Source organism: Mustela nivalis (assembly GCF_964662115.1).
Source record: "Mustela nivalis genome assembly, chromosome: 4".
Taxonomy (NCBI): Eukaryota; Metazoa; Chordata; class Mammalia; order Carnivora; family Mustelidae; genus Mustela; species Mustela nivalis.
The window spans coordinates 14,350,311-14,422,399 of NC_139023.1; positions in this window are offsets into that span (position 1 = coordinate 14,350,311).

Sequence of the window (72,089 nt, forward strand, 5' to 3'; positions counted from 1 at the left end):
AGAATTGGGAGAAATGATAAATTAGATTTAATCCAAAATATTTGGGATAGTTGGTGATGCATCCTTAGGTATCCAACTAAAATTTTAAAATACCAAATAATATTCTGAATTGTTTTGTTATAATTATATATACGTATTTTGTTTTATTTTGTTTATATGTTAGTAATGGTTTTTCAGGGATTTTAAAGGGAGCCTTTTGAACTTGCCTCCATTAGAACTAATTTTAAAATAAAAGACTAATGCTGGGAAATTTGTAATTAATGATCTAGGAAAATCTGGTCTCACTGCCAACTGTGCACTTCTGAGGAAAGCTTCTATCATTCTAACTACCATCCCCCTGTTTTCTTCTCTGACAAGGTTATAGTTAATGGGCTTCTCCCTGTGTATCTGAAATATGATGACAATTAAAGAGAAATCCTTCAGCATATGCAACATTATAAAAATGACTTCCAAATAACAAACTGACATATACTAGTTATGTCTAGAATATACTAAGTGTTTAAGTTATTTACTTTTTTTAAGAGTATGGTTTGGTGACTCAATTAAAAAATCTATTAAAATGTAAACAAATAAGTTATATTAGTCATATTATTTATAATGTTTTCATGAATCAATAATTCCCATTATTTTATTTGTAGTTCAAATTTTATAAGAAACTTAAAACTAACATGCGATAGGTAAGATAATAAGTGTGGAATTCAAACCTAACATATCTCGAGTATTTTATCTAGGAACATACAAAAACATCCCTTCTATAATTTCATGTGAGGCAATTTAAAAATAATTTTCAAATATCATTCATTTACATAATTTTGTTTAAATGATCCAACATAAATTTTGAATTCCTACCATGTGCCAGATACCTATTTTCAGACCCTGGTACATAGAAGTGAACAAAAGAAAAGAAAGAGTTCTACTGCTGGAGCTTACATTCTAGAGTGGGTGGAGATAGACTATAAATAACATAAATACATTATATACAAAAAGTGTTTATATAGTCCTCTGCATGTTGAATGGTGAGACATGTTAGATGTTTGACAATAGACCATATTCTTATCATTTTTATGTTTGTATTTGATGTTGTATTTTGATGTTTGTAATAAAGTTGTGAAAACAAGTAAAATGGAAAATGGGTATAGAGACCAACATTAATGTGGAGGGCTGATGGAGTGGTGGCATTTTACATAGGCTTGTCATGGAAAACCTCACTGAGAATATGGCATTAAAGCAAAAACTTAGTAGATACAAGGAATAAATGTATTTGAATATCTGGGAAAGGTCCGATTTAGAGGAAAGGGTAAGCACAAAGACTAGAAATGGAAGCATGTACAAGGAAAATCTGGGGAGTTAGAATAGATGAAAAATAATGAAGTATAGATGAAAAATAATGAATTATAGATGGAAAACAATGAAGGAGAAATAGTAGATGCATTTGAGTTAAGGCAAGGCCTCAGTCTTGTCCATCCATAGTCTTGTTGACTGGTAAAGACTGGCTTTTTGCTCTCAGAGTGAGATGAAAAGTGACTTAGAGAATTTTTAAGCAGAGTATTCTTTTGATTTGAATTGAATTTTTAAATGGTTAATTGATATTATAAAATAGATTGGGTGAGTGAAGACATTCTTGAAATGATGGAAGTTTGGACTAGGGTGATAGTGCAGAGGGTAGACGTAAATGGCAGGATTGTAGTATAAGGACTGGGCCAACGTGATCTATTTGTGAAATAGGTGAGGGAGTGAGAGTCAGGGAAGATGAGGATAACTCCATTTTTTTTTCTTATTTAGAATGTCATTCCTATTTTTCCATGACGTGATCATCTGTATAATCATTTCTTATATAACACTATGTTGTGTGGTTTTACCATAATTATCTTAACTACTCCTATATGGCTATTTGTCACATCTTAATAAACATTATGTTAATTTATCATCCAATGTGAGAAATTATTTTAGGGCAAAATGAATGAGACACAGTCCCTGTCCTCAAGTAGACTACAAAATCTAGTGTAAGAGACAATACACACACACACACACACACACACACACATAAATCCTTTGAGTTAGTGTAAGAAGTGATAAGATAAAGATCTAAACATGATGATACACAACAAAGTGCACTGATCTGCTTTGAACTCATGGAAGGCATAAGAGTAAACTTCAAGGCTGGGAAAGGTTTCTCAGATAATCTGAGACAAATTTATAGATAAAAATAAATCACATCTAAATAAATGGGGAGATATATCATCTTAATAGACTGAAAAACCATACTATAATAACAGCAATTTTCCTAGAATTCATGATAGATTAAATACAATTCTATTTAAGATAGCCACAGGATCATTATTTTTAGGACACTATTAAAAGGTGATTCTAAAGGAAAAATATTAATCAAGATATTCAATAAAATACATGGTGGAAAAATTTACTCTAAAATAGCAGAGCAATATTAAGCTTATGGTAATTAAGATGATGTTGAATTGGTTCAAGTGTAGAAAAATACTGATGTAAACAGAAAAAGAGAGAGAGATGTGTGGATTAATGTATAACCAAAAGGGCATGGTATGAACAATCAATGGGCATGGGGAAAGATCAGCATTTTTAAATGATAGTAGGGCAATGGGGTATCTACATAACCTACAAAACCTCTATATAACCTCATAAAATCATAACCTCTTCTTCTGCCATATTAAAAAATCAATTCCAAGTATAGAGAAGTCAAACTTATAAATATTTAAGACAATACAGTGTAATATTTTCAAGGAAAGAGTTATTAAATAAGAAACATAAAACATTGACCACAGAGTAAAAGACTAATAAATTAAAATTAAAAATTAAGAATTATATTCATCAAAAGATACCATAAAGAGAACACAAATACCAGCTGAAACATGGGAGACAAACCCCAAAGATACAGATGTAGTGAAAAGAAGGGCCATCTGTACCCCAACGTTTATAGCAGCAATGGCCACGGTCGCCAAACTGTGGAAAGAACCAAGATGCCCTTCAACGGACGAATGGATAAGGAAGATGTGGTCCATATACACTATGGAGTATTATGCCTCAATCAGAAAGGACAAATACCCAACTTTTGTAGCAACATGGACAGGACTGGAAGAGATTATGCTGAGTGAAATAAGTCAAGCAGAGAGAGTCAATTATCATATGGTTTCACTTATTTGTGGAGCATAACAAATAGCATGGAGGACGGGGGGGTTATAGAGGAGAAGGGAGTTGGGGGAAATTGGAAGGGGAGGTGAACCATGAGAGACTATGGACTCTGAAAAACAATCTGAGGGTTTTGAAGGGGTGGGGGGGTGGGAGGTCGGGGTACCAGGTGATGGGTATTAGAGAGGACACGGATTGCATGGAGCACTGGGTGTGGTGCAAAAATAATGAATACTGTTATGCTGAAAATTTAAAAAAAAAGAAAAAAGAAAAGCAAAAAAGAAAAAGACTAACGAAAAACTAGTGTCCAAAATATATAAAGAACGTTTTCCAATAACTTAAAAAAAAAAAATCTCCCAAAGACTTTAAAGGAACTTTCTAAAAGTAATCTGAAGTAGGGAATAGTAGAGATTATTCATAATCAACTTTTTAGTCAGAGAAAGGCAAGTTAAAAACCTTAAACAATATCATTGAAAGTTTCAGTTGATAGCAAGAACGTGGCACATCGTGAAATACTATACTCCTTGGAACATTTCTGACATGATCTATTAAATTATAAGATTTGCATACTCTCTGAGCCAACAACTCTATTACTATGTATAGATTCCAGATAAACTGCCAAGGACACCAAAAAACATACTTAGGACATCAAAAGCAACGTAATTTGTGACAGACAAAAAATGGAAACAACCCAAATGATTATTTATAATAGAATGGGTTAAATAAATATATGATATATTCATACAGTGGAAGATCACATGACAATAAAAATGAGTAAGCTAAACCTACCCACAACAATTTGGATGAATTTGACAAATAATTTTGAACAACATGAACCAGATGAAAGATAAGTGCATACTGTCTGCATCCATTCTTAAAATTTCAAAAACAAGTAAAACTAGTAAGAAAAAAAAAATGAAGGGTGCCTGGGTGGCTCAGTGGGTTAAGCCTCTGCCTTTGGCTCAGGTCATGATCCTGGGGTCCTGGGATATAGCCCCGCATCCGGCTCTCTGCTCAGCAGGGAGCCTGCTTCCCCATCTCTCTTTCTCTCTGCCTGCCTCTCTGCCTACTTGTGATCTCTCTGTCAAATAAATAAATAAAATCTTAAAAAAATATATATGTTTATAAAAAAATAAAAAATTAATAAAGACTAAAAAAAAAAGGAAGAACCTCATCAAAAATAAAAAAATAAAAAAAATAAAAATAAAAAAAAAAGTGATTGTTTCAGAAGGCATATGTAAATCCAGACTAACAAAACAAAATCAATGATTGATTCATCATAGAACTCAAGATAGTTTTAACTCTGGCAGTAAGTATCAATTTTATAACAGGGAAAGGAAACTGATAATATTCTATTTTTTCATACACCACAAAGAGATTGTTCACTTTTTAAAATTGTATTTACACTTGAAATATGTGTTCTATTCACTTTTCTATTATATATGTATAACATTTTAAAGAAACAATATATGAAAAGTTAAATTTTGGTGTAGAAGACAAATATTTTTGGATACTTTTCAAAAATAGCTACAAGAAGGGTGCCTGGGTAGTTCAGTCAGCTGAGCATCCAACTCTTGGTTTTGGCTCAGGATATGGTCTCAAGGTCATGGGAGCCCACATTAGGTGTTGCACTCAATGCGGAGTCTGCTTGAGATTCTCTCTCCCTCCTCCCTCCACTCACATGCTTGAGAGCTCTCTCTCTTTCTCTCAAATAAATAAATCTTTTAAAAAGTAGCTATAAGAAAAAAATAAGTGTATATAAATATGTTACTGGGAATACAGAATATCTCAAAGTCATTCTTTTTGATATAATTTTCATAGCAAATAATATAAGAAAGTATATAAAGTTAAATTATAAAACATAAAATCTAATATGTTAATATTGGAACGAAAAAGCATCAATTTCTACTTCTAGAAATTGTAATCTAAGAGGGCTGAGGAAATCTATCCAACAGAAAATAAATACATGACTGAACCAAGTTATCATAAATAAAAATATCAAGACAATGAAGATCGATTGAAGGTAGATGGTACCTTGAAAAGTACAATTGACTCTTCTTATTCATGATAGCTTGTTGAGAAACGTCATCAAAAAGACATGACTGGCAGTTGACAAGGGAGGTGGACTCCACATACTTGGTGGCTGTTACCCTGTCCTCTGTCCTTGGAATGTGGGTTCTGCTTGCTTTCCCATTCTCAAAGTCTGCTCCAAGGGCATAGCCTTGAGATAATGATATGATATTGAAAACACCTGCATAATATACATGTCTGAACCCAGTTAAGTCCTCTTTACAAACTTCTAAGATTTGGCAGGTGGAGCAAGGGTCCATTAATCTTGCTGCTGCTTGAGACAAGTCTCCAACGTAAGTTCCCTTTGTTTATTAAAGCTGCCATCAACCAAACTGGAGTGGCCTGCCTTTAACTTTGGTCTCTCCCTGACCTCTAAGTACAGGGACCAATATCAGATTCTACCAGGAAAGCTCCAGAGAGGGTAGCCAAGCAACATAGTTATGTTCTAGAAAGTTGCTATGAACACTGAATTGACGAATACTAAATTATTGCCCTTAAGGGACATACAAGGTTAGGTCCCTCCTCGCCTGTGGTCACAGCTTTCATTATCAGATCAATATATAATTTTATTTTATTTTTTTGTTTAAAAATGCCTTATTAAATATATATTATTGATTCATTAGCATTGACCTCATAGCCAATAACACTATAACTCATGGCTAAATTAAACTTGTATAACCAAAAGTATATTTTCTTGGGCGAGTTGTAGCGCAGCCTTATTATGCTTAATACTGGATAGTTTTTCAACACAATGCTTTGAAGACATTTTAAACAGTGAAATCACCAAAAAAAAAGCAAAAAAATCCAACAAATGTGGCACTAAACAAACTGTGAAAAGTACATTTGCTTATAGTAAGAACATTACCTGTTCAGCCTAGGTTGGGAATATGTGTCATTCAAAGTCATTGCCATTCTGCATATGTGCATAAAGGAGTGAAAACGCCCATGAGTATTGCTTTGGGGATTACAAATAAATTTCAGTGAGTGGACATATTTGCAAATATAGAATCAGTGACTAATGAGGATTGACTACTCATAAAAATAAGTGAGTATGAGTACCTACTCATAAAGAGACTATTACTGTATTGTGTAAGATCCATGAATTTGTGACCTTCAGTGACAGAATTTTCATTCCTCTACCACGAATGACTAAACTCACATTTTTACAGTAATGATGAACTTTGTTCAGGGCAAGTGACAGAGCACCAGAAATTTAATGCAGAGATTTTGGAATGGAGAGAGCCATATAAACCTGCCCCAATAACCTGGCTTACTGCCAAGATACGCATGCACATAAGAGACTCTAGGGCTTCCAGTTAAAATGTAAAGCCAGAAAAAAGTTGCAAATCTGTTGTATCTTGAATGCATTATAGGCAACAGAGAGTGAACATATTACGGCATTTAGGTGTTTGAACATAATTTTTATTAAATTTAACAATGCCTTAATGCAAAAAACATCCAACTCTAGGGAGTCAGGAGCCCAAGTATGATTAGTATAAAAAAATTCACATTATACCAAACTGCTGAAAGCCAACATACAGAGAAAATCTTGAGAGCAGCAAGGGAAAAAATGACACCTCACAGAGATGCAATGTATAGCTAATGGTTATCTTCTTATATCAAAAGTACTGATGTCAAAAGACATGGACTGACATATCGAATGTTCTGACAATAAAAATCAGCCAATAATTCTATAATCAGCAAATTAATATTCAAATTAAAAGAAAAGTAAAGGCATGTCTACATATATAAAAATTAAAAGAATCTATTACTAACAGACCTGTGTTGTAGTAAGTACAAAAAAGAAGTCCTTTAGGTAGAAGGAAAATGATGACAGTCTATAGGAAGCAATATAGAGCAATGTAAATGGTAAACATTGATAAATCTAAAAGATAAAATGTTCAATTAGATATATATGTTATATATGTTGAATATCTTAATCTTTAATTTCTGTGAAAGACATAGCTTGCCTAAAGTAACACATACATACTACTGTATTTATAATGCACATGGATATGATACACATATATGTAATATGCATGGCACCAATAGCACAAAGAAGGAGGAAGTAGAACTATGAGGAGTTAAGCTAACTAGGATATCGTTCATATTAACAAATTAAACTGTGGTAAGTAAAATATATGTCTTAAAATTTTTAGGACAACCACTAAAAATAGCACAAAAATATAGTTAAAATGCAGTAGAGGTATTAAATTAATTTAATAAAATATGTAACAAAACAAGTTTCAGTAGAGTAGGAATAAGGGAACAAGAGAGAGACGAGACAAACAGAAGACAGTAAAATGTAAACCTGTACCCAAATATGTGAATAATTATTTTAAATGTGAGCAGATGGAATACTGTGATTAAAAAATAGAATTATTTTGACTGAATATAGAACTGTAAGTGGCCCACAAGAGAAACATATTAGATAATAATATGAAACAGACTGACACTAAAACTAACGAACTAACTAAATAAGTAAAAAGACTGCGGAAAAAGTAAAAAGTAAACATGAGAGAACTAAAGTGGCTATACTGATGTCAGACATGATTAACTTCCAGAAAGAAATGTTAACTGCAGACAAAGAAGGACATTTTGTTATTGCAAAATAGTTAAGAGGCCAAGAAGATATAAAAGATACAGTGCAGTTGCATTTTATTTTTTTTTTAAGATTTTATTTATTTGACAGAGAGAGAGATCACAAGTAGGCAGAGAAGCAGGCAGAGAGAGAGGGGGAAGTAGGCTCCCTACTGAGCAGAGAGCCTCATGTGGGACTCAATCCCAGGACCCTGAGATCATGACCTGAGCCAAGGAGAGGCTTAACCCACTGAACCACCCAGCCACCCCATGCACTTGCATTTTAAAAACAAAGTTACACAATGCATGAAACAAAACAGACAAGAGTAGAAGAAAAAAAAAATCAATAGCCAAAAACAATTTTAATGAGCTATTTCACTATCCTCTTATTAATTAACAGAGAAACTAAAAAGAAAATCAGTAGGGATACAGAAAATTTGAAAAACATTATCGGGCGCCTGGGTGGCTCAGTGGGTTAAGCCGCTGCCTTTGGCTCAGGTCATGATCTCAGGGTCCTGGGATCAAGTCCCACATCGGGCTCTCTGCTCAGCAGAGAGCCTGCTTCCCTTCCTCTCTCTCTCTGCCTGCCTCTCTGCCTACTTGTGATCTCTCCCTCTCTCTCTCTCTCTCTCTCTGTCAAATAAATAAATAAATAAATCTTTAAAAAAAAAAAAAAAAAAGAAAAACATTATCAACCAACTTGGACAAATCAACAACTATAGAACTCGACATCCATACACATTCTTTGAAACGCTTTGGCAATTTACTGTAATAAACCATATACTGGACAATAAAATAATTCTCAATGATTTTAAGGGATTGAATCATACAGTACTTGTTTTCTAACCATACCAGAGTTAAATTAGATACAAAAATCAGAAAGAAATCGAGGGAATCATTTAAACCTCATGCTTCTGAATTAACCATGGACTAAAGAAGTAACATGAAAAGTTAGAAAATATGTGAACAGAATGGTGTTAAAATACACATCAAAATTTGTGAAATGAAGTTAAAGAAATGTTTAGAGGGCAATATATATGGTGAATGTAAACGGCAAAAATAATAAATCATTTTTCGAAGCTTTCTCCTTCAGAAATTAGAGGAAAAATATTAAACCCAAGATAAGTAGAAAAAAAGGAAACCCAAAAGATGAGTAGAAGTCAATAAAACTGAAAACAGTTAAATAATAAAGATAAGCAATAAAACTTAAGATTGATTATTTGAAAAGACTAATAAAGTGGGGGAAAATAGCTAAATCAATCCAGGCAAAAAAAGAGAGAAGGCAAAAATTACCAATATCAGAAATGAAAGAAAACATCCTTAGAGATAATAAACACAAAGAATAATAAAGGGATATTATGGAATAGATGAACACTTCAGAAAACAGAAAAAAAAAATTATCATTTTGTGAGTCCAGTGTCCAAAGCCAGACAAAAGGATCACCAGGAAGGAAATCTAAAAATGTATCACTTATTGAGTATGGCCACAAAAGCCCTAACAAAATATAACAAATAAAATGCAGTAAAATATAAAAAGGGTAACATATCTCAACTGAGTAGGGTTAATTAAAATAACTTAAGGTTGGTTTAACTTCCAAATATCAATTAACTAGATACTATATTAATAAATTTAAGACATATAATATGATCTTAATAAATGCAAAAAATACCTGGCCAAAACCAACACCCATTTGTGATTAAAAATTTTAGCAGACTAGAAAGCAAATAAAAATAACAAAAAAAAATAGCATCCTTAATTTGATAATGAGCATGTATGAAAAATCTATGGCTAATATCTTCTTTTTCTTTTCTTTTTTTTTTAAAGATTTTATTTATTTATTTGACAGAGAGAGAGGGTGAGATCACAAGTAGGCAGAGAGGCGGCAGGCAGAGAGAGGAGGAAGCAGGCTCACTGCTGAGCAGAGAGCCTGATGCGGGACTCGATCCCAGGACCCTGAGATCATGACCTGAGCTGAAGGCAGAGGCTTAACCCACTGAGCCACCCAGGCGCCCCTATGGCTAATATCTTAATGATAAAAACTAAATAATTCCTACTGAAGGGTGAGAACAAATCACAGATGTCTACTTTAATCTCTCCTCTTCAAGATTGTACTGTGAATCCTATCAGTTCAATCAGAAGAAAAAAAATAAAATTCATACAGTTTAGAAGGGAAACAGTAAAGAGCTATTTGTTCACTGAAGATACAGTAGGGTTAGAAAACACTAAGAAGTCTACAAAAAACTCCCAGAAGTACTGAGAGACCACATTTTCAGTACCCAAGAAAAGTATTATAGATCACAATATATCAGCAACCAAGGATAAGGTGACTGAGGTATAGGAAAAGTTCATTTCTCCAGTTTACAGAGGAAGGATGTTGTAGAGCCAGGATCTGATGGCAACTGATGTATAGGGAATACTGAATTTTTAAAAAATAATGACTTGCACAAACAGTTATTTACAATGTTTTAGAATATTTCAGATCCCTTCCTTTAGGTGTGTATGCCCATGTACAAACATGTTCTCTTTCAGATCCTTTTTTACATAAACCAAATAACAGTATACATAAACTTCTGTCAAGATTTTTTTAACTTTACATGTATCTTAGAAGTATATTCATTTCCCTCTATCTTCTTTTGAACGGCTGCATAATTTTCCAAAGGATTCATTTTTCTGTGATGAAGCTCTCCTTATATTGACAAAGGTTTGGATTGTTTCCAGTTGGTCATAATTACAAGCAGTACTACTATTAGTATACCTGCATGTGATTTTAAAAAAGAAATACACCAATTTGTATTTCTATAGAAGAGGTGTCTTACATTGAATGTTATTTTAAATTTGACATAGAATGCTGAAATGTTACCATTTGGTATTCTGGTCAATTTACTTGATACCTATATATAAAAATTCTCTTATTCCCATAGCCTAACTGATAACAGATATAATAAATTTGTAAATGCTTCCACTCTGTTGGAACAAAATATTATGTCACTGATCTTTTCATTTTCATTTTTTTGTCAGTTAGAAAGTTAAAGTTAAGTAAGAAATTTGCATTAAAATTAACTACTCTCAATTTTTTACTCTTTTAAATTGAGGGTTCTATTTTTAAATCTTAGAATATTTCATATATTGTGACCAAAAAATCCTCTGTTCTGTATTACAAGTATTTCATTCAGACTTCATTTTTTTAAAATTTTATGTGATTTTTTTTCTTTACAGGGATTTTAAATTTTATGCATTTGGGGACACTATTTTACTTCAGAAAATTGAAGTTTATTGTGGACATTCTGAATTCCAGGTTTATTTTTAAAACTCTCCTAGATTTATTCTCATACCTTTATATTTTGGTTATTTATGTTTCGTCCTTCAGTCATTCTGGGATGTATTTCCATATATGTGTTATATGCAGATTTAATTCTCTTATAAATGGATGGCCAATTTGAATATAATAAATTATAAAAGAGATTTTTATTATTTTAACAATTACATTTTTTTCTCCCTCAACTTTAACTTGCTATATTTAATTTCCTTGTCCTTTCCTTTGATCAACAGGGGTTGAATTATCAGAAATGCCACTGTTTACATATGCAGTACAAGTTTTGAGTAACTCATTGACTGGCAAAGTAGAATTTACTGTTCCCTACTCAAAATAACAAATGCATTCATCAGTATTTTTGTTTACACCTATTTAGACATACCACCTTTACGTCTCTATAATCATTCTTTGCCCATCTGATCATAATACGAATATGCCCAGAATTCATAGTTTTGCCAGACAGACTATATTGACAGAATTAGCACAGGTCAATAGATAAGAATTTGTTCCTCAAAATCTGTACCTTCCATAAGTCATATTCCACATCAAATATATAGATGTTGATTTAATGTCAGGTGCTATCTCTGAAAGTTTTTTTTGTTTTGTTTTTTACAGTTTGAATGTTATCTATCTCTCTTTCTCTCTCTCTGTCTCTGTCTCTGTCTCTGTCTCTCTCTCTCTCTCTCTCTCTCACACACACACACACACACACACACACACACACTCCAGTGCAGAGTTTAAACCTCCCTATTGATCCTCTCTTTTAGTTATATTATGGATAGAGGAACTTTGGGAATCTTGCTGAATAGCTGGTAATGTTAAGGTGATGCATCACTCTGCTATAAACACATTAAAATAAAGTACTACTGCTTAATACTAATTCAAACAGCACAGCACATTCAATATTCACTAAATAGCTTTTCCCAACCCCTCTTATACCCATGTCTAGAGGATTACTGGAGCTGTGTTTCAAATAGTTACTCAAATTTTGCACAGCCTTCCAACAACATGTTATGGTTACCAAAGACAAGAAGCAATAATGGATTAATTCAGCAAGGGCTGAATATGCCTTTAATAGCCATGCACTAGGCTTATCTGGGCCGACAAAGTGACCCCCTTTCATGTCTGTTCAATTAGAGATAATAGTTGAAGGCATTAATCACACATATTTTCAACAAAACTTTTCTCAGTTAAAGACACCCTGCAAATGATGTGGTCCAATGCACATCCGCCCATTAGGGTTGCTATGACTATGGTGAGCCTGATCTGAAAGACAGGATACAATCAGGCCTGAGACAATGAGTGGATTTTCATATTTAATGGCCTGGGTTTTCAGCTTGGCACAGCAAACTGAATAGCAGTGACCTAAAGATGACCTTCCATTTTTCTTCTTTGATTCATCCCCAGGAATGGATAAGACATTGGGACACTGGGAGTAAGCAGAAAGAAACACGTTCTCTTATATAAAAGAAAACATCAAGGAAGAGTCTACCCCAGAACACTTTTGTTTTGTTACTGATATGGGAGAATCCTCTTGTTATTAAATTATTCTCAATTTAAAGGTCTAAGAATACAATAAAAAATTTATAACAACCAGGAGAGATGGGACCTAGGAATTCACTCTACCACTAAACGTCCTTGGCCGTATGCCTTTGTCAGGTTTTCAGTTTGCCCATCTACAGAAGTTATTTGAACAGATGATTTATCTAGACATAAAATTAAATTTATTTTATTTTATAAAGTATATACAGAATAGAAATATGAATTAATGAGTTGAATGGGTCTCTTTTCTCTGAGGCAGATATGAGATGGGGCATGGAGAGTGCATCACTAAAGACTTGGTACAGCACATGTTGGGTGTGTTTATGTTGCTCTTTCTCTCCTTTTCTGAGTTTTTACAGTCCATGATATTCCTTTCAACTTTGAGAATGCTGGTATTCTTCTTTCCTACAAGTTTCCTAGAAAACTTTTCTCAAGGAACCATTAGATATCAATATTAATATTTATGAATTGAATTTTACACATTGTTATTCTAGTTGAATAGCGCTGATTACAGTACTACCATATATTGAACAAAAGAATTCGGCACTACCAGGTATGTGTGGGGAAAAATAAGGCATCTGGTAACACAATAATAGTCTTTGAATTTGAAGTAAAAAATATGTATATATACTATATATACACACTATATATATGTGTGTGTGTGTGTGTGTGTGTGTGTGTATAAAGTTCACATATATATATAAAACTGTTAATTCATAAAATGATATACTAGTGATACAGGGATTGCCTAAAAGTTAGAAATGACTAAGAGTAGTTAGGTCAGTAGATATTGTAATTAAGCAATCAGAGGAACTATATGAACTACATATGTAATACATATAGTTATATATAATAACTATAGCTATTATATTACATATATAATTCATATATATATATAGAATTACATATATAGTTCATATAGTTCCTCTGATTGCTTAATATATGTAATATATAGTTATATATAATTAATATATATATTACATATATAGTTCATATAATAATATAATATAGGAATTATATTGTATGAAAGAATTTGTCTTTATAGCCAGATAAATTCATTTTATTTCACATGTTTAATTTAAACTAAGCTTTCAGTTAGTAGTCCCTAGTCACATAGATGGAAATCATTTATTTTCTGTGTATTCTCACTTCTTCTTGGATATTAATTACAACATTTGTATTATTCATCCTCCTATTGGCATTGTTTGTGGGTATAGTTATATCATTACTTAAACACAGTTTGTAATTTTTCATTATCTCTACAGTACCAAGATATTTTGCCGATTTAAGAAGACTAAGACTTTTTGTTTCTTTTAACTGGTGAAAAATGGAATACAACTCTACATAAAAGTAAGTTTATGTGAACTGAAAATGTATGAATTGGTAAAGTCTTTGACAATGTGCAGTGTCTGAAAAAAAAGCTGAAAACATACTTACATATTCATTTTCAAGCAAGCTAAGCATCAGTATATGCTTCTGGGATATGGCAAGTTTGGGATGAGTTGAATTGCTAGAGAGAAAAAAAATTATTTTAGGAATAAGATTATGAATTATAGTGTATGGATGTCTAAGAGTGATTACATAGGCTATAGTCATATAATTTTATTTTTTAATATTTTGGGTACATAATTTTAAAGCTGTATAATTTATCTCTAAATTTTAAATGAAAGCTTTATTTTTAAGAAATCTGAATTTCTGTTATAGTCCTGCCTGGTTGATAGAGTATTCTTTACTAGAAATATATAAATTGATAAAGATAGATATGCATAGATAGGAAGGTAGAAAAATTATTTTATTGAAAATGTATTCCTCCCTGATTTATTAGAAGAATTAGTTTATGATATACCACAAACTGGCAGTAATTTTAAGATTTATTTAAAATACATATACACAAATTAAAATATATAAATATGCATACATATAGATTGGTTAGAACAAATTAATATTGTAATGACTGTTCAAAATATAATAGACATGATCATTTTCTAAAACTTTTTAAAAAATATTTTATTTATTTATTTGTCAAAGAGAGAGAGCACAAGGAAGTAGAGCATCAGTCAGAGCAGGCAGAAGGAGAAGCAGGCTCCCTGCTGAGCAAGGAGCCCAATGTGGGACTCAATCCCAAGACCCCAGGATCATGACCTGAGCTGAAGGCAGACACTTAACTGACATTTGGCTGAGCCACCCAAGAGTCCCACTAAAACTTTTTTATGGGAATAATTTTTATTTTTTTTATTTTTTAAAGATTTTTTTTTCATTTATTTATTTGACAGAGAGAGATCACAAGTAGATGGAGAGGCAGGCAGAGAGAGAGAGAGAGAGAGAGGAGGAAGCAGGCTCCCTGCTGAGCAGAGAGCCCGATGTGGGACTCGATCCCAGGACCCTGAGATCATGACCTGAGCCGAAGGCAGTGGCTTTAACCCACTGAGCCACCCAGGCACCCCTGGAAATAATTTTTAAACACACAGAAAATTTTAAGAACATTGTTATATAATACATATGTATAGTCTTATATTAGACTTCTCCAGAGAAGCAGAACCACAGAAAGACAGAGAGACACAGAGAGAGAGATAGATGTGGGGTGTAGGGGGAGAGAGCTACTTATTTTAAAGAATTGAATGACATACTTATAGGAGCTAGTAATTTTGAAATCATTAGGACAGTCCAACAGGTTGGATATTCATGTAAGAGTTAATGTTTCAATCTTTAGGCCAAAATCATTAAGACAGGTCAGCACATGCAAACTTAGGCAGGATTCCTATGTTGCAGTCTTGAGTCAAGACTTCTTCATCTTCTGGAAGGTGCACTCTTTGCTCTTAAGGTCTTTAAATGATTGGAAGAGTCCTACCCACATTATGGAGAGGAGATCTTGACTTAAAGTTGTCTCATTGTAAACATTAACCACATCTACAAAAGACCTACACAACAATGTCTAGACTAATTTTTTGATACTTTTTTAGTTAACATATAATGTATTATTTGTTTCAGGGGTACTGGTCTATGAATCATCAGTCTTACACAATTAATAGCACTCACCATAGTGCATACTGTCCCCAGTGTCCATCACCCAGCTACCCCATCCCTCCCTGCGCCCCCTCTCCCCCGCCAGCAACCCTCAGTTTGTTTCCCTGAGATTAAGAGTCTCTTATGTTTGTCTCCCTCCCAGGTCCCATCTCGTTTCATTTTTCCCTCCTCCCGCCCCCCCAAACTCCCTGACCTGCCTCTCAAATTCCATATATTGGAGAGTTCATACAATAATTGTCTCAACTAGTTTTTGACTAAACAACTAGGCACCATCACCTAAGCCAAGCAGAAACATAAAATTAACCACAAAAAATTTTTTATCCAATTCATTATTATTAACTTGTATCCTGTTTCTTGGGGTGCCTGGGTGACTCAGTTAACTATCTGCCTTCAGCTCAGGTCATGATCTCTGGGTTCTAAGATCGAGTCCTGCACTGTGGGGGTTCCTTGGTCAGCACAGAGCCTGCTTCTCCCTCTGCCTACTGTTCCCCTTGCTTGTATGCTTTCTCTCTCTGATAAATAATATCTTTTAAAAAAATGTGTAACCTATTTCTTTAATATCTTTCTATAATATTTTTATGAACTCTTTGGGATTAAGTTGCATATCTCAGCAGCCTTTACTCCTAAATATTTTAAAGTATATTTACTAACAATAAGGTCAACAGTTACATGAGAAGATGCACAAAATCACTAATATTCAGGGAAATGCAAATCAAAACTGCAACAAGATTTAAACTCGATCTGTTAGAATGATTATCATTAAAAACAAAAGACATAAAAATGCAGAGAAAAGGGAATCCTTGTGCATTGTTGATGAGAGTGTAAATTGGTACAGCCACTCTAAAAATGAGTGGAGATTCAAAAAAAATAAAATAAAATTGAAAATAGAACTATGTGTGATCCAGCAATTCCACTTGGGTATATATCCAAAGGAAAGAAAGAGTATCAAAACAATATCTGCAAACTCCTGTTTATTGCAGCATTATTTTCCATTGCCAAGATATTGAAACAACTCAAGTCCCTGCCAACGTAAGAAGGGATAAAAAAGATATGGTATATGTACAATGAAATATCATTCAGACATGACAAAGGAAGAAATCATGGCATTTTTGACAACATGGATGGAACTTGAGGGGATTCGGCTATATGAGATCAGTCAGGCAGTAAAAGGCAAATAGTGCATGATATCACTTATAAGTGTAATCTAAAAAAGTCAGACTTGTAGAAGGATAAAGTAGAATGGTAGTTACTAGGGGATGGGGGCTGGGGAAATTGGAGAAATGCTGGTCAAAGGACACTAGCTTGCTGTTAGAAGATGAACATGTTCTGGGGATCTAATGCACAGTATTATGATGACAGTTAGCAATATTGTAATATAACTCAGAATTGCCAACAGATTTGGTCTTAAATGTTCTAATTATAATGAAAGACGTAGGACATGATGGAGGTGTTAACTAACACTACAATGGAAATCACACTGTTTTATGTACAATGTCAATTAGATCTCAATAATAAAATACCCTAGTATTGATGAAAAAAAGTCTCCAGCATAATCATATATACTAATAAAACTTAGTAATATTAATATTAATATGATGTTTTTATGCAACATGCCGCCCATATTTCAATTGACAGAACATATTGTTTATAGATATATTTTTTTGCTCCAATATATTGATTCAATCTAAAATCAAGCGTTGGATTCAGTGGTCATACCTATTTCGTGTCCTTTGATTTGGAATATTTTACAGCTTTATATTACCTTTTGTATCATTAATTTTTTTTAAGAGTACACGTCCATGCAACTTTTATTCATAGGACATTCTTCATTTTAGTTTTGCGTATTTCCTCATGATTAAATTCAAGTTATGCATTCCTGGCAAGGATATTACATATGTGATATCATTGTCCTCAGTGCATTGTGTCAGGAGACTCACAATATCCATCTGCCCCTTATTGATGACGCTAATTGTAATCACTCAGTCAAGGTGTTATCTGTATAGTTGCTATTTTTCTCTGGCAAATACAAAATATATAGGAATAAATTTCGAGGTATGCAGATATCTTTTTCCTTATCAAATTCTTCTTCCATTTGTAAGCCTTTTTTTTTTTTTTTTGGTCTGACTCAATTTTTATTATGACAGTTGGTAATTTTTTATCTCCAGAACTCCCTCTACCAATCAGCCTGTGAAATTTATTGAGTTCTTTCTGCTCTTCATTTGTTACTTTTGTTGTACTTGTTTAATATCAGTATGCACTTGGGATTTTTCACTTTTACATTGGCCTCATTCCATTTTCATTCTTCATTATTTTAATATTCGAATTGTCCTATGTTGGCCACTCGGAGCTCCTTCAAGCTGGATCTTATGTGCTTGTGACTATCCCTATCACCCTTCAGATCCCTTCCTCACTTTTCATAATAGCCAGGTGTTCCAGGATCATTTTGTATTACACTGCCCCAGGCCTAGTATCGGCCATTTCAACAACAAAGAGCTCTGGTTCCTTTTAGTGGAGAATGATGAATTATGCTATTAGAAACTAAGATCAGAACAGTAGCTCTGCTCATTGGTACTCAGTTGTCTTTGTTTCTGAGTCCATTCTATGGACTGAGCCAGCAACTTACGTACTTAAACATATACACATATGAATGCACCCACACACATATATACATTATAAACATATACATATTTTAGAAATAATGGGATCAAAGTGATACTTTCAATTTCAACACATCTCCCTGGGGATTTTTGTCTTGCCTTCCACATTCTAAATTTGTGTATCATATATTCCACTATGAGAACTACGGTTCCTCAAAATATCATTATATTTACCCATTCTCTCAGTCTATAGTATTTGCAGATTTGTTCAAAAAACTTCAACCACATCAGTACCAAATATAAACCCACTAAAAAGAGCACAGGATTTCCCTTCTCATCCATCCCATCAGGACTGAGAACAGGTAGTCAAATTTTGTGTTCCTGGATTTTTTTCTTTTTCCTCTCAGTGTGCTCAGGTTATTCACTGAAAATTCATTTAGGTTTGTTTGTTTTAGTTTCCTATATGCTTTAAGTTTTATTTTCCTCTTCCCATCATTATTTTTTTTAATTTTATTTATTTATTTTGACAATCAGAGATCACAAGTAGGCAGAGATGCAGACAGAGAGAGAGGGGGAAGCAGGCTCCCTGCTGCATAGAGAGCCTGATGCGGGCCTTGATCTCAGGACCCTGGGATCATGACCTGAGCTGAAAGCAGAGGCTTAACTCACTGAGCCACCGAGGCGCCCTCTTCCCATCATTATTAACTTAAAATACATTTTTAGAGTTCATAGGATATTAAACATTGACTATTGGTTTCCACAAGTCAAAAATTATACAAAATTATAGAATTAGTGCATTTCTTTCATATATTCTCTATACTCCTTTACTCACTACTTATTGTATATAACTTCTTATGTTTCTCTTTATGAAGATAAATAAATGTATATGGTATCTTATGTCACTTCTTTCTATATATGCATTTTTGATTTATACTTTTTCTTTGAAAAACATCTCCTGATATCAAACCATAATGGTTCATAGACACCTTTCTCATTCTTTAATAGCTGCAGAATAGACCCTGTTATGTATATATAAGCTGAATACATTGATCAGTTGCTCATATTAGAAACTTAGGTAGCCTCTAGTGTTTTTTGTTTTTTTTTTTTTTAAGATTTTATTTATTTATTTGAGAGAGAGACAGTGAGAGAGAACATGAGCGAGGAGGTCAGAGGGAGAAGCAGACTCCCCATGGAGCTGGGAGCCCGAGGTGGGACTCGATCCCGGGACTCCAGGATCATGACCTGAGCTGAAGGCAGTCGTCCAACCAACTGAGCCACCCAGGTGCCCCTCTAGTGTTTTTCAATTATAAAAATACTCATCTACATACGAAAAATAACTATACATGCACACGTGCACACACACACACATACACACACACATATATGTATATATATACACACACATAATAAATGGAAGTGTATCTTCAGGGTAGATTCTTACAGGTGGCATTGTTTAGTAAAATTTATAGCCTATGTCATTTTGTTATATGTCACCAAATTTCATTCCCTAGAAATTATAACATTTTGTATTTGCAGCAACAGTATACTAAAAGGCTTACCAGAGGTGCAACCCAAACTCTACTGAGTACAATTTCAAATTTATTTAATATTATCATCAACCACTGTATTATTTTCACCTATGGAGAAAATAAAAATATATAAACCAGAACTAGAAGTAGATCAAATTCTACCAGATCCATAATCCCGCATCTATGAATGCAGATCTTTTGTAATTGTAAATTAAGATGATTTTGTAAATTAAGATGATTAGCTACTATTACATTGCTCTACTCTCTGGAGGAAGTTACCATTAACGAGACTATCTATATTTTTAATGCACACTTTCTCTGGCATTCAATAAGGTAATTAATATAAAGTCATATAACTTAAAAATAAGATTTAAAAAATGCACAATAGAAAACAGACAAAAATATGATACAGATATATATCTATATCTTTATCTACATGTAAATTTTATCTGTATCTATATATAAATTTTTCTGTATACACACACAGATGTATACAGAATGAGATGGAGAAATAAAAGATGGAGAATTTAATCAGATTGTTAAGATCCATTAAAAAGTCTAAATTTTAAAAATAAAATAGTTGGTATTAATAATTATCAAATGGGTTTAATAAAGGATTAGGCACAACTGGATTCAGATAGGATAAAATGTATTTTTAGGATATATTCACACAGAAACACAAGAAAAGAAATGTAAACTATGTAAAACAACATTAAATACAAACTGGGTTCCATAAGAAGTCTAACATGCAATTGGAGTGACAGCAGGACAAGAGAATAGGGACAGATATAATAGGAAAGAAAAATGACTGAAAAGTTTCAAAAAAGCTGATTAAAGACCTCAAGTCACATATTCGAGTCTCTGCAAAACCCAAGCAAAATAAATAATAAGAAAACTGCACCTAGAGACACACAACAGTAAGACTTTTGAAAAACCAGACAAATTTAGTATTTTAAAAGCATCCAAAAGAAAGTGTGCATTATCTTCAAGGGAGTAATATTAAGATAGCAAAAATTTTTCAGAACCAATTATGGAACCCTGCATTCAATGGAATGGCAATGTCTAAGTGCTAAAACTTAAGGAGTCCCAAACCCAGGGAACTATTCCTCAAAATGAAGATAAAATAAACAGTTCTGATAAAAATCTGATAGCATTTGTTACCATACAATCAGGACTAAGAGAATTTGAAAATGATTTGTGAAGACTGAAGGAAAATGACTCTATACGGAAAATGACTCTATACGGAAGTGCAGGAAGGAGAGCACAAAGAAAAAATAGTAAGAAGAAAAGAATGAAAATAAATAAATAGTAATAAAGTAAATGAAGATACAAAATTGTAAGCGTGGCTTTGAACTTACAGAACAGTAACTCAAAACCTGGGAAGGAGTAAACAGAGTTAAATGTTCCAAGTTTCTAGCAGTATTGGTAAAAGTAACAATTTGTGTTAAAGTGTAACAAATAAAAATTAAATATTTTATCTATATAATAATAGTAAAATAATATATATAGCCAGTAGTAGAGGCTAAAATAGACTTACAAATTATAAATTATTTTAAAAATCTGAATTAGACAAGAAAAGAATATAGAATAGGTAGGTCCACAGGAAACAAATAATAAAATGAAGTATTTAAACTGATCCACAAACATGTATGTCTTTAATAAAAGGAAGTAAACACCAAAAACAAAGGGCAAAGCAAGGGATATTAAGCAAAGAAAACAAGAATAGTGTATAGACATTAAAATAAAAAAAGAAGTGATGATATCAAGTCACAGGAATCTTACACTTTTTTTACAGGTTGAATAGATAGGGGCAGATGAGTTTTTAAAAATCTGCATACCTTTGAGGAATTTACAAACAAAAAATAATGGCTTAGTTACTAGTTACATCATTCACATGTATTTATTTTATTTGTTTTTACATTTATTTCTAAATTAAATAACCATAAAATAATTCAAATAGCAAATTGATCCTGTGTTCAATTTTTTATTCCTAAACCAATTATGGAAAATTTATATACTATTCAAATTCTTTATTATTAACGTGGCAAGGTAATGAAACTGTTTTCTAGAGTTATTTTAGAAATTCATCCATGAATCCTTTGAAAACTAAAATGATTCTTTCAAAAATGCATCTAGAAAAAAATGCATCTAGAATATTATCTAAAATACTGAGAATCAGTGTTTTAGGCTTCTCACTAGATGACTAGATCACTGGATCAGGACTTCTTGGTTTGGATACTATAGATATCTTGAGCTGTGTAATTCTTATGGTGGGGCACACTCCTGTTCACCGTAGGATGTTAGCAGAGCCCCTGGCCTCTACCAGAGATTGCCCCAGTTGAGAACAACGGCACCACATGATCTGTAAGTATTTATTATGGTTCTGAGGATAGCTATGGCTTCTATTTTCAGGGACAGATGACTTAATTTCATTGGATGCTAGTTCTCCAGAAACATTAGACATCTTTATTAAATAATATATGCTGTATCATTGTGAAATTTACATATGAATGTTACTTGTTTTGAAAATGTTTTGTTATGGTCTAGGAAAAACAAGAAAATATCAAATCCTAACGTATATGGTAGAAAACATTCTGCAGCAAAGAAAAGGCATCTTAAAAGATATTTCCACAGAAATTCTTGGGACTTTCCTGTTTCTATTTTTGTGCAAAGATCAATTATGACAGGCTAGTGCAAAATTTGACCTTTATTTGGAAGAAATCTGTCACAGGCTGTCATTTATTACATGAGAAATTATAAACATTTTGTACTAAACAAGAACATTATCAGCATTTACAGTGACTGCACATCTGCCTACTGAGATTCCAGTCATACCTAATATCACGCTGTTGCCTGAGTTGGAAATAACCTCATTTTTTTCCTCCACAGCAAGAACAAAGGATTTGGTTTATAAAAATATGCTTCTTGAATCATACCTCCTTTTTATTTTTTTGCTGATAATTATATTTCAAATGACATCTAGTTCAGTAGAGTGCATATCTTTCATATACAGGTTCTTCATATATTCATTTTAAAATGCATATCTCCTGATTATTAGAGGCCAGGTGTTATGATAGTTTGACATAAGCGTTGAATAAAATGCAAATGTCTGACATTTAATGAAAGACATAGGCAAGTAAATAAATGGTCATAGCTGATGAAATACTTAAAAGAAGTTTAAACAAATCATTTTTTCAGGACAAATTCTATCTGGTAATTTGTTTTTCAAAAAATGATTTATAATGAGGATTACAAATAACAAATATTTAATGGTAGGTAAAGTATACGAGTCCCCAAATTTGGCATATATACACCTGGGAGTACTGGAGATTTTTCGGAGGGATGTTCAGAAAAGGTTACATTTAACAGGGTATGCAGATCCTCAATGAAGACTAGTCTGGAGTCAAAAGGTATACTTTTATAATTACCATTCTGCTATTTATCCTTCTAATTTCTGAGTGAGGGAAGCAAAATTAGGCAGAGGGAGAATATAAACTGCAATTCAATTACAACAGAGGCCTTAACTAATAACACTTCAGAAATAGCCCATACGCGGCAAGAAGTGTTGGCCTTTGTACTTCACATGGACCAAACTTTGGAAGTGGGTTGTCCCTTACAGAGGTTGTAACTACGGGGAAGCTATTACCTTTGACAGTGGGAAGGAAGTTCCTTGAGTTCCATCTGTGAGTTGTCCGCAGCTCCCAGTTCTAGTAGTTTTGAGTGCTTTGGTCTTGAAGGTGTGGCTCTGAGTCAAATCTACAACATCCAACACAGTTTACATCTTGAATAGTTATAATCTATCTGCTTTGTATAATAACTTCAGCTTACCTGGAAATATATTATCCAAGATTCTGCCTGATTTATTTTCTGGACAATTTATAAGAAGGGTAGTGGAACAAAAATGTCCTCAACAGCACAGCTGATGTCATGGTTGCAATTGTTCATTCATTATTGGCTTCTTATAACATATGTTTTATTTTTTTTTAAGATTTTATTTAATTGACAGAAAGAGAAAGAGAGAGCACATGGACAAGCACAGGGTGACATGAGAGGGAGAGGGAGAAGCAGACCCTCTTACTGAGCAGGAAGCCCAACGTGGGGCTCAATCCCAGGACCATTATGTCAGAGCAACCACATTGACTCCTGATGGTCAAGATCAATTAGCCTTGCTAGTATAGCATCATTTTTAATTGACTGCAGGGCTTTTGGCATGGAGAGCCCGAACTGATCACCGGGCAGCAACAGATTATAGTCACACTCTTACAAGTATTCAGCCTCTGGAAACAGCAACATCTAGAACTGTAGAGATGAGGATTTCAGGTCAGGAAGTGCAATCCAAAGAAGTCATGAGGATTAAGGCTATTAACAGCAATTGCTAGGGCTACCAGTTGGTTCTACACATATGTACTCATGACACAGCACTATAAAAGGTTACACCTTTCCCACATCTTCATCTGTATGTCTCTTTACAGATGTCTATGTAGAAGATCTTTCATATTTCTTCTCCCAGGGTTTTACCAATCAGCAGAAACATTGACTACTCTGTATGACATAGCATTATAATGATTGTATCTCTCAACCCTCCCAAAGCCTAAGAAATACACTCTTCAGTATAATCCCTTCCACAGTAATTCTATCCTAGATGATCACTGTTGGACATTTTAGCAATTGTTGTCTAGCACCATGTCAGTGGCTATGATACCCTACCTTCCACAAGTGATAAGAGTCCTCATTTCTAGCTTGCCTTCAGGTAATACAGCTCTGAAATTTCATTTTAGATTCTGCTTCCTAGAAACAAACTTCTGCCAGCCCCCAAAAGCTGAGATGCCTTGGAAATAGACTCTAAGATTTGGCCACAGAAGGTATATTTAGAAATGTTCTCAGGCACATCTCCAGTAAGATGTGCACTAGTAAGATGTACACCAGGACTGTAAAGTGGGAGAAGTTGAACAGAGGCCGCAGGCAATCACATGAGGGGTCCTTCCCTGAAGTTCCTAATTTAGGTATTTACCAGCAATTGCATACAGCTTATCCTGTTCTCAGTTCCAGAAAGCTAACGGCCACGACAAAGCACATATTACCATATTTCTCACTATCCTAGGACTGTTGTAATTCCTGCTTAATATTTTATTTTTCTCTTCTTGGGTCTAATTAACCCCAATATTAATTAGATAATTTTGTTTCCTGGTATTATTGCCTGAGAAGTATCCCTTGGCTTGTATCCTATAGTGTTTCTTTATCCTTAAGGAAAAAGAATAAATTCAGTTTACACTACCTGCATCTCTGTTTAAAACTTTGAGCAGTCATAAATTAAATGTTTTATATTAATTGCAAAAGTTGCCACATTTAATAGATTCAATTCAATTTTAATTTAATGTGAAAGGAAGAATTTCATATCAATTTCAGCGGGGAAATTAATATGTGATTTAAAATAAATTTTCTTAACTCATTTGACACTTCTTTCAATGAAGACAGAAATAAGAGCCAATGTCAAATTTACATATACTCACCAATATTTAATCACAGTCTTCAAATAAATTCTTAAACTTTGGTTTCTGTTGAAATGAAATGTAAGTGGTGGTTTGTAGAATTTCTATAATTTGATGGTAACTGTACTAAATGTAATTACCTTCTACTATTTTGCTAAATATATGGTAAAAAGTAAAAAATGAAAGCATGAAATATATATTTTGTTAACATTTATTAAAACACACTACTAAACATAAACCACTAAAATAGTTGTTACAGTGAATAAACATTATCAAAAAGAGATATATTTGTCAGAAAGATCCACTCCTAAAATAGGTTGGGGTTTGAGTATGGATAGGAATGGCTGAGGCCAAATAGTATTCAATAGTTTAGAGCAGCGAGTATAATTTTAACAATGGGGTAAATCAGGTCAAGGCCCACCAGGAAGGAAATAAACCATGGGAGAACTTCAGAATTAATTTTAAACACCTTTTAAATTTTTAAAAAAGATTTTATTTTATTATTTATTTGACAGACAGAGATCACAAGTAGGCAGAGGCAGGCAGAGAGAGAGGGGGAAGCAGGCGCTCCCAATGCGGGACTCAATCCCAGGACCCGGGGATCCTGACCTGAGCTGAAGGCAGAGGCTCTGACCCACTGAGCCACCCAGGCACCCCCACCTTTTAAATTTTTAGCAAGAATAATTATGTTAAGTTTAGTACTCAGGGATGAATATAGAAGCTAAAATAATACTATAGATGGGATAGTAAAAGAAAATCAATAAATGGTAGGTAGATTTGAAGGTTTTGTTTTAGAGAATTCAATAGGTTAAAACATACAAATAGTTCATAATCCAGTTAGCCTGTATGAAATAAATAAATGTTGACTTTTATAAGTTTTGAAATTTAGTGATATTTAAGGAAGATGCTGTTTGCATTTGCATAATCACATTTTCTCTTTCACCAAAATTTCCTATTTAAAAAATGCCATATAATAACATATTACTATGCCATCCTTGGATTAGATAAATAATAGGTAATAATTAGGAGAAAATAATTAAGTATAATCTTAGCAAAGGGATGTATAACTACATAACATGGTACCTACTTGGGAGTCTAGAGACTAGCAGTATTTATTGTAAAATTTTTGGTTATATTTTTGTACCTGGAAGGAAAACTGGAAATAGACTTTATATAATAGAATCTATTTAATAGCAAAAAGAAAAAAAAAATCCACCTTTCAGTTATATCAGTGCAAGACTACTTCACCCCCATTTTCTGAGATAACTGAATAACTTCATTGTTTTTGGCTTGGCACAAACCCAGGCATAGTATTCAAAATGTTTCAGAAGCACAAAAGTAAAAGTAAAGACCAATCAGAACTGTATTAGCCATAGTAGTGGAGCTCCATCTTGGAGAACCTAAGTTGTGCCAAGAGTTAATAATATATTATGTGCTTGACAGGGCAAGGTACAGAAGAGTCCAGGAGATCAATGTGTAATAGTGAGAGCACTGAGAAATGAAGAAATATTTTACACTTGATCTTAGCCAAAAGGCTGAGAAGCAATCCACAACCAGTATGGATATAGGTGAATAAAAGGTCTGGCCTAGGTCCTGACATCAAGAGTCAAGTCAGTGCCACATATCCTATCACTTCCCATCAATCCATGCTAATGTTATAAATGGTGTCTTAGGGAGAATGTGAATCTATGTGTGTAAGGGAGATAAACATCTCTCTAAAAGAATGTGACCAAGATACCAACCCCTGACTTTTGAGATTTGCAATTATGTTTAATGAACTGAGGTGGTTCTGGGGCACCTGTGTGGCTCAGCTGGTTAAGCCTCTGACTCTTGATTTCGGCTCAGGTCATGATCTCAGGGTTGTGAGACAGAGTCCTGCATCAGGCTCAGTGCTGGATGTGGAACCTGTTTAAGATTGTTTCCTGCCTTCTCCGCCCCTCCCCCACCTCTTTCTCTAAAAAAAAATGCAAATACAAAAACAAAACATAAAAAACCTGAGGTGGTCCTAACCGATGCAAGGATTTCATTGAAAAGAAATATAAGTGTGCCCAAAGAGATAGAGAAGTTTGGATGGATACCAGAATTTAGGTAATACTTTTTTTGGAGCACAGTTTGTGTATAGAAGTCTCCAGGTCCAGAAACATGGGTAGCATGGAGAAAGTGGTTATATATTTTAAAAAGAAAAAGTTTAAGACTAAAACTTTAGCTCTGGGAGCTCAGGTTTTGTTTTGTATTGTGTTATGTTGTTTGTTGTTGTTGTTTTTTGTTTTGTTTTGTTATGACTGTGATTGATGATAACAGAATATTTTATATTCTTTTACTGCAGTGCACATGGAGATTGCGGTTACTATTTCAGGATTCATTGCTATAAGAAACAAGACATTAAAAACTGTGATGCTTCCTACGGTCAGTGGGCACTATTTCCTTATTAGGAGAAAACCTCTTTGACATTGGTCAATGCAAGTGTAATGTTTGGCAGCAAATGTGGCCCAAGACCTGATTTAACAGACTTCCAAGTTTCTCAGTTTTCATATAAAGTTAACAAAGACCGGCCTTTGGGCTGAATGAATGACAATAAAGGCACCGAATTTAATATTTCAAAGAAATTATATGACTTTATATTGTATGCTTCATTCATGAAGTAGGATATAACACATTGATTTAGGTAATCAGGAGAGGAAGTTTGTTCTAATTTATAGTCAAAATTTGATGATAATTTGTCGTGGAATCTGTTTTGAGCTTGATATCCATTTCTGTATTTGTTGGCTTAACAGAACCTTGATAATGTTTCTTGTCTTCAAATTGCAGATTATAATTGAGTTAAGTTAATCACGGTTTGACTTTTGTCTATTTTTCTAACCACTTTTTTTTTTTTTTTAACTTTTTATTTTTTATAAACATATATTTTTATCCCCAGGGGTACAGGTCTGTGAATCACCAGGTTTACACACTTCACAGCACTCACCAAAGCACATACCCTCCCCAATGTCCATAATCCCACCCCCTTCTCCCAAACCCCCTCCCCCCAGCAACCCTCAGTTTGTTTTGTGAGATTAAGAGTCACTTATGGTTTGTCTCCCTCCCAATCCCATCTTGTTTCATTTATTCTTCTCCTACCCACTTAAGCCTCCATGTTGCATCACCACTTCCTCATATCAGGGAGATCATATGATAGTTGTCTTTCTCTGCTTGACTTATTTCGCTAAGCATGATACGCTCTAGTTCCATCCATGTCCAATGGAAAAAAGACAGCCTCTTCAATAAATGGTGCTGGGAAAATTGGACAGCCACATGCAGAAAAATGAAATTGGACCATTTCCTTACACCACACACAAAAATAGACTCAAAATGGATGAAGGACCTCAATGTACGAAAGGAATCCATCAAAATCCTTGAGAACACAGGCAGCAACCTCTTCGACCTCTGCCGCAGCAACATCTTCCTAGGAACAACGCAAAAGGCAAGGGAAGCAAGGGAAAAAATGAACTATTGGGATTTCATCAAGATCAAAAGCTTTTGCACAGCAAAGGAAACAGTTAACAAAATCAAAAGACAACTGACAGAATGGGAGAAGATATTTGCAAACGACATATCAGATAAAGGACTAGTGTCCAGAATCTATAAAGAACTTAGCAAACTCAACACCCAAAGAACAAATAATCCAATCAAGAAATGGGCAGAGGACATGAACAGACTTTTCTAACCACTTTTGAAGCTAGAAGTACCACATGATCTAATTCTGTCCTAAACTGTTAAATTTAAGCAGAAATTTCCAAAAACAAAAAAAGCGTTCTCTAAATACTTTTGCTCTGCTGATTACTAGGGGAGCTATTACCACCCACAGCTTGATATTTCTCTGTTTTATCCTGCCTTTAATATAAAGGTGACTTGTAAAATAACAGTGAATATCCTATAACCGTGAGGTTCCAGTTGATAAAGCCAGGCAAGGAGAATTGCAGAGACAGTCTCTGGCATGAAAACACCTCTAAATCCATCCCAGAAATGGTCTACATCAGGCCTCTTCCAGTTTCTGTTAGCTGTAACTCAATGCAATAATACTAGCTCATACAATACTATATCTGAAAACACCTTGAAAATTAAAATGCAAAGAAAAATGGACTTAGCAAATTATTCTTTAAATTAATTAAAGAATATTTAAATGTAAGCCTATTGGTTGAACATCCCAGTTTTTCCTAGAATCCCTAGCAGTCTTTAATTGGCATCGTGATAAAGAGGGAGAGAGAGAGAGAGAGAAAGAGAAACAAAGAAATTTATCAGCAAATGAAGCAGAGCCAATTTCTTCTCCCAGTTCTTTTGACAATTAATTTAGATTTCATTATGTATTCACTCTAACCTAAATTGCCTACCCATATTTAGCACCAATTTTTCTGTAGGTCATATGTAGGCCTAATTTTCTCTTCTTATTTTTATTATGCAGTTTTTTAAATGTGCTTGTCTAATGTTGTATCAGATTAGTATTTGGCATATGGACAAAATAAGTTTTTTTTTTCTTTAGCTATATGACACTCTTTGCTATACAAAATTTCCATTTATCTACATATTTTAACTAATATCCTTGACTAATAATTACAACAGTTAATTGATTACTTAAACTTTCATAAAGTGTTACAATTTAGCTCATACATTGTATAATGGTATAATCATTGCAAATATATTATAAGAATATTAACAAAGTATGTGAGTAAAGAAATTTTTTTCCAGCTAAAAATCATTTTTTTTCATTCCCAAAGTTTTTGCTGTTGCCCTCATTCATATATTTAATAAATCAGTGATGTTCTTCCCTTTGTGAAGTTTGTCAGATATAACTTAGAACAAAGTTGCTTGAATATATAAATGGATTTTTAAAATGCCCTTGCATAGATATAGTCTACAAGAGCTAGCATTTTAATTTTAAGAGTTAGGTGCTTAAGAAAAAAAAAATGGTGTTTAAGATCTAAAAATCTTGGCTTGCAATATTCTCCTAGGAAATTTAGAGCACAGTTAATACATGGGTTGAAGAGGTGCTCATGATTGTCTAAGACCTTGTTTTATTAACCTCCACATAGGGAAGAAATGAGAACCATTTCTGGATTCGGGGTTAAGATTTAAACAGAAAGAAGAAAAGGAAAATTTATTGACAATTAAGGACTTTCAGTCCCTATATCTGCTCAGGTCTTATCCCTAAAGTGAATCAGAAACAGAAACCAAAATAATTTGAGGTGATCCCAAAGCACGGGGCAAATGTAATGTATTTCCAAATTATAGGAGAGGAAGAGAACAACCTGTTTACCAGAGTTTCATGTCCTTTGTGATACCACAGGGACAGAGGGTGAGTGAGATGACTACACTAAAGGATTGCAGGCAGTTCTACAGAGACCCTACTATTTGAAAAATGAGGGGGAAATTTTGAAAATTAAAGATGGCTTGATGCCATCTTTTAAGTTAATTAAAGAGACCATTAGGCTGAGGTGGCTCTAAAGGCTGTGATGGCCTACATAAACAAACCAAAATCTGTCTATAAATGTCTCGAGATTACGAATTTGAAAGCTAAGGAAAACCCATCACAAACAGTCAACTATGTTTGAGGCTTTAGCCAATCAAATAATTTCCTTTCTTTTCTTCCACACTTTCTCCACAATAATCTTTCTCCTACCTCTTTGGGAAAAAGTGCTTCCAGCTACTTCCAGTTTGGCCATGACTGATTGAAAACTGTTTTTGCCCAAATTGTTAATATGCTGCAATTTGTCTTTTAACATACCGAAAAGTAATTCCAGCCCTGATAAACAGTACCAGAGCTAAGAGAGATGATGGGGTCATCAACCACGGATGCAACAGAATCAGAGTTGGACAAACACCAAACAGGAGTGACTCTACGCCATGGTGTAGTTAGCACCAGGCCAATGCAGTGCTAAATAATCTAGAAATATTGTTCAGATATCAGGTATATAAGTAAGCTGTTTGTGGGGTCAGGTGTCCAATATGGAAGAAGGGAAAGCATAAGGTAAGTTTGTGGAACTTGGACTCCAATATTAACTAAGGAATACTGATTTAAACTAGAAATGACTAAAGACCTTGAATTGGCAAGAATAAATTTCATGACTCCAGACGAAACTGTAAACTTGAAAGTCAAGTTTGGTTAATAGAAATGAAGAGACTTATGTCTTTGCAGATTCTTGTGTTATGACTGTGTAATTTAAACCTAATGCCAAGATACTGAGTTCCCAATTCAGGTTGAATATGATCAGTTCTTTGTATGTTTCTGTGTTTTTTTATTTTATGGAATTGTTTTATTTTTGAGACCTAAGAGGTATTTCAATGAAATAATACTAAAGTTTGGTCAGATGATCAGGTTTCAAATTTCAGTTTTGACATCTACAAGGCATAATTTTTTATTATGCCTTAATAGTGAGCCCTTCCCTTCCCTGCACTTCAATTGCTTTATTAGCGAATGGATTGATACATCAACCACCTAGTATTTAATGCGAACACAAAAGAAATATTGAAAGATGTATTTTGGGAAGTAACACTGCAGATGTTAAAACATAAAATTGTCAAATATTGTATGACTTTATACAATGTACTAGAAAATGATGATTCAATTATTACTATCTTCTTTTTAACCTATGCTTTAGCCATGTCAGTTTTTAATTCTGTGAAACACTCTATATCTCAATATATGCTCTTTCCTCTGAAAGAATTTTTTTTTTTTTTGCAATTGCTTAATTGTCTCATTCTCATACATACTCTCTATGATTAAAAGTAGGCATAACTTCCTTAGGAATGCTTTTCCATCGTCAACAAGTCTGTGTAAATACCTCTTAGGTATTCACACAGAAGCCTATATAGTTCCTTTGTCATTAAATTTAGTTCAATGAGAATTACTTTAATTGCCTGTATGTTTGTTTACCTGCACCATTCAACAGTAAGCACTAGGAAGGCAGGATCATTGTGCCTTTATATTGCTTCTCCAGCTCCTACAAATGTATGCGGTATGCACACAGCTGCTAGTAATTAAATAATGAATAACAGATTTCTGTTTTCATGTATATTTTGTTGAGTATCTGATAAAACATGGTCTTTTATAGTTATTGGTGGGTTTCAATTTACTGTGAATTTGGACCCAAATATACGTGGAATATGGTAGAGAAATACAGACTCCATGTTATAAGTATAAATTTCATGGTATAGCTGCAAACTACAGGAAAATTCTCTAATACAACATATATGGGAGATAAATTGGGTGACAGTTTTTTAAACAGGAACTCTTTTATCACCATTTAAATACAGTCATTCCTATGAAATAAGCTAGGTGAAAATTTACTTGCTTAATTAAGCTTTGTAGGGTAAATTCGTTGTTCACTTGTTTTAATACATTTTGACATGCATCTGTAGTGACTGTGACTTTTACCTTAGATGTCAGCAGGTTGGTTATTAACCAAACCTAATTCTTTGGTGTCTGGATTTCAGGATAGTTAATAAGAGAGGGTTAAAGTGTATATAATTCTACATCTAAAAAATCTATACATCAAGTGTAAATTTTTTAAAAAGGCTATATACTGTTTTTCTTCAATTCTTATTGAATTAGTTGAAAAGCTGAGAAAAAGGATGCTTAATCAAAATGGAAAACTGGAATAAATGTCAAAACATAGTACAGAATTTTGTAGAAATTTAAATTGTCCTTTCAGAAGTTTTTGAACTTTTACCCCTTTCTGCTAATAGGGAGTTTAATTTGATAAAATTATTAGGCTATTACACAATACAACCTCTTTAAATGATAACTGCTTAATCATTTAACTTGTAAATTTTTATGAAAACCTACAGTTAAATTACTTTAAAATATACTTAAAATAAGCAGTTTTGAAAGCACTGATTACATGAGTAAGAAGAACATTCTAAAATGCGGAAAAATACATGAAAGAAATTAAACCCATCCAAAGAACCCCACTTAGTGACCACAGTTAACTGACTTTTGGTAAATTTTCCTCTTTCTTGTACAATATTTTAAAACACAGAATATTTCATGTATATAATTTGATATTTTAGCTTTTCACTTAACATGAGGATGTAAATATTTCAAAAATCATTTTTTTAAGATTTTATTTATTTATTTGACAGAGAGAGAGAGCAATCACAAGTAGGCCAAGAGGCAGGCAGAGAGAGAGGGGGGAAGCAGTCTCCCTGCTGAGCAGTGAGCCTGATGCAGGGCTTGATCCCAGGACCTTGAGATCAGCCCAGAGCCAAGGCAGAGGCTTAACCCACTGAGACGCCCAGGCATCCCCATTTCCAAAATTATTAACATTTTATGTACATTTAAAATGATTCTATTGATGAATTAGCCATAAATTACATAATTTAATTAACTTTCTATTGTTATGAATTACTGTGAGCTTCTATTTTGTTTTTCTAGTTTGTTAGGCTATCTAAAAACAGCTCCAGTGAACATGTAGTGTGAAAGACTATGTGTTTTTTTAGAGTAATTGAAAAGTTTTGAGAGTCACAGAGTTTATTGTGACCTAAACATATGATGTCAGTCTGAGCATTTCATATTTTATTTCATAGCAATGTCTCCATAATTGAAAGAAAAAAAAACATACGTTATTCACAAACAGTATCTACTAACAATGTTCATCCTATGCAGATGATTTAAGCAAAGGGTTTTTAGTTTGGGAAGGAAAAAACACAATCTTTTTGTATGTTTAAGCACTAGAGAGGGTTATAACAATATATGAGGATTTCACATGAATCTTGATGATCCAAGGCCAGGATATAGACAAGAGCGGCATTACTAGATAAAATGTATTTTCTTTAGACCTTGACCAAGAGAAATAACTCTTATATAGGTTATGATATTCCTCAAAGAACATCAGATTAGTGTCATAGAGTGTTCTGGGGTTAACCATCACCATGGAATTGTGAAAAGTACACCTTTTCAGAGTTGAAATGACAGTAAGTTTGTATCATGGATGAACCATAAATTAGCTGTGTTTACTTGCCATTTGACTACTGTTGGAAAATGATGGTTTTTTTTTTCCCCCTTTCCTTTTCACAAACTTATTAATCTGCTTTTTTAGAATCTCTAGTATTGATTTGTCTAGAGACCCGAAGGGTCACATCATCATGCCGTAAAAGGTAAAAACCCAATTTACATAATTTCTCCAGTTCTTTTCTCATTCTCATCCAAAAGTCTATGGGTAATTGGTGTCAATACTTTTCTTAGGTCCAGGAGCTCCCACTCTTTCACTTCTGTCCCTATGTTGCTGAGCAGAAGTGGGTAAAATACCAATTCTCACAGGAGGAAGGGAAGTTTAAACCTAAGCCCTGGGACTCAACCACAGGTTTTATTAGAAAGGTCTGGGATAGAAGAAACTTATCCAACAATTACTCATTTAATTGTCTCTCTCTTTCTCTCTCTTTTTCTTGGTTTACTGACTATGTGGAAAACTTTAAATATGAGATTTAATTGGTAATTGGAAGAATACAGTTGAATATTTGTAGATACCTGGTCATAGTATAAATCAAAAGCAAAGTATTATCATTACTTTACTAGCACTATCTAAAATATCGAAATAATAGTGAAGTAATTAATAGGCATGTGAAATTTGTTTTAATAACTAGTAGAATATAATTCTAAGCTATTGAAAAGTTTATTTTCCTTAAGAGTTACAGATGGTTTGAGTGTTTTCATTTATCCCAATGTTTTTATGTTAACTATATGAAGTTTTGTGGGCACAGACAAGATTTTTTTAAATAGTTAGCTTATGTTCTATAACAGGGCAATAGCACTGGGCATCTGGATGGCTCAGTCTGTTAAGCATTCAAATTGATTTCAGCTCAAGTGGTGATCTGAGGGTCATGGGATTGAGCCTGGCAATGGGCTCTGTACTCAGCATGGAGTTTGCCTCTTTCTCCTTCTCTCTCCCTCTCTGTCTCCCCCTACTCCTGCATGTTCTTTCTCTCTAAAATAAATGAATAAACATTTAAACAAAACAAAACAAAAAAACGCTTCTCCTTACCGAATCCCTTTTTACCCCCAGAATAACCAGAGTGCTTTCCTGAATGAACACTTTTAAAAGTATCAATATATATAATTGATCTATGTGTCTTATATTTATTTTTTATTTTAACTGTAAAAAAAAAACCACATATTAGAGCCAACATTTGTTATGCTATCCACTAATTCAAAATGCTAACCTCTTAGTGAAACACCCTGATAAACATACTCCAGAACATTGTGTCCCCAGCTGTCTAGACATCCACTGTTTCATCAAATTAGTTTATGTAGATAAGTCATCACAAGTCCTCCAAAATATCAATTTAGGTGGTAGAGTTCATTAACTGTATATACAATTTGGGGGTAAATATTACTTTGTAGATCCTTCAAAATAAATAAACTCACAACCCATTTTGTAATGTAATATCAATGATCTCCATGCCTCTGTTGAAACAGAAAACAAGTCCTATTTTAATTCTGTAATCACTTAAGAAAGTACACAATTTAGTTTCTGAGCATCAGATTTATCCTAAGAAATAAAGTCAATTTTATTTCTATTTATTTATCATCTATTAGTGAAAATCTCTGAGAAGATGATTTAGAGAATAAGAATGGTATGGTGGTGGGGTTAGAGAAATTACTAATTTTTCAGTGAATGGTGTGTCCTCGGCCAACATCTTATTCTCCTATATGTATTGTTCTTCAATCTAAATAATGTATATTTTAAAGTAATTAATGTTACATATATATATAACTAATGATAGAACATCATGTCTATAAGTATTTTTTTCTTTATCCAATTTTTTTGGTTGGGCATGTTTTTTAAATTGTAAAAACCCTGAAAGCAGAAGTTATGTATTAAATTATTATTTATGCAACACACTAATAACAGCAGTGAATTGCTTAGAAAAGTCATACAAAATATTATTTGTGGTGGAATAAATGCTTTTACCAAATTTAACTAAGTTCTATACTAGTTCAAAATGCTTAACCCCATACATTAGAGTTAAAATTTTGTAAAAAAAACACGTGGTCTTAGTAACAATTCAAGATTATAATTTTACTTGAAGCTTTTTGGTTTATCTCCCTTTCTTCTACTTTCCCCTATAAAGTATCAGGTGGATAATAACCAGACATTAAATGAAAATGCATAGGTGAAAACTGTCTTTTTATTCTAAAATGCATTAGTTAATTAATTAGGTTGAAAGTTGGTTAACCCCTACTGGCAATCAAGCTGTGTAAAAGAGTTTAATTTATCACTTAATTTTAAGAAATCAGGTTTCATCTGGAAGTGGGCTTTCCCTACAGTTTTACCTGTGGTAGTGTTAAGACTCCTCAAGAAAAGTATGGGAAACTAGAAGTAGTAGAAGTAGGTTACCAGAGGGAAAATGCTATATATCATCCCGAAGTCACATCATTAGAACGGATGCTTAACTAAGAAAAAAAAGTAAGGAAAATTATGGTCTCTCCTTCCTGTTCCCCTCTCCCTCCCACCAACTCTCTTTAGTGCATGCGTGTGCACACACACACACACACACACACCAATATTTAAAGCAACAACTTAAAACAAAGAAAGATGGATCAAATAGAAAGATGTGCTAAAAAAATGTAGTTGGATTATTTATTTAGGTGATATTTCTCAGGAACAGAGAGCCTGTAACATTTCAGTGTGTAGTTGCAATCCTGAAATTGTGGCTATGTTTACACACACACACACACACACACACACACACACACACAGCAAAATGTACATGTAATCAGCACTTCTTTTTCCCGACTCCATTCCTTCTATATGTACTGGTGTAATCTTCAAGGTGGAAGCAACTGGGCAGGCTGATGATAAATAACACATTAGCAACCCAAGAAAATCTCTCTGAAAACTTACTATTCATTTTTTTAATGAGGTTTACAAGATTGAGTTATAGTTTTCTCACTTCTCTCTTAACACTGCTTAGTTGTGTGGATTATGAGGAAACCTGGAAGATCTAAGTAGTTTTTTTTTTTCTTTTCATTTTCAAATCTAGTCACATTGAACAATCATTATTATGTGCCTAGTACCTGCAATCCTGTGCTACACTGCTGGAAAGACACTTACATGACACATCTTTCAGAAAAGGATTCCTTACTATACCGTCTAGTCCTATATTGGCAATAAAACACATGCTTCCATCTTATGTTCAGGACAGGGGAGTATCGACTTTTAACTTCAAAATTTCTTGGCTCTATAATGACCTATGAGATTTAACTGGAATATTAAAGTCAGGTACCTCTTATTTGCAATGACATTTATAGAGCGTGAAGTCGGGGACAAATAAACTAATGCGCAAGTAATTGCCTATTTTATAAGCAATTGGAAGATGCACACACCCACATACATATTTACAAACACATATTTGTACACACACATGGATTTTTTTTAAGATTCCATTTATTTATTTGAGAGAGAGAGAGACTGTGAGAGAGTGTGAAAGAGGAGAAGGTCAGCAGGAGAAGCAGAATCCCCGTGGAGCTGGGAGCCCGAGGTGAGACTCCATCCACTCCAGGATCGTGACCTGAGCCGAAGGCAGTTGCCCAACCAACTGAGCCCTCCAGGTGTCCCCAGGCACATGGATTCTTATCAAGGGTAGCAAAGAGTCTTCTCAGAGGAGAAAAAACTGAGTAACCTCAATCCATTATTAATTTCTAGGAATTTTCACAATAATTTGACATATGTACAACTTGGCATTACTTAAAACTCTTAATAATAATAATCACTGCAATGAAGAAAATTCTCCAGCTGTGGAGATATCATAAGATATCAGAGATGACAGATATCTTTAGCCAAAGTCGTTGCAGACACTGAGACAGGTCCCCAAATATACTAATGCTTGAAAAAACAAGAAGAAAGACTGCAATCTAGGATCTGATCCATTGGATGAAAATAGCCCAAATTCCTGTTTTATACCACTGACTTAGTGTTACTGATAGTCTGTCAGTTGAGTTCTCCCATTAAAGCAATTTTCTAGAGTTAATTTATATATATGTCAATTATATATAATATATATTATGTACATATTACATATGTATTAGTGCATTATATATATACACACATGCATATATAATTTGTATACATATATATAAATATGATATCTCTATATATCTCTTTACATGTTTTTGGATTTTGGCAGAACAAAAATGTCCACTGTTGTTTAGATTTTTCTTCTACTTTGAAGGACCCCAAATTTAGTGGGTGTACTATAAATGTGTAGAGGATATATGGAAATTTTCATTTCTATTTTACACTAATAAATACAGAAATGAAAAGTAAATACGTTTCCATTTGCATTTATGACTACAGTATGGATACAATATACATACAGTATGAACAAAATGTACTGGCACAATAAGGCCCATGATAGAGTCATAGACAGTTTTCTATAAATCTGCCAGTAGTACAACCACCTTTTGTTTGTTCTATTTCTCAGCTGAACTGGCACTAGAATCTTGCTTCAGTATAGCAACTTTTCAAAGCCAGAGTCAAAATTTAATCCTTACATTACTGTATTTTGGTATTGGAGATGGTTTCTTTAATAAATCACATTCAGAGTCCTTTAGATAAATATCTTTCTTCAGAGATGAATAATTTCAGCCTAATCATTGAAATTGACTCTAAATAATTTTTTGTGGCTTCCAAAACTAATCCATTATCAATAAGTGGAAAGTTTTCATCACAAAGGATAAACAAAAGTATGTGTCATGATTTCTGAAATGAAAAGAAATATATATCATTTTTAAGTGGGACAAGATTGTTTGGGATAATATATTGTCTTGGAAGCATAATATTTTGAAAAAATAAGAATATTTCATTGAGTTTTACTTTGGAATGTACGTCAAATAATTAGTTTCATGGGTTACTTGTATTCAATTTTATATTTTGATTCAAATTCTTAAAATAACTTGATTAGTATTCTGTTTATATACCACATTGATGTATTTGACAACCTGATAATATGCTATAGAAAAATATAAATGTGTGTGTGTGTGTGTGTATTCCATTATTCTTCAACCAAAATTGCAGGTTTCACTATAATATTTTCTATGTTCTAGTTTCACTTAATAAGGAAAATTTTTCCTATAATAATTGGGGACTGTGAAGTAAAAATGCAACTTTTTAAAAAGGACAGAGTGTTCTCCTGAGTAGACTTGGAGGGTCTGGAAAAATACTGAAGCATAATTTAGTCTATTTTTATTATGTCTCCTGAGAGCTTAGAGACTCGGCACTTTTCACCCTAAAAAAGTCCATGTCCAAAGTAATAACCCTCATCAACTTTTCATTTATACTGCTGTTTCTACATTGTGGAGTTAAAAATAAGTCTAAAGCAAATAAGCTAAGACTTTTGGTACTATAATCGTGTAAGAAATAATTGGTATAAGGAATTTTTAGAGCACGATTTGTGCTCGTTTAGTAAAAGGAAAAAATGGCAATGATGTTCTCTCTGAGGTTAAGCCTCAGGGAAGCCTTAAGAGTTGAGAACCCTTGACCCAGGCCCACATGTTGCCGCTGGAGTACCAGAACTGAAAGATTTCACCTCTTAGCCTTGCTCTGCCCCCAGCTTTGTATGAGAACCTGAGTGAAATATTAATTTTCCTCAAATTCTTCATTTGTAAAAGTGAGAAGAACTAATTAAATTAACAGGATTTTTAGAATCTAATTTGTTTGACATTCCCAGATAAGACTCTAGAGAAACACAAGGCATTCTATTATTGTGAATGGAAAAGCCAAATATTTTCTATTCACCAGGCTACAAACTTAAAGTACTGTCAAGGGGTGCCTGGGTGGCTCAGTGGGTTAAGCCTCTGCCTTCAGCTCAGGACATGATCTCAGGGTCCTGGGATCGAGTCCCACATCAGGCTCGCTGCTCAGCAGGAAGCCTGCTTACCCCCCTCTCTCTCTCTGCCTACTTGTGATCTCTCTCTCTGCATCAAATAAGTAAATAAATATCTTTAAAAACAATAAAATAAAATAAAGTACTGTCAAGAGCGTTAGCATTCTAAAGCTGAAGGATGAATTTAGGCACAACGATGGCAGATAAATTTTGTCTTTGTTGATACTTGCGTTCTACCTATTCTTTATTATTCCCTAATAATTCCTTCCCCATTCATCTCAGATTGCCCTATTTTTTTCCTGCCGAAAGAAATAATCTATAAATGCATAAATAAAATGAAAGAATTGATTAAATAATTCACATGAATTTTTGAGTAATACATTTTTTATATATTCTAGGAAATTTGCTGTTCAAAGCAAACTATAGGAAAAGAGTTCAGACAAGAAAGTCACGTAAACTTGCTTAATTTTGGTAACAGGATTACCAAAGTAATACCCAAATTGTACCCAGGTGTAACACAAATGCTACTTTGTATGATGGACGGAGTAAGAACTTCCCACCACGCAGGGATTTTTTTATTTTGTCAGCCTTACAGAGGTGGCTTCTCCTTCCAAAAATCTGACAATGCAACCAACAACTCAAATTTCAGAAAAATGACATTGTACTTATATTAACTTCCTGACATATTTGTATAATACTTTCTTTGTAATTTGAATTTGTGTTCTTTGATTACTTCTTGAACTGACAATAGTTTCATAATTACAAATTTTAATTACACATTGTATAATGTCCAATTTAAATTTTAAAATGGAGATTGGTAAAGTGAAAAGGGAGAGAAAAAGCAATCTTTCTTCTAGTATTATTCACTACTGATAAAATGGTTAATTAAGTATTTGCAATTATATATACTATACCATCAAGTATATTTTTGACAAGAAAGAACATTCATTTTGACTATGCTATTATGAGAATCAAATTCTCCCCTTAAAATTTTGAATATCTGGATATTAGAGAAGTTTCCATAGACTAGCTTCAGGCTCTATAGTCCAAACTCTATTTATTCTCTAATATCCATAATACGTTCAGATCCAAATTCATATAAAATACATATTAAAATTTTATATGTGTGTTTGCATATTTATACCTATGTATGTATATATACACTTTCTATATATGTATGTCACAAAGCATCCTGCACTGGAAGTATGTGGATGTGAGTGGTTATTCACAGAGAAATTATGTACACCTTATGTACACATAATTATGCATTGCGCATCTATGTGTACATGTACATAATTTCTATATGATTAAGTCCCAAAGTATACATAAAACACACACATAAGCATATTTACAAGTGTGTGTACACACATGAATAACAGCATAAAATACTACGTCTCACTGGAATCAAAGTAGTATATCTGATGTATATATACCATGATGTTAACATGTATTTTCTAGTCCCTACAACCACCACTAAGAAAAAACTCAAAAAATATAGTTGAAAAGATCAAATTTTATCAGTGATTACCAGACCTGGAATGCATGAAATCCCCCTGAGTAGATTGCTTTCTGTCTGGAACTTATCTTTCACCTAAGTGTTGCTTAAAGCCCACATACAACAGATTCCAATAAAACTTTATTTACAGAAACAGTGCCATGAATTTGACCCTGAGACTATAGTTTGCCAACTACTATTCTAGGTGATACAGGGTAAAATTAGTATAACATGAAACTTTATAAAAATTGAAATATTACTTTAATATTTTTATTTGCCACACATCTCATCTAATTAGTTAAGCAATGATTATTTTACATGCAGGTTGAACTTAAAAATGACAGGAATAAAATGTTCATTAATGGAAGATAACCATTTAATCAATGTTATAATAAGGAATTTACAAGTTTAAACACATAAGGTGAAAGGATTATTCCTATGAACCTATAAAATTAAAACCTGAATAGAACAATGTTAAATAAGATGAACCAAAACTTTTTTTTTTTCTTTCCTTTTCAGGAGACCTTTTAGAGCATTCAACAAAATGGGCTATATCTTGGGTCATAAACCAAAAAATTTAAGCAGACCAAACTAGAAATCAGTAACAAAAGACAACAAAAATACTCAAAATACCAGAAAACTAAACTATAATCCATAAACCCATTAAAGTCTTTAAAGAAATCAAGAAACGGCAGAGCGGAATAAACTGTAAATAAAACTTGTGGGATGAAACTGTCACAATGCTGTGAGAAAACTTTATAGTACTAAATGTTTACATTAGAAAAAAAAAAAAAGAGCAAAATACAACCAAACAAAGTAGAAGATATAAAGATTAGAATGGAAATTAGTGAAATTATAAACAGCAATAGAGAAAAATCAATGAAATAAAGTGCTGGTTCTCCAATACAATCAGTAGAATTGATAAATGCCTAATATAGATGAAGATAAAAAGAGAGTGGGCATATTTCCAAAATCAGGAATCAAATGGGTTATAAGTACAGATCCTGCTCCCATTAAAAGGGTAATAAGGAAATATTTCAAACAAGTCTACAAACCAGTTATGGTATGTAATTACGATTTTAACTAATACACTTGTATATTATGTTGTATTAACCCAGTCATTGTCAGGAAGTAAAAGTCATAAACAAACCTATAAACAGCATAGTGACCAGAAGACTGAGATAGTTTTCACAGACCTGGATAGTTTTTTGTTTTTGTTTTTTAGCCATAACTTTATCTATGGCTCATTATATCATCTGTTAAATCATTAGAAATAATAAAAGGTGCCCACTGTAAATTGCAAGATTAAAAAAAAATTGTGATGTATGAAGTCTACTGTGTATTATTCCTTTGGAAAAAATAATGTAGTTTATTGCTAATAAATGTCCATTTATTATGGCTTGAAATTATATTTCAAATTATCAAAAATAAAATAAATATTAGTTTTTATTATAATGGCTTGCAAAAGAGTATTTTATTATACAAAATGCTTCTAAAATTGTTAATTAGGTGATGTTTATTAACTGGGTTTAGTAAATTAACACAAATGACCTATTCCCTAAACATTCTAAACATTTCATCCTTTATTTATTTATTTATTTATTTATTTATTTATTTATTTTTGATCCCTAATTTATTTTAAAAAATATCTAACACTGTAGGTACAGAAATCTTGGTCCAGTGACATTCAACATTCTAACAGAAGTTTCAAGAAAGATTGAAAGCACATAAAATGGTCAGTTATATGTTTCCAGATTCTGTGATCATCTTTTCGTCTCATGTTTCCATTCATGCACTTTTTTCTTCAGAACAGATTTTCTGGACACCCAGTGACAGACTTTACACAACATATTCATGTGTACTCCACAACACACTGTATTATCATTATTTACACAGCTTGTATATCCTTTATGTAAATCATAAGAATAATATGACAATTGACAGTGTTATTGAATTAATTTTACAGAATATAATTTTTTTCTCCATATTGCTTATGTGAAGTATCCCATTTATAGCCATCCTATTAATTTTGAAGGCTTTATAAAACATCTAATTATTGGTTTTTAGTGACCGTTTGCAATTTCATTCTAGATATATTCATTTAACAGCGTGGTGTGGATACTTTTGGTTTAGAATTTTTGAAAAATACAGTATTTATTCTATTTGTCTTCTTCCTTTTTCTTCCTGATCCTTTTTTTTTTTTGAAAAACCAATTTCTATGAAATATATTCAATTTTAAATTTGAACATTCAACAAGCTCATAGGGGTATATAATGAATTGAGTTTCTCTGACAATGAATTTCAATAGATTTTGTGTGAGGGATTATTAAAAGGTAAAGGATAATCCACATCTTCCTACAATGAATACTCCATTTATTTAATGGGTGGTTTGTTTGCTTAAAGGCTCTCTTTCAATTTGTACCACTTGGTAATATACCCACCAGGAGGCAGGTTGGCCTTCTCACCCTAAATATATTTAATGCTTTCTCCAGCCCCCAGCATCCATTTTCCCTAACCAGTTGGGGCATATCTTGTAAACAGAATAAATAATTAGCTACTTAACAGCTTCTTACTTGGAACATGAATTTTTAATCACTTAAGTGCAACATGGCATAATGAGTGAACATATGCCTATATTCTCCTAAGAAAATAATGATCAGAATTACTATTCTCAGCAGGGTTCTTAAAAAAGAGAGAGAGAGAGAGAGAGACAGAGAGAGAGAAAAGAAAAGAAAGAATTAATGGATTTTGGTGGCCTTAGGACACCATTCAGTAACCAAGAACCCAGCTAGGTTTCTTGGAAAAACTCTGGCTTTCACACTGAAAAACAGTATCTGTGAGCTGCATTATCTCCTCAACAACTTCCCTTTCAAGTATCCTTCCTGCCATATTAGCAAAGAAATCCATGCTTTAGTTACAGTATGGTACATTTTAATCAGGGCCATGTTGTTTTTTATAGCTTCCAAAAACATAGTAAGAAAATAGAGAATTCATAATATAAGCACTTGAATAATAATATTAGCACTTCAAACCTTACCATAAAATTATTTTTTTCTATTTTTCCCATAATGGAATTGTTCATATATTTCATGACTATAAATTTTCCACTTCCCTTCTCCTTCTAGTAAGCAACATTGCTCTAAGGATATTATTGTAAGTCACACTAAGGAGCCAATTAGCTTTTTTTTGTATGTGATATATGCAAACAAGCTTTAGCATGTCTTGAGAAATTTATCCCAAATTAGGTTACATGGTCCAGTTTTTTAAAATGTTATAGTTCTCCTTTGTCTCATGAAAAAAAACATCTGGCTGAATGAGTTTACTGGGCTATGCTCTTTATTAATTGTTGCCTGTTAGACAACTTTTTCAAAGTACTGAATCTTCTGATTCATTCAGTTTTTCTCGAAGTGTCATATCCTGAATTGCTCAACAGAGAATTTGAAGTGTACTTAAAAAGAACATGAACAAGAACTTTTTATTCCCTTCTCTTTCCTTCACTTTTCTTCTTTCCTTTCTTCTTCCCTTCTTTCCTTGTCTTTCTCTTCCCTTTTTGAATTAAAGATGGGGGAGGGGGAGACATGCTTTCCAATTTAAACCATTAGCAAGACCTGTGGTTGGATGCCATTATGTTACTAATGGATCTACAGTGCAATGTGACACCACTTGTGATCTCCATTGGGAGATACATGCACGTAATACATATGTTTATTTTAAGTCTAAAAGGGTATACTAATGGTTTCAGCACTTTAGTGTTAAGTAATGAAAAAATTTCCCCTTTGGTAGGAAACGTGTTGTAATATAATCCATGTTTTCATGGGATAATAGGGTTTTTTCTCTTTACTGGAACTATGCTGAAGTTTCAAATTAGATTCATGAATTAAGATGGACATGCTGGTAGTTTGCTACAATTAACTCTCACCTCACCTTCTGTCATATATGCATCAGGAGATCTCATTCTCACAAACTTCAACTGGACACACAGTTCAATATCCAGTATATTGCTCTAAGATTGTAACTGCATTGAGGTTGTTTGCTTATGATTTATTACATCAGTGCACAGTCTGCTTGTTTACTGAATCTCATTTGAATTTGATAGCTGCTAAGCCCTAATAGGATACATTACTTTTAAAAAATAAATAACATGACTCTAATTCTTTTTTTTCTTTTTTAAAGATTTTACTTACTTATTTGACAGAGATCAAAAGTAGGCAGAGAGGCAGGCAGAGAGAGAGGAAGGGAAGCAGGCTCCCCGCTGAGCAGAGAGCTGGATGCAGGGCTCGAACCCAGGACCCTGGGATCACCAGGACCCTGGGATCACTAGGACACTGGGATCACCAGGATCCTGGGATCATGACCTGAGCCGAAGGCAGAGGCTTTAACCCACTGAGCACCCAGGTGCCCCAGAAGACTTTAATTCTTAAACCTGGTAGACACTACCATATACAAAATTTCAGATTAGGAAACAAAGACCCAGTGAATTTGCTCAAGCCATAAACCTTGAATCAATTATTTAACTGGTGAATGAATATATTCATCTATTCCTCTTATTTTCATTTTTTCTTGTTTTTTATATTACTATTGACAGTCCAAGCCATAGTAAGAAATAACACAATTGAGGTATCAGCTAGGGGAAATTTTATGTTTGAGAACATGGAAGAAATATTTAAATTGGTAAGGATATGCTACTTCAAGTTTGGATTCTAAGAAACAAGAGAACATCAAAGGGTGCAACCAGAGAATAAGCATTTCCTGTGGATCTCTCGCATTCTTAACTGTTTCTCAGGCACTTTTAATCCAAGCAGGGAATAGAGAACATTCATGATGACCACATTTTCTTAGGGATGCAAAGACGCCAAGTTGTTAATTTCAAGTATAATCCTTTCTATTCTTCTCCTTTTCAAATTCAGTCCTCACTCAGAAGAGCATACATTGGTGCAGCATCAAAAATAAAATAAAGACCTAAATAAATAAATAAAGTCCCACATTAAGCATAAACAAAATCTGACATTTGAAATCACTTAGGAAGACTGTATGTCCCCTGAAACCATTAAACACAAAATATTAAATATTGCATACTTCTTAGAACGCTGTGATAACATGGATACTTCGGTCCTTGCCAGTTGTATATCAAGTAACTGGAATACTACAGTGCCGTAGAAGGCATAGTGACTTACAGGGGTGGCTTATAATTAGGACTTCTTGTTAATTATGCTTTATTGTTGATATACTCAACATCTTATATAATCCTTGCACATCCTCCTTGGCTACAGGGCTCAGGGAACAGATGCCATCTACATACACCAGCCCACTTATGCACAAGTGTGGGCATCTTTAACAGTCATTTCAAGGGGGTATTACAAAAGAGTGATTTTACTAGGGTTGATCCAGTTTTAATTTTATCCCATCATCTTTTATAATATTATTTTTTAAGTCTATCTTTTTTTTTTCCTTAGTGCCAATATTTATGTCATGGATATGGAGTTCTTAGACAACCATTAATTTCGGTATAATTTTTACAAATATTGCTCATATGTGTTTGTTATTTGTTACTTAGACTATTAAATACTATTAAAAACTTAATAAAACAAAAAAGTTAAAATCTGTCCATCTCAGGATAGCAAATACTCCCTAAAAACCCATTGACTTTAATATACTTGAATAGAGAATTAGAACAGTTCAGCTTCTGAATAGGTTAATATTTCACAAAAAATTATATTTTTCCTGAAGTTCTACTAGTTTTTTAAACTCAAATTATATATTAAATGAAAAGAAATAGTACCATGGAAGCCTGTTACCATTCAAAAAATATAAGGGACGTCTGGGTGGCTCAGTGGGTTAAAGCCCCTGCCTTTGGCTCAGGTCATGGTCTCAGGGTCCTGGGATCGAGCCCCACATCAGGCTCTCTGCTCAGCGGAGAACCTGTTTTCTCCTCTGTCTCTCTGCCTTCCTCTCAGACTACTTGTAATCTCTGTCTATCAAATAAATAAATAAAATATTTTTAAAATATACCAAATTAATAATTACAGCATTCTGGTGTTTTGCTGTTCCAAATGTTTAAGAAGTCAGAAACATTTGAGCTATAACATAGAGCTACTCAGTATCTTCTCCAACCCACTGATGAAAATACACAAAGAGCAGAGACCACATACTCATTGTACACTGAGTAAACAGAGATAAAGAAGAGCTCTGTGGCTCACCGGTGGTTAGAAAGTTGGCTTTCAACAGGACTAAAACCAAAGTCATACCCTATTTTTCATTCTCCTGTTGTTTACATTCAACTCTACTATTTATGTTAACAATGCAAGACAGAGACTGTAGAGATAAAAATGGTTTACACAGTTTAGGTATTAAATGTGGAATGATACTTTCATACTGCATTTATGTAATTAGATTGTCATGTAGCCTACATCTAATTTCAGCTCTTTGCTTAAAACTCACCCAATTGCTTAAAAGTTCTTGTCATTTTTAAAAAGTAATGATTGAATAATTCTGCTTTAAGTGGCAGAAATGGTTAATTTGGACACACACTGACAAGAAAAAGCAATGGAAGACAGTAATAGGGCAGTCAATGCCAAGTGAAATAAAACAATTGTGCCAGTAGTTGGAATGCCATATGGAAAAACGAAGCCTGGTTTCATAACCAGAATGGAGAAAAATCTGTCAAGGTTTATTTTTGTTGCATATTCATGACCTGATAAATTGTGTTAATTGCTAAAAGAATGAAGAGTCACCCAAGGATGGATTTGTTGTGATAAAAATGGAATATGCTAAGAATAGCAAATGCAGTTTCAAAAATCTATATAGGTAGTGGTTCAAGGTTTTTATTTCACTTAGAACTGGCAGGGGGGAAAAATGTTATTTTATCCCTATTGGAATGTATTTTCATATTTCATTATAGTTTTCTTTTTTTTAAGATTATATTTATTTATTTGACAGAGGGAGATATAGTGAAAGAGGGAACAGAAGCAGGGGGAGTGGGAGAGGGAGGAGAGGCTTCCCGCTGAGCAGGGAGTCTGATGTGGGCTTGATCCCAGGACCCTGGGACCATGACCTGAGCCGAAGGCAGATGCTTCACAACTGAGCCACCCAAGCTCCTCCGTTATAGCTTTCTTAAAGAGCAGAAATCTCACATCTTGAGTCATTTATTTTGTACTTATTTATCACATATATAAATAGATACACATTAAATGAAAAGTGTTTGAGACAATTTCCTATGTCTTTTTAAAATTCTGTTTTATTCTATAAAGTGCTACCTGTGCTACCTCTGACCATAAATAAAATACTTTTTTTGTGTTTTCTTGGAGGTGGTGGTGGTGGTTTTTGCACAAACCTAGAAGGAATAGTTTGGATTTCAAGTCCAAACAAATGTGAACACATTAATTTTAGGCTCACATTTCCAAACACCACCTTCCAAACTCCCCAATTAAATCAAATGTAATTTAAAAACAATCCATTTTACATACAAACCATGAACGTTGCTTTGAGTGCTAGCTTTCAGCAGGTTTTAAGAGGCAAGCTTAAGAGAACCAAGGCATAAAAGCTACTAAGCAAATGGTTCCTGTTTTTTTTCTTTTGTTTTGTTTTTCTTTTTGAATAGACAGAGATAAATATAAAAGATTGTATTTAGTGACTAAGCTATGAAAAAAAGTGCCAAACTAAGTACTAAGTGAAAGTGGCATTTCAGATACTTTTCAGCAATTACCCAAAGCTTTGGCTTGATTTGCTTGGATAAGTCATAAGATCCATTCAAGGAAACCTGTGGTTTAGGAGCAGTTCTAGAAAAAGCTTTTACTTTAAAAGTTCTCTGAAGTAGTCTCATTGTCTAGAACTATTGTATATTCTCACTAGGTTTTCCTAACTCCATACCAACATAGAAAAGCCTCTTGGAATTTAACAATGAGCCAACTGCCTAGCTTCAAAGACATGGAATCAACTAGCTTTCTTTTAAGTCAGTGTTTTCAGACAACAATTAAATAACTACTTTTCAGTATTCTAACTTGAATCATTACCAAGAACGTAAGTAAAGCTGTAATAGTTGAAATACCATATTCACAGAAACCACAAATTTGTCTGTGAAATTACTATATACAGACTTTTGTAAGAGTCATGCCTAAGGACTCCATTGTGACAACATGAAATAGTAAGAAATATGCACTAAACAAATGGTACAAACCAACTAATGGTGTATTATCCATTAATATATCCTCAACTTAATAACGTTCACCAGAATCAACTTCTAGGATAATAAGTGTCTTCTTATGTGCTACTGTTAGGTAGGAATGTTTTAAGAAACTGTTCAAAGTGTATTGCATTGAAATGTGATAGAAGGATAATACAACATAAAAATAACAGTACTATTTTAAAACATAAAAATTTACAGAATATGATTTAGATTTTCTTATTCCTATCCCATATCATACTGAACTTTTCCTTTGAAGTATGTTACCCTTATATTCACATGTCTTCCTTCTAAACTCTCAATTCCCTGAGGGTAAGACTGGTAACTCTGTTGTCACTACTATATTTTGCTACCAAATAAAGTGTTTGCTACACAGAATAGGCTCCAGAAATGTTTTTGAGAAAATAAGAACCCCCCCTAAAATTTGATTCATTGGAGTACAGCTTTCTGGAGTGATATAAATGTACCTACAGATAATGGATTTCAAAGGTAAGTAAACAATTTTTAGAAGTGGTCACAAATTTTATACATGTCTCTTAAATCATTTTCTTTATAATGAGACAGCATTAGATGTTATATGAATCCCATATGTCATATGGGTCCAAAGCATACACATTCCATCAAACTGGCTCATTATTAACAAATCTAGCATTTATAAAGCAACCACGTAGATGGAGTACCATAGGCTCTTCATGTTAAGACCAATGTGCAATAGTACGTAGCAAATCAACCCACATGCATACATACTTCTTTCTCAAGCAGCAGGGCATCACTGAATTATAAGGAAGTCAACCTCTTTACCTAGAGTACCTCTTAATATCATGTCAATGCTTACATGAGTACAGGCTACTACCCATATTTTTTAGAAAGTCATTTTTTCATTTAATATTGAAAACAAACCAAGGATGAAATTATATGCATATTTCAGCAGGTGGTAAGATAATAACCACAAAGATAATAAAATATCCATAATAAATATTACTATTTATCAAGCAGGTAGGAAATGTCAGGCGATTTAAAAGACCCTTATATACACTACCTCATGCAATCTTTACATCTACTTTCTAGATAAGGAAATTAATTTTCAAGGGACATGCAGGAAGTTTTAACAATTTTCTCAGAATCACATGATTAAGTTAAAGAGCTATCATTTGACATCAGGTTTACTGAATATTCAAATACATGTTATTTTCCTGTATTCAATATCCCTTTTGTTACTTATATTAACCCTGTAAATTCAAGCTGCAGCTGGCATTCAACATGCTTATTTCTCTGATTGTAATTTCATTTAATGTCATTAAAAAGTAATTTTCCTCGAGGAAATTCAGCAACAACCATGATAATCTATCCAAATAAGAGGAATTTCATATTTAGTAATACATTTCTTGACACTGCATATGATATTAGCCTTTTAGTTGATACCAAGGAAAGTTGACAGTTTTGACTAAGAGAAAAAAAAAAAAAAAAGGAAATCTTGTTCCACAGTATAATAAAAAGAATATTTAAAGTGACAAAAACAAATCATGTCCCCATATGAACACATACCAACTCCCCAAAATGTTTCCAAAACTCAGCCAGCTCACAGAAGTGTAATTATAGAACACGGGAATAATAATAGATACAGTGACTGGGAACTAACTGTGTATTGATTCTTATTTACTCATTTTCAGATTGTTCCATTATTTCCATTTTATCTAAGAATACTTCTTGATTTTGTTGATTATCTTTCCTCGCATATATTAGAATTTTAGTTTGCAAGCTCATTTCGTGTATTTTTAAACTTTTGTCCCTGCTTACTCCCATCTATTACCACACTGTGATTGTACAGAACAAGTTTTCTTTTTTTATTGTAGCTTTATCACTCCCATCCCATGGTGATGGTGAGCAGATGGACATTACAGATCCAATCACTTTATCATAAGGCAACTTAGCGCAGATTCTGCTTGCAAGTTCTACCTCCAGTAGCTCCAGGCATAGGTCAGTTGCAGCCTCTGTTTACAGCTAGAGGTTTAAGTCCCTATTTTACACGCAAGTTTGGTTCAGGTAACTCATGTTACATTTGGCATTGTTTTTTGTTTGTTTTATGGCACATTGATCATTTCCCTTCCTTCCTTCCTTCCTTGCCTTTCTTTTTCTTTCTTTCTTCTTTCTTTTTCTTTCCTTCTTTCTCTTTCTTTCTTTCTTTCTTTCTCTCTTCCTTTCCTTTTCCCTTTCTTTCTTTCTTTTATTTCTTTCTTCTTTCTTCATCTTTCTTTATCTCATTTGCCTACTGCAGAGATGCAGAGGTTAAATATATCTATTGGATCCATCCATTCCTTGCTATCCTCTTTGCTTTAGGTCATTATCTTTCACCTACTGTAATAATATTGTGATGATTTCCTCCAGAGAAACCCTTGAGCGGTAGAAATGGCATTGTTTTAAGGCTGATAGGATAATGTAGAAGGCTATGTCAACAGGGATATATTGAATAGCTAAATAAATGGGACCAGTGTTAATGCAGAAATACAAAAGGGGAGGAAGTTAAAAAGTTCAGGTAAAGAATTCAGTTTTGAACTAGTATTAAGTTTTGGGATCCAGCAATTTTTCCAGAGGTCTCTAGGACTACTTCAGGTACATCAGACAATTTGTCTCCAGCAGTGTCTAATGAAAAGAACGCTGACCTGCAGATCAGAAAGCTTGCTTATTTGCTATTGTTCTTACCCGTTGTTTTCATATTGGGTCTTTTTTCTTTTTGTTTTTGATGTATGTGTATATATGTGTTTGCTTTTAACATTAAGCAGGTTATTTAACATGTAGGTTGTTTTCTCTATATGCAGATGTAATTTTTGATAGTAATACCAGCTTGGTAATTATACCAGCTTATTATAAAAATCAACCGGTTATAGTTATCAAAGATCTGTGGAGCCCTGTACAAAATTTGTCTGCAGAGTCCTATGCAAAACTAAGGAATTATTATTAGGTAATTTAATCCCACATTTAATTGGACTAGTTCTAGATGATAGTCTCTACTCTTCTTAGATATTCATAATTAGCCTATATAAGTGGGCTCATTTAAAAATGAATCTAAACATCATGTTAACTTTTCCTATATATTACAGATCCTATGAAGTATTGTATAACATTGTAAAAAGTATTTGATTTTTTCCATCGGCTCCACCTAATTTGAGAGCTTCTTTGCATCTTAAAATCTAGATGTCCTGTTTAAAAAAAAAAAAAAATCTGTGGCATAAAGTTTAACCAAACGGTCACTTAATTTACAATAGATCAAAATAACTTCTAAATATTAAACAAAAATTGCGACTTGTTTAACCATATATCAGGATTCCGTATTATTTGTAAGAATGATTTGGAAAATAAAGACCATGATTACTGATTAAATTTCCTTATGTTTTATGTTATAATACTTGGGAACGTTTCCTATGACACAAATTTCCATGACACAAGTCTTCTCAAGCTGTTAGAAATTTGCTTTTCCCTAACTGCGTCCTTTGTAATTTGGAGAAATTGTCCCATAAACACTCAGAATCACATCCCTCACTTCTTCTACTCTCATTTCTCTCTTCTGACAAGACCACTTGCTAATGACACTTCCTCTGCATCTGTGCCTCAGACTGACTTTACTACTGCCCCCTGACTTCAGGTAATAGATCACTGCTCTCTCAGGCATCAGGTTTTAACTTCCTATTTGTCAAGGGAAAACATCCATATTTTCATCTGCCACTCCTGTATCAAAGTCTTTCCAAGATAACTAATAATAAAAGTTATTTTCCTCTGAGAAGTCTCTTGATCCCTTCCATAGATGTATGGTCTACTTTGATCTTTATATTAACGTTCACTGCCAGCACATTTCTATAAAAATCCACGTTATTCAGTAGTACTCATGGCATACTTATTAAATAATTGTGTTTTGTTTTTGTTTTTGTTTTTTGTTTTTTGTAATTTAGGGAATACTGACCAGAGAATACAGGTAAGTTTCTAAACTGAATTTATGCCTGACATCTGGAGAATTCTGGTGAAGAGGGTTGCATCTGTGCCAAGTTCAGCACGTACTCTCCCTTTACTAGTTTTCACACTCTAATGAAGCTTTGTGATAGAAGAAAAGCAGTAGAGGTTCAGACAAATGGAAACACCTATAACCCCCACGCTTCCAGGCAGAAGTGCATTCAGGTGACAATAGTGAGCGCATCTTCCTAATTATATTTCATTTCATCCCATTTTTTACTGGAATTTATTTTATCCTTCCATCAGTATGCTATTTAAGTCCCTTCCCTCCTTAGTGCACATATTCAGGTAAGTATTCTCCAGCAATGACTTTTAACTCATCAGTCAAAAGCCATGTTCTTTTCTTCCTGGGTGTGCAGTCCTACTACATTTTCCAAGTTCCATTGTAGGTGTGGCCCTGTGACTGAACCCAGGCCAATGCATTTGAGAAGTAATGAGTGGTACTTCCATGCTAGAACATAAAAATCTCCATGCACTCTCATCCTACCTCTTCCCTCTTCTTCCAGCTGAAAACGACGGTGGCGACTTAGACTTGACTACATAGGCAACTCAGACTTGCACAGGCTGATGCTGGAAACCAATGCCAGAGATGATCAAATGTCTGGCAAACTGAGTGCCAGAAAGATTGTATAAGAAGAACAGTCCCTCCCCCGCCATGCTATGAACATTTGCACAGATTTTTTTTTTTTACTTTTTTTTAAAAGATTTTATTTATTTATTTTGGGAGAGAGAGAGAGAGAGAGAGCTTCAGAGTGAGCTTGAACAGAGAATGAGCTCTGTCAGAGGCCGAGGGAAAGACAGGATCTCAAGCAGACTCCCTACTGAGGGTTGAGCTTGACACAGGCCTCCATCTCACTAACCTGAGATCATGCCCTGAGAAGAAATCAAGAGTCAGAGACTCGACTGACTGAACCATTCAGGTGCCCCAACATATTCTTTTATAAACCACGAAGACTATAGTGTCTATTTGTTACCCCAGCCTAGATTATGCAAACTAATAAAGTACCTGTGAGATTTTTCAAAAGTTGATGATTTGTAAGTCTTGACTACTTAAAAGATTTTATTTTGTTTTCATGTCCAGTCTTCAAGGTTTTGTGATTTTGTGAAAGATAGTGATTAGTTGATTTATCTCTTCTGTCTGAATGATTGTTTTACCACAGGATAATGCAGCTAATTTGTGGGAAGTTCAACTGAAACCACGAGTACAACAAATGGCCAACAGCTACTGAAAATATCTGAAAATTAAGCTTTTTCCTTTGGGGCAAAAGAACCTAATTTGTATTCAATTACCTAATTAATGGTCACAAATCACCCATGCCTGAAGTGGTTACACTAAGGAGAAACCACTGTATATTCAGATATAAAACACAGTTAATTTCCATTTCAATGGAGTTCTCAACAATCCCCTGAGATATGATTAAGCAATCATACAGACCTTAGCACTGCTTGTAAGTATTCAACACCATTTGAGGTACTAGAAGTTAATAATTTATTATTAGTATTCAATCTTCATTTATCAAATAGTCAGTGTAGAGGGAATAGCATATTGTAAAAGACTCTTTTTCATGAACCATTGATAGAAAGTAAGTAAACTGGAGTTAAGTACCTGTTGAGTGATGATGGATATCGACATACTACTGAAAGCGCCAATACATTCTTTTGGTGGTCTATGACAGATCGGAAGTAATGGGCATTTGCTTCCTGAAGTTTTGTTTTGATCCCATGTATACGTATGTATAAGGATATGTGTGTGTCTGTGTAAGATATACAAGTTTTAGAATAAGTAAGTGCCTTTATATTATAGTGCTAAATGTTGTCTTTAGGTTTCCCAGTAATTTAAAAGACTTCATTTATCACTTCTGTAGAACATATCTCCTCCATGAATTGTTTATATTGCAATCAACGATAAAATATGAATTGTGCATTGGATAAACTGTTTGAGTGCATTTATATTTTAAAAATCTCTAGATCGTGTTTTGCTTGATCGTGGCATATATGATAAAAATAATTAATGCTCCCAGGCGGGATTACTATATGTCACACATTGTTCTATGTGCAATACATGTGTTAACTCATGTAATACTCTCAGTGACTCTACAGAAGTCTACCACATTTACAATAAGAAACTGGCTTTTATTTTTTTTTTTTAAGATTTTATTTATTTGCCAGAGATAGAGAGAGAGTACACACAAGCAGGCAGAGAGGCAGGCAGAGGGAGCGGGAGAAGCAGGCTCCCTGCTGAGCAAGGAGCCCGATGCCGAACTTGATCCCAGAACCTTGGAATCATGACCTGAGCCGAAGGCAGCGGCTTAACCAACTGAGCCACCCAGGTGTTCCAAGAAACTGGCTCTTAAAATGGTTAAAGATCTTGCCTTAAAGTCTCACAACTAGAAGTGACAGAGATGTGATTTGAGCTCAGCTGCCCTGGCTCCAGAATTTAGTATATATATTGACCACATTTTCATTTATAAACACCTAAGTAAGCTTTGGGATATGTTTTAGGTATTTTTTTCCCCAAATCCATTAAACATTTTTAAAGAGCCAAAGAAAAAATATTAAACCATCTTATTTCATTGCATAAATATTTGAATAGAAAATGTTTTAGGGAGATTATGGATGATGAATTTTATCTGAAGCAGCTTAAGTTAATATTGTTTTTTCATTTCAAACTTCTGCTCAAAATCAAATACAAGTAATGGTAGTCATGAGAATCTTAGCATATTTGTTTAAAAAACAAATCAGTGTAAAATTCTTTGTCCCCCTTCTTTAAGTTATACATTATTTTTGTTTTTATTTCAACATATTGGTCAGAATAAGTTCATTTCTTTCTCTACCACTTAGCACTTCTGACACATAGCATATTACAAAAACTCTTAGCATCTTTTTTCTCTTGGTAATAAGCAACAGCTGGTAATTCCAAACAAATAATATTGTTTATCTCATAGAGCTACTGAGAGGATAAAGTTAACTTTTCAGGTAAATCATACTGCATACGGTCAGAAACAAAAGGGAGGCACAAAAAATGATATTTAATAATAATAATAAAATGTAAAATTGTACAGAAATGTAAAGGTGTGTCTTCTTGTGGCTTAACTTTGAAAATGAGTCACTAAAACTACACTAAGATAACACAAATTATTATTATGGCCTTTACAACTGAAAATCTTAATAATTGTTCTAGAGCTATTATTCCTTTAATTCATCTAAAGGTATAGTAGTAGGAAATATGACTCCTACTGATCCCTAAAGATTTGCAATCCCTAAACTCCTACTAAACTTGCAATGACAAGAGAGAGCCAAAACAGTGCAAGCGCTCCTGGAGAGAAAAATAGATACTAGACCTGAGTAAATATAGCAGAGACTAGATGCTGAACTCACAAGTATCCCAGAGGAATATTTTTACCAATCCTAAAACAAGGCCTCACTAACTCACTTCTGTAGTCAACACTTTGGAATGTCTTAGTTTGATAGTAAAGAACCATCCAAGAACCTATTGCAATCTGCTAACTGTAGCGTGAGCTTTCAACCATATTAGGAATGGTTCTGAGTGTTCTATAGCAGCAGACCATTATGACATGGTTTTAAGATTTATTTTTCTTTAGTCAGATTTATGTCAAGCTATTGCTCTGAACAGATCAATTTGCCTCAACTTAATTCATACATTATTGATATTTATTCCACCTTTATATTATGTGATAGGCTCTATTACTTTTCCTCATACACATTCAGAGTTATTCCTGTAATAATTTTCTTCAATCATATTTGTCATTTTTTCTAGTACATGTTTAATGATTGGGTGCATTATGTGATTTGTTTTAATGATTGAAAGACCATATCATCTATACATTATTTCTTTCAGATTTTTAATTAAATCAACTTTGAACCATATTAAGATTTTGACTGTTAAATAGAGCTCATTTTTGTCATTTTGGTTGGCAAATTATACTCTTTTTTCCCACTGCACAGCCAAGAAATGGTAACTCTGTGCTCATTTGTTGTTTATTTGTTTGTTTCAAGAACACAATCCATTGTGAACACAACTGTTTCTTTTCCTTTTTTTTTTTTACCCATGTATCACACACTAGAAAGACTATATGATTCTAGTACCTTCCTTAGTCCCTACGGTCTTTTTTTTTTTTTTTTTTTTTTTAATCTTTCCCCCCCACCCTGGTCTCTATGTCCCTTCTGCATTGAATAGTCTCTCTTTTAACACAGTTCTATTTCAGATACACATAACTACTATGTGCTAATTCGCCTTGTTCAATATAATCCTTAGAAAAATCTTTGGTGAAGGTATCTAGATAATTCTGCCTTCTTGTGTTTCCTCTCTTTCCTCAGATATCAATCCTTCTACCACTTCACACACCACATGAATTGTTTTGGAACACATTTGGGACATATTTCCTAATTTATTTTGCTTCTGAGCATTAGTTTCTTATTTTTAATCACCCAAATATAAATATTTATTCTCTGGCATTCAATTTTTGTGTATTTGACCCCCTATTTTTAAAACAATGATTGGGGCACCTGGGGGCTCTGTGGATTAAGCCTCTGCCTTCAGCTCAGATCATGATCTCAGGGTCCTGGGATCTAGTCCAGCATCAGGATCTCTGTTCAAGAGGAAACCTGCTTCCCCCTCTCTCTCTGTCTCTCTATCTATTTGTGATCTCTCTCTCTCTGTGTCAAATAAATAAAATCTTTTTTAAAAAGTAAAAAATAAAAAATAAAACAAGATTGATCTATAGTATTTGTTGTTTATGTCTTTACTAAAAATGGTTAACTTCCTCATTTAAGTTTGAAAATCAGTCTACGTGAACATAACTGAAATAAAAATGTTATAAACAATACATTAAAAACCAACTTTTCTATTTCAATATATTTAGCTTATGTTTGCCTTGCATGCATATTTCTGCTTTTTCAAATTACCTTTTACCTTGATTTCGTTTGGGATCTAGAAGACGGTGTGAGAAACCCATGTCCGAGTATTATTTTCCCACTCACCAAACTTAACATTCTCTTAGCTTCTTAGAACCAAGACCCACACAATAAAAATATGGATGGTTTAATCACATGGCACTTATAATGCCCCAAACTGATAGTCTTCTCCAACACCGTCTTCATTGGTGACTTCAACATTGCTCATCTTACCTGGAGCATTACACACGAATGAAATGTTTGTTCCGGGTCTTTTCCTCAGTTCTTTCTTCACGCTCATGTCAAAATGCCTTTTATGAAAGCACAGCTACCCTTTATAATACATTCCATATAAATAGGTGTTATTAGAAAATAAGCCGGTCCACTGTTGAATACATTTGAAAAATGTTGATTAAGTACAGCCGGTGAGCTTTCGAGTTTTTAATTTGCTAGTGTGCACTCTTAATTTCAAAAGAATTATACATTCAGTATTTCCCCAACAAGATACACTTTCACCTAGCATCATGGCAAAATAACATAATAAAATAGACACAATGAGGAAGTCTGTCAACACAGCACAGCAAACTCCCAAAGATCTGGCCTCTTCATAGCTCTCCAGAGAACTGTGTTTGTCGCTTGCTTGTTTTGTTTGTTTCTTTAAAGAGCAGAATCCATTGTAAACAATTTATTTTTCTTTTCCTTTTTTCTTTTTTTTTCCCCCCAGCATCACACACTAGAAAGACTTACATAATTGTAGTACCTTCACTGGCCCACTGTGTTTCTAATCTTTATTTTTCTCTTTTGGTTTCTATGTCCCGTCTGCATTGAATAATCCTTTTTTCACACAGTCCTTCTTGAAGATATGGACTAATGCCATTAATACCATATCCGTCTTTAATGCCTGTTACCTCACATAATATCTGGCACAAATTTGACATGCAATAAATATTTATTGAATAAATCAGTAAACACACATGTAGCTGCTAATGCACACAAACTGTATGGTCAGTGATTGCCCTCAGTTTTCTCTGTTCTTTAACTTAAGGCTTTCTTTCACACCAGCACTCAGGATTTACCACAATTTCACATTATCCAAAAAATTCAAATTATTAAGGAATATAAAATGCCAGGGTTTAGTATGACAACAAGCAACATCTACCTTCTGTTTCCAATTATAGGAGCAGTAAACTTAGTTAAGTTTATCATAACCTATTTTTACTTTTCAAACATTAAAAACAGATTATATTCTTTAAGCCTGATTCATCTGGTAGATTTACGATGATTCTGTTTTCTTATTAATTAATTTTCTTTGAGGAATAGGACTAATTTGCCAGTATACCAAATATGTTTGGCTGCAAATAATTATGTCAGAGCCAACATCTGATTCTTTGGCTTTTCTTATATGGTCATAACATGGCTGCTGCATACCCTGTCATTTTCGGTTTTCAAGGCAGGATAGAAAGTAGAAGTCACTGGCTGACTGACTGTCTGGCATATATATATGTATATATATATATATATATATATATATATATATGCATTCTTTTTTGTTTTGTTTTGTTTGAGAAAGTACATGTTTTCCCAGAAGCCAGATGTCTTCCCAGTTCCTTTAAGTTCCCTAGAGTGGGCTTCTGTTTAGTCACATTAGCGTGACCTGCTTTGTATGTCCAATCATAGCTGCAACTGAAGCTGGGAAGTGTGGAGTGGAATTTTCCTATTTGACTTCCATTAAGATCTATCCCTTAGGACCAAGCATCTTGTAATAGCAGAGTTCTGCTAATAAGGTAGAAGAGGATGTTGCTTACTTGCTTGCCTTTGAAACTTTCATTCTTTCTTTCCAGTATCATTTAATATGAAAGCAGAACCTTATAAATACTTTTGCAACAGAAACAATTATTTCACTAAATAAGAATCCAGTTCCCTTCCTATGTGTGTGTGTGTGTGTGTGTGTGTGTTTATACACACATTTATATATATCTCCTAAGAGGAAGGAGGACTGTCCTGCATTTTCACTACTAAAAATATATTTCTTTATAACATTATAAAAGTGTGCATAGTTAAAATTTTCAGTCTTTGAAGTTCGGTAATATTTTTTCCAACAATTTCTTACCATTTTTTAAAAAGATTTTATTTATTTATTTGACAGAGGGAGAGAGATCACAAGTAGGCAGAGAGGCAGGCAGAGAGAGAGGGGGAAGCAGGCTCTCTGCTGAGCAGAGAGCCCGATATGGGGCTGGATCCCAAGACCCTGAGATCATGACCTGAGCCGAAGGCAGAGGCTTAACCCACTGAGCCACCCAGGCATCCCAACAATTTCTTAACATTTTTGACAAAGAATTAATGTTTTACAATTTGAAGGCCTAAAAAAGAATAATTTTCTGAAGAAAAGGAGACAAGAAGTCTTAATGAGGGCCAGGTAGATAAAGAAGTCTACATTAACACACTGACCAGATGGGTTGTCACAGTGAAGATATCTCCCTTGTGGGGTAGCAATGAGGACCAGAATGAGAAGAGACACCCAATGAGAGGTTGGAGGAAAGGGAAAACTTCACAAATTTAACTATTTTACATGTTCCAAGAAACCAACTGTGGCTTTCTCAAGGTACTGAAAAGGTTTACAGTTTTTAAAAGATACTATTTTTTCATTTGGAAAATTATATTACTGGATAAACTATAGTCAATCAGGCCCATTTGATCCTTACAAATCTTTTGGTGAATTTTCAAAAAGTGACACTCTTCATTCCTTTTATCTAACTATATTCATAGCTAAAATATTTCTTAATACATATGTGTAATATTTTCTTCTCACATAGATGCTCCCTTGTTATGCTCAACAGTAGTCCTAAATATGTTCTCTTAAATACATACTTTTAAATTATTTGTATACTATTAACATATCAAAGGGATGCAGATGAATTAATCAGAGCTGTGAATCGTTTCTTTGTTAGACTATCAGCAGAAGAAATATTAGGTGCAATGTAATTATCAGTTCCACCATTTTTGAGCTATAGAACAATGGAAGAGTGATTGGCATTAGCCTTGATGTATACAGTAGTAGTATCCTATGGCTGCTATAACAAAGTATCACAAATGTAGCAGCTTAAACAATACAAGTTTATTATCTTAAAGTTCTGTTAAACTGTAAAACAAGTGCTTTTAACAACTTCATTATCTTTATAACCCATCATCATTAAACTATTTAGTAATCGAAACTTGCTGTGATTTTTCTTATATTTGACTATTTATATATCTAATACTTCAACTTAAAATGCTTCAGGTCTGCCTCTTTCTCCATCTCCTAATTCTCATCTATACCTTATCTGAGTCATATTTTTTAATGTGGATAGGCGCTAATTCCTGCCTAAGATTGTGGCAGGTTTTTCTCATTGTTTCATTGAATCCTTCATTTATCCCTCATGTCACTAGTCCTCATTCTGCAGCTGCCTTCATGTCTGTATTTCCTCCTAACACTATCAGCTAAGTGAAGATAGGAATATTGCTTTCTCAAGTTATTATTATTTTTTTAAGATTTTATTTATTTATTTGAGAGAGAGACAGTGAGAGAGAGCACGAGTGAGGAGAAGGTCAGAGAGAGAAGCAGACTCCCCGTGGAGCTGGGAGCCCGATGCAGGACTCGATCCCGGGACTCCAGGATCATGACCTGAGCCGAAGGCAGTTGTCCAACCAACTGAGCCACCCAGGCGTCCCTGCTTTCTCAACTTCTATTGGATTTCTTCTACTTAGCACTGCATCCATATAAATATTTGTTGAATAAACACTTTAATAAGTAAGTTAAATAATGAGATATTTCAATTAATGAAAAATCCAAGAATATCTGACTAGATAAAGATAGCAATATATGTTCAATCACTGATGGGAACACTTGGAACTATCATATTTTTACTTAAGATTGTAGATATTGAAATTTAAATTCAGTTAGAAAACTAAGAAGTTATCTTCTTTAAGTGAATAAATTGGGAATATCTCTCAGTATTCTAAAGAATTTCATAAACAGTATTTCTGGAAATGTTGATTGTTAGGCTGAAGCAATTTCAATTTTAACTTAATTTGAGGGTTTTTTTGTTGTTTTTGAAAAAAAATTGTGATTCTACTGCTATTAGTTGTGATTCTCTATATCTGTCTCATTGGGATAGTGGTTCCCCCTATGAACTCACTTCTTTGATAGACCTTTAAAACACTACTGATTCTTAATTTGTTCAGTTTTTTACTGAACATTACTTAGAATGTTGTGACACATTCTAAGCTCCGGGCATGTGAGACTGGAAACAAGAAGTCTTGAATCATACTTCTAAGCGGTCAGTGGTCAGTTAGAAACAATCATATCTTTGTCATCTTCCTTGAGACAGTGCTTGGAATTCAATCATATAAAATGGTGACTTCACAGACAAATACATAATACCCATTATGACACCAGCAGTGAATATAAATCTAAAATTAAAATGCTGAATACTTACCATATGACTTTAACTATGCTTTCTTAATCATTAATTCTTGTCTTACATGCTATCTGTCATCATTGGTTCCTTCAGGCTGCCAGGTAAAGCAATGATTGCCCATTTGCTTTGAAATTATCTGTATGGGAGATTAGAAACAAGGACACAAGGACTAGTTGCCTTAAAATTTAAAAAAGAAAAAAAAAGAAAATAGAAATTATGAAAAGAAAATATATACTAGCAAAACTTAAAGTAAGTTACTGGCCCATTTTTGCAAATTATCTGTGGCTGAAAGGAAGGTAAAAAGAGGACACACAAGTTGAACGATCCAATTTAGATTTACAGATATTCCAGAAAATGAAGGAAAAAGAAATAAAACATGTATCTCTAAGGTGATTAGGGAGGGAAGCAATGAACAAAAGGTCCATGTTAAATTCTCATTTCCTATAGAAAATAGAAATAGATATTGTTGGAAGTGATTAGACTCCATTAATATCATTACTGTCACCATCTTCCCTTGACCCTCTGTCAGAAAGTAGGGCTTAATGACTCCACATGGATTCAGGAAAAAAGAAAAAACCTCACAAAACTGAGACACAACTTTCATAGGAGTCTCACGTATATACCTGATTATTCTGTCATGAAATCAAAATTCCGTCTTGTCATTTGTGTAGTAATCTGTATCTCAGGACCTGCTCATATGATGTGGCAGTTTGAAAATACTCTCACGTGTCTTATAAAGATAGTATACATTGCTGCCTAAACTTAACCTTTATGTCATTAATAGACAGTATACTAAAAATTAACTTTAAAATTTAGCCTTCTGAGTAACAAGGAATACATTTTCACATAGATTAATTCATAGGATGTGGGAAGGTTATGAATTAGACAGCATCGGTGGCAATTAGAGAAGTATACTCTCCTATAAATCCAGAAGAGTAAGTTACATGCATCTGGGCACACAGTCAATTATAATTGAAAAGTTACTCTGAATTCAACAACACTGCATGAATTTCATGACCTGTGTTTTCAGATTCCACTATTTATATAACACTGCTTTCTCTCTGTATAAAAGATAAAGAAGTCTGGAAATGTGCAAACATTGCTATGCATAGAAATGCAAAGGGATATGTGGAATAAGTAAATCCACACAAATTTACAGTGATTGAAAAAAGAAGGAAAAAGAGAAATGAAACAAGAAAGAAGTGTTTTAGAGGTAAAGAAATGACTAAGTACATGCTGTGCTTTCTCCTCCATTGTCCAACCATAAAAACTATGTCCATTTAAATATACTTTATTATAACTATGTGAACATATTTTAAATATATAAGCAAACTTTTTTCACCTAAGTAAGCCATGTTGCCAAAATCTTAATGTTTATAAATTTCAGAGTATTATTGCATTTTTCCTAGACTAACACTCAAATTCCTGGTAAATTTTTTGAAATAAAGAAATGGTAAAATTTCCACTCAAGGAGGAAGCCTTCTATCTTTTTAGTCAAACTTTCAGTGAGTAATGTCTAGTAGGTGTTATTGAAGATTATTATTTAATTCTATTGTAAGGGCCTACTTAGCCAGAGGGATTCCTTCTTAAGTTAAACAGTGATTTTTTTGCTTATGCAGTAAAACTTAAACTGACCCTGCTCCCCTTCCCCCCAGGGGATTTACTTAAAAACAAGTCCCAGAAACCAGTCCCAGGTAACAAAGCCCAAATACAACAGTGGGTCAGGCCAGGTGGAGACATCCGATCAGTGGGGGGGGGGGGGGGTACATACTGTCTCCCTAGCTACCAAGGACTATGGGCCCTGCCCTTTGGGCATCTTTTGGGCCCCAATTCTGACCAAGGTGATAGGCTAGTTCAAATGCCTACTATAGGGTAAATTATAATTCAATCGGTCACTAATGTGTTGCCTAGCAGGACTGTGCAGCGGTCTCTGTGTTACAATCTCATTGGCCACCTGTGCGTGGCCAGGCCCAACCACATAACCTTCGCCCTTAAAAGCTAGTCTGTGACAATGGAATACTATGCAGCCATCAAAAGAAATGAAATCTTGCCATTTGTGACAACATGGATGGAACTAGAGCATATCATGCTTAGTGAAATACGTCAAGCAGAGAAAGACAACTATCGTATGATTTCCCTGATATGAGGAAGTGGTGATGCAACATGGGGGCTTAAGTGGGTAGAAAAAGAATCAATGAAACAAGATGGAATTGGGAGGGAGACAAACCATAAGTGACTCTTAATCTCACAAAACAAACTGAGGGTTGCTGGGGGGAGGGGGGTTGGGAGAAGGGGTGGGATTATGGACATTGGGGAGGGTATGTGCTTTGGTGAGTGCTGTGAAGTGTGTAAACCTGGTGATTCACAGACCTGTACCCCTGGGGATAAAAATATATGTTTATAAAAAATAAAAAATAAAAAAAAAATTTAAAAAAAAAAGAAAGAAAGGAGTTGATAAAGCAGGAGAAATAAGATGCTTAAAAAATAAAAAATAAAAAAAAAAGCTAGTCTGTGAAAAAGAGAGAGGTCGCCCTCTCTGTAAGAGCCGCGGCCCCGAACGTTCAGTTTGATTCTTGATGCTTGGTGCGAAATAAAGCTTTGCTTGACCTTCGCTTTATATCAGTCTCGCTCCTTTAATCATGGACCCATTATTGGGGAACCTTTCACTATTTGTCACTAATGACAGCCACTGCTGCTAAAAGAGACTGTAAATATGCACATTTGTAAAAAGAAAGAATGGCAAATGATGATTTTATGGTTATCAACTTAGTTTTTATAAGTTTTTATATAAGTACTAGGGAAAGTAACAAATAGAAAGAAGAGCTTTTATCATTAGAATTTCAATTCTACACCCTTTACTTACTCTTTGTAGTACTAGCAAAAAACTGTAGGGGAAATGTAGATAATGGGTTTACTACATATTACATGTATTGTAAAAACAAGTAACAACCCAAAAAATTCAATGTGCTGATTGATCTAGCAAATATAAGTCCACTTATATCCATAGTAAGACTTTCTTCAATGAACATAAGATGAAGCACTTCTCTGATAAAAGTATGGTTTATTTTACTTTCTATGGCTTATTATGTTATGCTTGGTTAATTATGACGTGGTTATTCTCCAAAAGAGAAAAGGTAAAATGCCATATCTGAAACCCTCTTGAATGTGAGAGAGCGTATTTTGGTAAAAGAAAGAAATGGGTTGCAACTTGATTTTATTTTTAATGGCTTAAAATTTTCTGTTTTCATTATCTTCATTAGTTACAGAATACTTCTGCCTCCTTTCACTTTTCTAAGTAAATTTTACATGCAACACATTATAGGGCTTTACATATCCAGAGTCTATCCAAATCTCACTTTTTCATAACGGTTTTTGAGAAATTACAACACTTCCTCTCATCCTGCAGGTGAACTCACAGTTAAAATATGTATACTACAGGCTGCAAACAAATCACACTAAGCCAACTCCATGTTTTAATTAAAAAAAAAAAATGACTAAAGTTTTCTTTTCAAAAAATCACAACTTTCAGAGTTAAAAGCTTTCTCTCTAATCTTACACTACCTATTTGAATCTATTCTAAACAATCTTAGTTATAGACCCTCACAAATTCAGAAATTTATTTCCTAGACAGAGCTATAACCATTGTGGAAGAGATAAAACAAGAACGAGTGGTTCAGAATACAGATCAAATGAGAGAGAAATGTCCAGAAAATTCCAGCAGCAGTCAATCCAAGACACCCTTCAGGTACTGAGCATAGAGTCTGATGCTTAGCTTATCCATGAATATTAACTGAATGAAAGAAATGAATAACTAAATCAGTCCCTGAAGAAATACTTTGATAGAAAAATAATCATGGACAAGATGGTGAGGTGGTAGTATACCAACTTAAGGGAAACTCTCAGCACTTAAGAACACCAGTCAGGACTATGCAAATACTGTGTGTTAGTAATAATTATAAGATTATAGTGATATTTAAAAATAGATAAAACCAAATAAAAATATAGCATTTTGTGAAAAAAAAAATTGTAAAACCCCACCAAGTTCTTCGATCTTTCTTAAGCTATTTATTCAATAACAAAAGACGACAGTAGAAATCATATCTATGGCCAGTCACTGAAATGTGGTATCTCCTAGATCACCATGCTTTCTCAAGATTAACCTAGCATTTTGAATCATCTTTCAAATGAATGGAAGTTCCTTCTAAGCTGAAACTGATGATTTTTCTAAATATTTACCTTCAAGTGTCTAATTCCATGCAGAATATCTTAAGTAAATGATATCACCATTCTCAGTAAGTATGTAAGGCAACATTTCCCATGGTCTTAACAACCAACAGGTAAAAGACTACCCAAGATGATAAAACTACACTGAGAGGGAGATGAGGCAGGTGCTTAACAGAAAGAACTAATCATCAAGTCTTGGGGTTATCTACATGTAGAATCAAAGTTTGTAAATATTAATGGATTTCCTACCCACCTGGCGGGCAGGCTGGGGAGGGTCTTTGTTCGATTTGTTGACTCAGTGTTGAAAACAGTAGAATTATATTAGAATATGAATTGACTCCTGTATTTTGGAGAGTAAACACAAGCTGGAACAAAAGGTACTACTCTGAGTTTATGAGGACCTGACAAATGGAGATTCATTGGACAGGTTCTAATCAGGACAGCATCTCCTCCTGGCACTACTGCTGAGGCTGGAAAATGACATTTTATTAAATTCAGATGCTGGTGAATTGTCAGCACTTATTTTGCTTGTATGTTCTGCAGCTTTCAGCGTTATTGATCATGAAATTTTAATATAATGCTTGAAACGTATGCCTGCATTTCAAGAGCAGCCCCAGATTGATTTAGGCCTTAGCTGCCCCCAGGAGAATAGTCAGCACTGGTTCGTGTATGATTCTTCTTTCCTTTTCTCCTCTCTTTTCTCCTCTCTGTCTTCTGATCCTGCCTAATTTCTCCTCCCTTATTCCTCCTAGACACGAAAGATGGCACTGAGTGAAAGAAAGATAGCAAATCTGGTTTGGGTCAATTTGCAATACCCAAGCTACTCTGGATACTCATATTTGGAAAGGTTTATGAAACTGAGCCATGTACTGGAGCTAACATTTACCTACATTTAAACATTAGTATACTATGCTAGTCTTCCTGAGTTTTATGCAACTTTGCAACAACAGTTATAATCCCATTTCTTACAATTCAACTCACACACATAATTTTTAAAAATTCCATTAACTCATTTAAATTACAGTTAACCAGCACTTTGTTTTATGTAATGGTATATGTAATTTGTTTTATGTAATGTTTGATGCAAAGGTAATCTCATGATTTTAGGATTTATTTAGACACTTAGTGGTCTTTTGAATGATATCTTTTCCTAACGATAAAGTCATTTTTCTTTTTTTTCCCCCTACTTCTATGCACACTGCTGCCGGCAGAGTGTCTTTACTTGTGTTGCTCTTATAATAAGATTGAAAGTCTGCTCGGTACATTGATTTTTTTTTTTTTTTCCTCCAAAAACTTGATTACTGCAATTCCCTGTTAGTTGGCCGCTTTTCAACTACAATATCAAATTGCAACATGTACACAGCCAAGCTACTAGGCTGGTGGTCTGCAACCACATATTGGGGGCAAGCAGAATCAGCTTAATTCCTTTTCTTCAGTCTCTTTCCAAAAAAGGTTTAGCATGGACTGTAATCTCTTCTGTTTTAATATAAATTTTCATATCTTTAACTATAGTGAAACATTTTCAAGACCACGTCATGGTAGCAGTGAAGAAACCTGCAGAAATGACAGACACAAAAAAATCTGTCCTTCCCTTAAGTTAACCTCAGGGGTTCCGGTGACTAAATTCAACTTTAATAAGGATGGAGAAAATTGGTTAAGAGTTACCCTGTGAATATACCACAAGAGGAACTTCTCCAAATGAGTGGTATACGTCAGGAGCGTTGGTGTGTTTACCGAATTACCTTTCATTTTATAGAATGATTCAATAAATGAATGAAAGAAAGAAATTACAAGAGTCACAAGGAGAAAATGGAGATCACTTCCAAAAGAAATTTCAGAGTTTTGTTTTGAAATATTGACATCAGAATAAAAGAAAATGACCCCCCTAACACACACACACACTACACAGGCATAAAATTTTAAAGGAATGACATTGTTGAGATAAAATAATTATTGAATCTCTACATAATAAAATAGCAATAAATGAAAGGAGAAACATATTTTAAAGTATTTTTTGTCTAATATGCAAAGTGGTTAATACTACTACCATATACAGAAAATTCACTTTTAATTTTGATGAAAAATACAAATTCACTATTGGGTAAGTAGGAAAAGAATAAATGCAGGTGTTCTTGTAATTCCTAAGGAAAATGTGTCTGCTAATGAACAAAACATACAAAGTCTGAAGCTTTGAGATGCATTTTTATAACTGGAAAATAAACATATTTAAGTAATCACTAGTTGTGGCTGTGGCTAAATCCCCCATATTCACAAAACCTGCAATGCCTAGTGTGCGATTCTGAAATGCAGAAAGGCCTAAAAACCGAAGATTAATTAATTAACTTAATTTTTAAAAAGATTTTATTTATTTATTTATTTGACACAGAGAGATCACAAGTAGGCAGAGCGGCAGGCAGACAGAAAGGGAAAAGCAGGCTCCCCATGGAGCAGAGAGCCCCATGCGGGGCTCAATCCCAGGACTCCGGGATCATGACCTGAGCCAAAGGCAGAAGCTTAACCCACTGAGCCACCCAGGCACCCCTAAGTAACTTAAGTTTTAATCCAGCAGCTCATTTGCAGCCAATTTGAACTAAACTCTTGATTAGTAAAATCTGACTTCAGCTGAATGTGACTTTTTACAGGTATCCATGTATCACAATGCCATTGTTATGAGGCTATTTACTAGTATTTATTTACTCCACTTAGTAGGAATATTCATATGTATTGCTACAAAAAATTAACCTACTGCATTACTTAATATTGTTCCTCAATCCACTGGGTTGTTATATAATCCGTAGTATTTGCACCATATTACCTTTCTGAATGGACGATCTATCTAAAGAGTCTGAATTCTGGGACATTCTTCTTCTATGGGTTTAAAGTAAAGAATCATAGAACTGTACAGTGTTAGTGACATTGTATAAAGAGTACTTTTCATTCATTCAGCATATACGTGTTTTGCATCAACTGCATTCCAAGAGATGTTCTAGGCAAAGGAAAAATGAATAGACCTCAAATAGCCTACAGGCTAAAGGAAAAAATAGACATGAGCAGAAATGCATTTAACTTTGGCAAGTACTAGAGAGAGGGAAAGATAGAGGATTATGAAGCACTCACTTAACCTAGCCCCTGGGACAAGTTTGATGAAGGGATCCCTTGTAAGTAGCGAAAACATCTTGGGTCCGCTGAAGTCTAGAAAGGGTCAGATGCACTAATTGGATGTAGTAAGACCAAATATTAGGTGTGAAGTGTCAGAGAAAGATAACCTGGCACATCTTCATCTGGGATTTCCCACGGAGATGGGTTTGGCTGGAAATAGGGAGTGAGGAAGCAAAATTACAAGGCATAAGCAAGGCATGGGAATGTTTCATTTATTCAGAAGACTCAAGTAAGCTTGTGTAGGATTTTATGCAAAAGCTGACATGATCATGATTTCTTTAGTGATACTGGATTTTTTTTTTCCACTAAATAATTGATGGGAAGGAGATAAACCCAGGGAGTATCAGGGATACCAGTTAGGAGATTGTTGTAGTAATACAAAAAATAATAGATAAAGCCCTTATCTAAGACAGTGCTCTGTGACATTGTACTCCCTTAAGGAATTTTCAAACTCATGTACTCCTTAAATGTATTTAAAATGATGGTAACTTCTGATAATCAGGATAAATAGTTGAAACCAATGTTGTTAGTCTATACCTGCAATTCTATGCACTATTTATCTATGACAGGAAAGAAAGAGAAAACCCAAAGAGATTAGGCTAGTCAATTTGGGGGGAAAAAAATACATGGCTTTTGAAATATTGTTAGTTTAAAAAAAAAGAACATAATAAAATGAAAACTAAGTCTTTACAATATTTTTCTCTCTATTCATTTTTTTCTTTTTTTCTATTTTTATTTTCTATTTTTCCTAGGTCAGTTACCATGGCATAAAACTGTTTTCGTCAATATTGCCAAATAAGGTTTGAGATTACTAAATGTGAGCTCCATGAGAATTTCATCTGTTTTGTTCCAATAAAACTCTTAGGTCAGATTCTTTTACATACTACGTATTCAAAAATATTTGTAGAATACATACATGAATAAAGAACAGAATAAGGAACGACTGCTTTGAGCTCACTTCCATTTATTTACCCCAGACTTTAATCTAAAGCCAAAAACAGATAAATTCACGAATTTATCTGTTATTTGTTCTTTCCCCCACCAAACTAATATAAAGGAAAATTTGCTATTAATATTACACTTACAGCTATATACTGGATTACTTCTCTCAGGCCATTGTATGCATCAGATGTGCTTACCTTTAAAGTCACCATGAGATCTATCAAATTACTCTTCCTGTGATTCTATTTCTAATTCTTGTTCTGGTGAAACATGAAATAACTTAAATCTAAAATGCTGGTCTATCGTTTATTTACTGTGGCTTCGAGTGAAACAGAACATATTCCTCTTTTAATTCAAGATATTCACTGTACATGCAAAGTAGTAACTTCTGAATATCAAGAAACAGGAAATCACCACCTGTCTTTCATCATTTCCCTATACCACCCCACCTTTATGAAATAGCTGATTTTAAAGTACTTATTAATAAAATAAGAGCTATCGCGAAGAGTGTGCTCTATGCTAGACATGGTACATACAGTATTCCGTATATTCTTT